This window comes from Apteryx rowi, unplaced genomic scaffold (genome assembly GCF_003343035.1).
Source record: "Apteryx rowi isolate R43461 unplaced genomic scaffold, aptRow1 scaffold_666, whole genome shotgun sequence".
NCBI lineage: Eukaryota > Metazoa > Chordata > Aves > Apterygiformes > Apterygidae > Apteryx > Apteryx rowi.
The window spans coordinates 35,868-107,956 of NW_020450945.1; the positions used below are offsets into that span (position 1 = coordinate 35,868).

The following is a 72,089-nucleotide window of genomic DNA, read 5'->3' on the forward strand; positions in this document are numbered from 1 at the left end:
TCTCCGGTTTGAAGTCACATATATTTTACAGTTCATTTGGGGGAAGTTTTCTTGTATTTTTATCTCCCAGTTGCTCATAAAATAAAATAAAACTTATATTAAAATCTAAAGAAGTATCTCTGAAAACAGAAAGGGTTTTTTTTAAGGCTATTCAAAACATTTTAGCAATGTGTTGGACTGGTATAGAATATGACAATTTATGGATTGCTATCCTGCTTGGACTAGGATGTCTGTGTGCTGTAAATATATACTAAATTAGGAGTATATGGATTTTTGGCTGGAGAGAGTGCCCAGTTTCATTTATCATTTAGATATAGATTTTTTCAGCTGTACATGATTTAACTGATAAACCATAATAACTTATTGAATCTTTGTTACTGAACCAACAGACACTAAATTAACTAATTTGGTGCCTCTATTTGATTTTGAGGTATGAGCTGCTGCAGGCAAGTTAGAAGCTATCAGGGCTGCAAAAATTGTCTTTTAAGTGGATGTTATCACATATAACTTTTTTTTTCTTCACAACAGTTGTTGATAATGTTTATAGGGGCTCATAGAAATGTTTCTAAGTTTAAAAGCTAAATGTATAAAAGGGCATGCCATGCGCTGTCACTTTGTGGTTACCATTTACTTCCATGCTTCTTATGTCTATTGTTTAAACATTTCTTTTTAGACAGAATCTCATGAAATTCAGTAAGATTTTGGTCTGGGTCCACATGTGTAGCATTAAGATGTTATATGTTCCAAATCTCACAAGTCAAATTTCGTGTTCATCCACATTTCACTACATACATATAGATGAGCTATTATTCTGGAAGGTAGAGATCCCTTTCCAAATAAATAATTTTCTTATGTTGTTTATAGTCAAAGCTTTTTAGAAACCAAAGTTAAAATGTTTATCAGTAACATAAATGGCTCAAGACTTCAATTTTACCTCACAAATGAAAAATTTTAATCAATTTCTCAGGTTCATCAGGTAAAAATGATATTTTGTCTATCTTCATCTGCTCGGTGTGTTTAGATAAACTGAGACTATTGTAGGAACATGTAATTAAAATAATTATAAAGTATTTGTTTAGTTTTGTCCTCTTTTCCAGAATCTAGCCCATATTATTTTAATCCACACATGCATATGTACACACATGCAAACAACTTTGTAAGTTCCTAATTATAATCAGATAGTCTACATTTAACGATTTATCTGTATGTTAATAGTAAGTATTTAGGTTGAAAGAGAAATGCATTTTTTGGTAATAAATCCTTAGTACAACAGATTGAAAAATCAATCTAATTTCTCCTCATGAGCTGAAGAGGCAAGGGAAAAATAACTAAAGGAGCAATTGCCTTAAATTTCATAGTTGCTATAGTATTAAGGCAATCAAATGTGAAATATCAATACATCTGCACAGCATGAGTGACTTTATCCTGTTATTCTGATGAATAGTAGAAGTAGAAACTTTATAAAATGAAATGAGCACAGAACACAGATTATTTATTGTGCTACAATGATATTAAATATCATCAGGCAAGATGATATTTTACTCTGTGTCCAATTTTAATGAAACAACTCAAAGATGGAACCAAATCAATTCAGTGTAATTAATTTTGAAGTATAGATGTCTCAATTTCTAGAAACTAGAAGTCATTCATTCTTTATCTGTTACACGGAGAAAAATGTGCCAAACTTATATACACAGCTTTTTTGTATGAATTTCACTCCTCTGTGTAGCCCTTCTCTGTCACTCTACAGACTCCTCCTATTAGGTCAGAGGATTAGGAGTCCATACTTTTTTTGCATTCAATTACATACAAAATAGCAGAAGTGAGGGAAATCTGAATAAACATTCAAATGAAATCATCTAAAAGTTCTCTTACAGTGCCTGTCAGGTTATCTTTCTGACTGTTTTTCTTTCAGAAATGATGAGATTTCAGGATATATGGCAGTTTAGTTACTACATGACAATATAGCATCAAGCACTCAACTTAATTCTTGAGTACTGTGGTATGGCTCTGTCTTCTTTTGGAACCTTACAAACTTGTTTAATCACAAAACCAACAAATACTTAAATATCTATTATTCATTGGACCCCAAACTATATTACAGTATTAATGTTTGTTTTGAGCAATAGAATTGAATGTTGAGTTTGACTGTAACTGTGAGAAGAATGGACCTTCTCCCTGTCTCCCTGCGTGCATGCATGTAGAATATAAAATATCCAGCAAACTTCAATGGAGCATAGTATTATGACTTTGTATAGGGGGATTTTATAAAAACATGAATCCCAAGTGTGCAGTAATAAAATCCAACAGAGAAATACATTTATTTTAATGTATATTCCATAAAGAGCAGTTGATTAAAAGCTTCTTCCCAACCCTAAAGAAATAATAAGCTTGTGTAACTTGCTTCTTTGTCTAAAAGTATGTGAGATATAAGGTTTCAAATGATAAAATGTGCAATACAAACATTAATCTTAGGTACCTTTATACCATCAGTAAACTTACTCATTGACTATTAATATGATTACAGTTATTTTTCTTAGATTGGTTTCCTTATATTTTCACTGTTCAATACACAATACATCAGGACATTGGAGAGAGAATGACCCAGTTTCACAACGGTATTTAAAACAATAGATCTATTCTATTAGGTGCACTGTATGAAATATGAGTTGATCTATTTTCCATAGCAATAGTGTACCAGTGCACACTGGAAATTATTGTTCATTATTAATAGCATGGTTATAAATCAAAAGTTGCRTGATGTGTCTACTTCTTGTTTAGATGTTCTCCAGAAGTTGTCATAGTGGTGATTAATGCTCTATTACTCTTTACGGATTTGATATAAGATTACTCATATTTGATAGATGGATGAGTGGTGAACTTTATCCTAAAATGGATTTGAATATGTCCGGGTTCATACATCTATTTCTGAAGAAGTGCACATGGTGGCAAAAGTCCAAGGTTTTCTAATTGCACTTCAGCTATAGATGAAGAGTGTTCAAAATAGAGTGCCTGAAAACAGGCTGTTAATTCCCTRTTCCTATGTGAGGAGGTTCAAAACCCCTAAATATGAATTTTCAGAGGAAAGAAACRTATCTGCCATAATTTAGAAATAAAATTTATTTTAAAATTGTGAGATCATATTGTTTAATRCATAAAGGTGAATTTGTATTTAGAGGATGTAACATTATATAAAAATTTTTTATATAAAAAATTAACAATTTCCTTCAAAAATCTTGCTATTTTCTTTTCTTCTTGTTTCACCTCCCTAACAAAGATATCAAAAGTGAAGCTGTAAGATTTTGGCTTTTATTTTGGTTGGTTTGTTGATTGCTTGTTTGGTTGACAGACTATTTCTCACTGGGGTTTAAAACTTTAAGAAAATGCCTAAATATGCTAATGGATGCAATTACAAACATGTTACATATGTTGAGAAAAAGACATGTCAAATTTTAAAACAATATAAATTATGCAGCATTCTTTTCTAAAATAATACTGTAAAATTGCAGTACTATTTTCAATGCAGTAGTACACTTTTTTAACTGAAGTATGTTATTACAGTAAACAACAAAATTAAATTCTGAACTTATCTGATCAGTAAGATGTATAAAATTGGYGTGCTCCAGCATTTTTGCTTTTTTATTGCAGTAAAATTCCATCTATCTGTGTATCTATCTATCTATATGTTTGCTTCCTATTTGAATATTTTTAACAGTGACTTGATTTTGTATTCCTGCATAGTGGTTCCTTACGCTTCACTTGCATTAAATTCCTCTGATGTGATTTGTCAACAATGTGTAGCATTACTTTAGAGAGCTTTTAATGGGATAATAGACCTTTAACGTCTGCTCAGTATGTGTTTTAGCTATTTTTGGTTTTTGTTAGTACAATAAATATTTGTTCTGATGTTTTCAGATTGTTATAACAGGCTTTCTTTATACAATTATGTGATTATAAGTGAACTGCCAATAAACCATATTTTGTCAGTGGTTCAAGGCTTGTAGCTATATAAGATTTGACAGACATCACCTTAGTTGCGTGAAATATTTGCAATAATTTGAAGAAAATATCTGAGAAATTTGTCAACACTATTGATTTTTCTGTCAGATAGTCTATATGGGCTGGACGGAAGAACGGGAACAAGACTCCCTTCAGGATCGAATGTACACACCAAAGTTTCTAGCACTGAGGGGATCTTCTCTTTATAAATTTATAGCACCTCCAGTAAGTATATTTCTCATATTTAGCAGGAATAAGTGTCATTAAATACAATTATTTCATGTAATATTTACAAGGCTTTCACGCTGAGATATTGCTCATTCAGCTGACAGGATTGCAGCTTACAGCACTGAAAAGTTCCAGGGAATATGGTATAGAAGTGACAGAAAATAACTGTTCATCAGATGATTCTGCAGCTAACAAGCACTTCTTTGCCCCCACTTACCGGAGCACTTAGGAAAAATATAAGAGAGCTCTACTCATGCTAAAAGGGGGCTTTTCATTTCCCTTTGGCAGGGAGAAAAAGCCTGAAGCAAGATGGCTAGATTTATACTGAACCATCATTTGAAAGGCAAACTGCTGAGATTTTGGGAAATATCAAAGCTTTTTGCATGCTGTGGAAATGACAAGGCTTGCGGAGCAATATCTCTATCTTTAGATTTCATCCTGAATGTAGCTTTTTTGCTGCTTGGGAGCACCAGAAGGAAGGTAGGGAAGCAAATGGAATTGTTTAGGTTAAAATATAATAATTGGAATTTGACTGGAAACACAGGGCAAAATTATGTCTATTGTCTCATAGTCAGCAATGTATTTTACATTTTTATGATACATCTATACTGCAGTAAGTGTAGATATACTCTGGCTAACTTTTAAGACACTAGCTAAGGAGCCAGTAGCAGTCCAGTATTGGCAATAGGGAGACTAGTGTGGCTTCATTTACTCTGTTTATTGGGTGACTTTTCTGAACTGCTGTTAAACCCTATCTTGCCAGGTCCARACTGCAGCTGCTTACAGAGCTACCTTAAAAATACATGTCATGTAATATTTGCATATTTATATGCCCCCCAAAATTATCCTTTTTCAAAGACTGCAGTAGGGCTTTTAAAAGAACTTCTAAAATCATGCTTTCTGTATGGAAATTTTGCACATATAGTTATGTTTGCCATTCTGCAGGTATGCAGGTTCAGCTTTTCCAGGGATTATGAAAGATTAAGAACAAACTGTTTCAAGGCTGCAGTTTCAGAGCTTCTAGTTACGGCATATGTAAACTAATTTCATAAGAATAAAAATTCTCTTAATTATATTTGTGGTATAAGCTCCTTGGATTAAGTTGTTTTCTGAACAGAGATGTGCTGCCAACTTTTTCACCAGAAAATCGAATAAAAGTATTCCCCTGGTCTCGGGCAAATTATAGCACATTAGAGAGGCATGTGTTTAAACAGTGCATATTAGCTGCCTTCCCCCCCCCCTTTTTTTTTTCCTATTTGATTAATAATACTTCTTTGCATGCTCAGATACATAAGCAATTGCTTTGGAGCTAGGCCGGTGTTCAATACTTTTTACCATTACGATTTTTTCTTCATTTATAGTCTCAGCTTTCAATCCATTTTGCTTGTTCTTGTATCTTCTGAGACTGTGAATAATTCTCCTCTTTCCTTCTCACAGTTTCCTTAGAGTTATTTATAGATTGCTGTGATATCTCCTTGACTCTTCTGTGACTGAATAAATTCATTTATCCCTTTCTTTCCTGTTCAAGTCTTAACCTTTACCCTTTACCTTTACTTTTCCCCTGGACTGCAAGCCCAGTAGACACTAGTAAGTGTCCTACATATGAAACAGTATCTAGGACAGGACAGAGTTGGAGACTTTGGTTTTATATTTTCGTACCTTTGCAAGTAATGTAGTTAACTGGGCAGAGTGTGACACACAGCTGCAAGGAATAAAGAAGGAAAAGCTTGCCCTTTTGCAGTCTGGGCTCTGTCAGAGGAGTCCAAGGACCGCTTCCTCTGGGGATCTGAATCCCAGTCCCCACCAGAGTGGCTGGAGGCTCCCAGGAGAAGCCTAGAGCAGCCTGCATGCAAAGCCACTGAAGGATGCACAAGGGGACAGGCAGGACATCTCAGCACTGCCTGCATGCAGCAGTCTGGTCCCTGGTAGTTATTTCTCTAAAGCAGTGTTTGCTCTTTCTGTACACATTAAACAGGTCATAAAGGGTAGAAAGTTTTATGGATAGATTTTTTTAAATAACCTTCATTCTAAATAAAGAAAAATTACTTACTTTTCTTTTCTTTCTTTTTTTTTTTTTTTCCAAGGTCACAACCTGGGATTGGACACGAGCAGAGAAAACATTTTCAGTTTATGAGATAATGTGCAAAATTCTCAAGGTATGATGAGAAAATGTAAAATAATTTACCATGTTGTCAGGCTAGTAGAGAAGCCAGAGCATAACACTGCAACTAGAAACTTTATGTAGTATACRACCACCTTGCAGAAAGAGATCAGATTTGTTCCCTTTGAAGACAATGTCAGAAGTCCTGGTATCAGTAGATATAGGATCAAATTCTGTAAGGAATGTTTTCAAAAGGCATGGCAAAATTTGTAATAAACCAATTTTAACTGGGTTACCATTCTTGGACATGGGAAACTATTTTATTTCTCCAGAATGCATTATGTGTTTTATACTGAAAAAGAATTTTTAACTTTACTGCATTGGTGCGTTCAACTCGTGTAATATTTCTTTTTTTTCTAATTGAGCAGCTAAGAAAATAGGGATTGATTCCACTTACAAATACACAAGTGCAACTCAAACTGGCTGCAATGTAAGACTGCACTTAGAGCAGAGTCCTGAAAATATGTAATACCATTCTGAAAACTTTTGTCTTATTTCTCCAATTTCTTCAGTTTGCTTGAACCTTAATACATTGGAAGAAGTAATGAAATATGGTTACAGGTAAATCTGTGAGTAGCAAATTGAATAGAGCCATTATTACACATTATATTTCATTTTTCATTCAAATTTAATTCAGAATTAATATATATTGTCTTCTCTCTGTTTAAAAATAGTGAAAAACAGTTTTCCAGATGTGCAGTGTTTCTCAATCTAAAACTTGAGGGAAAGAAGAGAAAAAAAGAGGTGAAAAACTGTTTCTTTCCATTTATCTGAATAGCTTTCCTATGATTGGAAACGATTGGAAACGATGATTACTTTTTTAGGGCAAAATTATTTTAAAATAATTTGGCCTTTTCTGAAACTTCATCCAGGCAGAGATAAATTATTATCAAGAAGAAGGATGAAAAAATCATATTTTTAAAAAGTGGTTCCCTTAGGGAATACCTTACATATGGTACATTTCCTCATTTTTGTAGGTCAGGCAGGTACACTCTCCTTTCCTTTAGGAGGCAAAATACAGATGGACAGCTCAATAAAATTCGAAGCTTTTTACCTCAGAGACTTCAAATTTAGAATCTCTCTCCCCTTCTCCCCCAACCCCCCCCCCCCACACACACACACACTACTCTGCAAGCAATATGAGACAGAAGAGGAGCTCTTATACTGCTTTCTTTGACTGTGGGGTCTGGAGTCTTCGTTAAAGAGGAGCACATCCCAAATGCAACATGTCCCATCGCTGTAGTATGTCCATTAGCTACCAAGTGTGTGCAAACACTGACTCTTTCAGAGTGTAATGTAAGGAGAGTATTARCAGAGAAAGTTCTTTAGCCTATGAAGACATTACACTGGGGATGAAGTATGAAGACTTCTCTTAGAACGCAGTCTTAGAGAAATACGAAATATCTGACTTGCAATGGGCACTAGGAAATTAATACTAGGAAATTAAGCTTCTGGAGAGACTCAGCTTTTTGTTTAGGCTTTCTGACAGCATCATAAATCTCTCTGTTCATTTTAGCAGTGTGTGTTTCTAGACACATTTGTACATGCCCCATGGATATTATTGAAGMGGGTACAACTAAAAAGAAGTTACACTGTTACTTTGTGATCACCTTCAGACGGCGATGTGGTACCTCACATTCTGCTTTCATTATAAATTTGTTTCCCTAAAAGAATGAGTTGRAAGGCAAAAGGGTAGGCTAACAGAAAGGGTTTTAAAGAGATTATATCCTCAAAGATTGATCGACAGCATGATAGTTCAGGAAACCTAATGAAAAAATAGAGAAAAGAAACCTGGGCTTTTCTGCCAGAGACAGTTACCTCTCTTACACTGCCTGTTCCTCCACAGGAACAACTGAGTTCATGCCATTCTTTTCAGGAAAATTATGCTTTCAAATCAGATTATTCCATGTTTCTGCTTCAGAAGACACAATCATATGTCGTTGGGCAGAGAGAAATACAGGAAGACCATAAGGCCCATTTGCAGGAGAATATCATCAATCAGTGTCTCTTAAGTGGTTTCAGTTCCATATTCTGGCCTAAATTCAGATCATTCTGGCTACACATTTACTAGAAGCAAACATCACAGACCATTCCCGGACAGGGAACACAGTCATCTATGCTGTTACAAATTTTAGAGTGATTGCTGCCATGGTTACGGGGCTAAGTAGACCCCYTAGTGCTTTCCCAAACAATTCCTGGTGTAGCTTGAGCATTAGCATGGGTGTGGGAGTGTTCCTAATCAGCAGCTTGCATGTAAGCACCCTGTTTTGGAAGGAAGAAGAGTTTCATAGGGTGGTTTTGGCCTGTTTCTTGCCAGCTGGCTATAGAGCCAGCAAACTGTCCCATACATGCTTAATTTATTAGTACAAGTGCAGCTCCTGTGGCTAATACTCCCTTTAAGCAGATGAACTTGTAAGCAGCCTGTGCTAACCTTCATATGAACTTGCCCAGGAGTGAGAAGTTGTGTTTTAGAATTAATAAATCCATAGCATATTTCCTTTGTTATTGAACAGGCTGTTGAGCATTCTAAGAAGGAGAAAAGATATATTGTCTGCATGGAGTGCTGAGTCTTTTGGTCAGGACTGCTACAACRTTTCACAGTTCTTTAGAGCCAGGAGGGATGTGAGTCCAGTTAATTAGTCTTGGGTCATGTCTAATTGTGAAAATGAGTTAGCAAATATTATCAGGCCAGTTGCAGATTAGACTGTATCTGCATTACCTGGCTTGTTTAGACTGGAATAACATCTTTTTTTTTCTTTTTTCTTTTTTTTCCCCCCCATTTTTATACTGCTAAGCATCAGAAACCAGCATGCAACTTTCCCCAGAGCATGCTGACTTTTTTCCCTTGCTGTATGCTCGCAACTTCCAATAAATGTCCCTCATGCCACAAGGACAGGACTTACTACTAAGTCTGTCCCAAAGCATTTTTTGTCCTTGTTCCACTCCCTAAACCTGAGTTAAATTCTGATGAACTTCACCAGAGCAGTTTTGATTAGAGACACTTACTACCTCAAGGTTGTCTTTTTAAAAGGTGGCATGATTTTCTTCAGTTAGAGAGGTTTGAAGATTCTTCTCCATGACAGAAGTGCTACAGTGGAGAATATGAACTGCCAGATCCTACTGTTTACATATTAATATTTCAGTGCTTTAATATGAGAGAATACTTCCACTTCAGGTGACAGTAAAAATATTAAAGCACTAAATAAATATTAACATCTAGAGCCAGCAGAGAACTTCACTGATTTAATTGTCAGAAAGGGAATGTAGTCTGAACACGTTAAATAAAACTCAGAAATCATCTGCCGTATGGTGAATGTTTTCTTCATAATTCCCTATGTGTGCGGAGTGTGCTTTCTCCTTCAGCAGCCGTTTTAAAGCTTCTGACTCTTCTCATGAACCACAGGAAACTGAGATGCCATTTGCAATTGTTAAGGTTCTCCCCAGATTTAAGGCACCAAAAGCCAGGCTGTYCTGCACCTTAATCAGAACTGTCAGAGACTATTATGTGATTTACAACTAATTAAGTAGTACTTATAATAGTCCTAATAGTAAATTGCTATTTTGTTATTACTGTATTTTTATCTTCCTTTGTTTCATCAGAATATGAGGAAAAGATAAGGGGACTTGCCCTAAGTGCAAGACAAAAAGTCACTATTCTTAATTTGATTAGAACCGTCTAAATAATCACAAAGACTAGGAAAAATTGAAGCATAAAAGTAGATTTAAAGAGCTCTATTGTGACTTTGACATAAATTAGCTAATGAGTACTGATCCCCTAATTAATAAATTAAAAAAATTAAATATTTACAATTTTAGATAGTAAACAAAGTAAAAAACCTGACAATCACATTCATACACTACCAAAGCAACAGAGCATTATGACTTGCAACCTGATATGATTCCACTAAAGCACTTCACACACACTCGAAAATGCTTAGGAGGCATAAGTGGTTAATCCCTTTATGAACACGTTAATCCTGCAATTAGATTTTCAGCCAAAGTTTAGCCAGGTACAGTTCCTGGAAAAAGTCATAAACTTTTGAGTGTTTCAGTTCTAAACAGCTGAAGTAATTTTCAGTCCTTGGTTTGCCTTCTCTGCTAAACTTAAATGTATTTTATGTTTCTAGAGGAAAGAGGAGCAGTTTGGACCCTAACTAGAATTACGGTTGTCTTATAAGATAAAARTAACAGTAAAAGTCATAAATATTCTCCATGTCCACTGGCATTAAGACCATCGTTAAGTAGGTTTACGTTAGACAATGAAGGAAAATTTCTTAGGTAGCTGCTCCTACCTTGGATAGAGGTGTGGACTAGGTGACCACACCTCTGATYGGATTTTCCATATTATCTGTGATTCTGTATGTGGTGTCAGTTCATTCCTCTTCAACATGTGCCTAGTGATACAATTCTTAATTACATGGTGTGTTAGTTTGGATAAATTTAATGGGCTCAGAGTGTTAAAGGTGTTCATGTTCCTATTACTGTACAGCACTGAGTCTCTTTTGAAAGCAAAGAGACAGCATGATTAGTTACATGACAACTGCCACCATTTAAAGACTTGTAAACTTTTTATTTAAGATTCAGAAAAACAAGGAGAAGCACTATCTGAAACGTAAAGTACTAAGTAAGACTTTCACCTTAACTTCACTTTTTCTGTTTCCTTTAAACTGCAGAGAGGTTTTTATTAAAAAAAAAAAAAAGACACTCCCCCCTTTTTTTTGACAATTTTTACACAATATTAAGATGGTACAAACTGTCTCCTCTGGAGAAAAAAGAAAGTCAGCTGAGTTGGGCTGGGGCTGCCACTATTTGAGTTTGATCCTGCTTCCTGGAAGAAATAACAAGGTAAACACACAGAGGAAAAGAAAGCGAACAACAGATGCAGAAAATACTTTTAAATGACTCTTGTAACCTCTCTGCTAGTTAAAGGCAATACATCAGCCCCTTCCTTCTCCTTGTGGCAAAGTTGTACCGTCCTCCATCTAAGAAATTGCTTTTTGCTGCTTCTCTGGTTATGAGACCACAGTGGTGTTGCCACAACTTGAAAGGCAACACCAACTTTAACTTTATTTTTTAACATAAGACTAAAGGAATGATGAAAAAGAACAGGAATAAGGTGTGAAATGTGAATAATGAATGAGGATAGGCTGAAAAGAGAAGGGTAKGTCTTATGTCCCAGATGTTGTTCAAGATTTATCCAAAGCTTGAGAAGGATTAGACTTAGTCTAATCAGGGCATTTTCAGGATCAGGGTGATAAAAGTCAGGTGAAGTCCTAGTAGGTCTTGGGAGACAGAAGCCGTGGCAGACATGATGGTAAAACTATTTCTTTCAGTTCATGCAGCAGCAGCATCCATGCCGATTCCTGTCCTTCCCCCCTCTCCTCACCCCTCACTAATTCCAACCTGTTTCAGTTTCGAGCACCTTCCTCTTTTGCTTCTGCTCGCATTTAACCTGTTCCTACCCATGTACCTGCGCTTTTCCTGTCTTCCTCTCTCTCTCTCTCTCTCTACTTCTGGCCAAATATAAAGACCACCAACAAAGCAGATATGTGGAGTAAACTATTATTTCAGTATTTATCCACTAATATATTCAGATATATCAATTTTGGTAGATTTTATGTAACATATTTATCGATTTTTCTCTTTTGGTCACAATCTTTAATTATTTGAGTTGTTTCAGAAAACATTTTCTATTGAGATTAATACAATCTTTCATTAAAGTTTTCTGGCTTTTCAAACAATTAAATTTAGCATAAGATGTTGGACTCCTATTGCCTAAAGAATTTTGGAATATAGTCTTTCATACAACAAGGATAATACTGTATTTTTTCACAGGATCCTTGTCCCATTCATCATGTGAAATAAATTGTTTCTGTCTCAGGAACAGCTATTCAACATTTTCTTTGGTGTATTCAGTTCAGGGTGTAACTCTGCTGATTACTTTTACACAACAGCCAGAGTCAACTTTGAAAACAAAATTATTAATTTCCTAATGAATTCTTGTTTTSTATTTTTATCACAGGATCTTCTTTTCCCTAGGCATTTTTGAATTTTCTTCAGAGCCCTATTAGCAAGTAAATATAAAATACCCTCTTTTACACATTTGCTGAGACATACAGATATCCAACAGAAATGTGTCCTCTGCACTACCCTCATTTATTCTCTGCCTACCATAATGTATTCATAAGGTATCTGAATAAGGCAGGAATTCTGCTGGAAAAATAATATGTAGTCATGTAAGCAGTGATTTTATTATAATGAATAACCAGTTTGGTTGGTAATTTTACAGCCTTGTATTTCATCAGATTTAATGCTTATCCTTCCAACATTTGAGTCCCTTACAAGGAAGGCATGGTGGGTGCAGGTTTCTTACCTTTAAAATAAGTGCATCTAAAATTGAAGAAACCCCCAAAAGATTTTCATCATCTGAGAATTTTAACAGCTTAATATTATCACAAATTATTTTGCATTTAAGCAAAGCATTTAAGTTGGAAGCCCTGTTCTCTGCTCTTTGTGCTCCTGATAGTAATTTCTTTTGTTACAGTCTTGGAAGCAAAGGAGTACTGAACCATGGCCATAGGTATTAGAATCGATGTCAGTGGTGAACTTGGTAACTACGGAGCAAAATCTGCCCATCTTTTTCCAATGCTCCCACTACTCTCCCTCTACTCCCCATTCCTGGCCTGCCTCTTCCTTTGTTACTGTGCCTATTTTGCTGATTGCCATTTACCCCTGCCTTCTTGCATATCTTTAATCTGTTTCTGCCTGTGTTTCCCTTCTTCACACTTCTCACCCTGCTTGGTTCTGCCTTTACACCTGCCTGTATTTTGCCCTAATACATCATGCTGTATTCTGGCTTTCTCTGGTCCCGTCTGTTTCTGTAAGAGATGTTTCCTCCTACCTTGCTGCTTTTCTCTTTTTCCACATAATTTCTCTATCCAGTTCTGTCCTTGAGTCACGTGCTTCTTCTCTCCTCTTCAAGAGGTACAGAGATACAGAAGGTACAAGTTTTCCTGTACTCATTTCCCATGGCTAGTAACATAGCACCCCTAGCAGCTGGGAAAAGTAGGCAAGTTCTTCTCTTCCCTTACACCACGGGGATGGAAAAATCCTCCGTCACTTCATAAGCTGGAACATGTTCAGAATGAAATCTTCAAAAAGGTAACAGCCAGATTTTACCAAGGGTGTTTGAACTTTTCAATAGATCCTAACTTGGATTTTTAAGAGGGCAGCAAAAGGTTTGTCCCATCCCTAAAGTAGTCGCTGTCAAATGTCAGGCCTGATCACCAAGGAATGGAGGCTCTGGAGTGTCCAAGAAAAGCAGTTTCTGGGGGTGGCTTTCTTTTTGTGCATATTTAACATGGACAAACCCATTTCATTCCTTTTCCTAATTTCTTTCACAGAACTGTTTGAGCTGTTTTAACTGTAAATATTAAATAAGATATCCTCAGGCAGACAATTAACATGGAAATAAAGTTGTAAACAAGGGCTCAAAATGAAAAGATAAGAACACTTTTTAGCATTGCTATCTGAGCTATATATTATAGTAATATTTACTCTGCTGGGATCTGTTCTTGAACTTCATTTCCAGTCAGCGATGACTCAGAGTTTAAAGAGGTACAAAACCTTAATACCTCTCCAAAGAGGTGGTCAGCACTTTTTTAAATCTCTGTCTGTAATTATATTATTCTCTTATTTTTCTTTAGCAGAAAATAACCACTAATGCTTCTTTAGAAAGTATTAAAATATTTTTTTCCCAAAAGATAATGATTCTGCTTTATGACAACTTTGCAAAATTGTTCTCATATGACATAAAAGTAAAAACATTTCTAGGTGGAGAACATTAAGAAATACACAGGTACAATTATGGCTTAGAAGAAACCTGTGTTCAGATTCCTGGTCTGATTCAAATGCAAGTCTTTTAGTCTATCATCTTTTAATCTGGCAGAATAGGAAATTAATTTTATGTTCTAGCTCACTGCTGTAACTAACAGGTTATAGGGAATGAACATCTCTGTTTCTATCAAGCAATAGGACAGATCTTTCTAATGGAATTTAATTGAAATGAAAGTCTATCCTCTGTTCATTTAATTTTCCTATGAGAAAACTTACTTTGATAAAAGTTGACCATTAAAAAATATGCTGTTCAGTTTTAGTTTAGGTGACATTCTGTGCATATTTAAATACACATATATGCAACTTCAAAATTTTTCTTATATTTTAACTTTAAAATACAGGACTGCCTAGAATGATAACATGAGGTATGTTTGTATATGCTTGCACAGAAATGATATAAGGTATTTTTGTCTTTGTTATTTGATTAATGAGTTTTGTTTTTGTTTTTGTTTTTGTTTTGCTCTGGAGTGAATCTGTTCCTTGCTGCCTATAAATGCTATTAGAACCATCTTCATAGCAACTAATTGGGATGCCAGAAAGGTGTTCCTGAAGTACCAGATAAAGAAATAGATCATTAGAATCCCTTAGAAAGAAGGATTTTCTGTTTATGTAGATACACCTAGTAAGTGAAAGAGAACAGGCACAAATGATAAAATAATCAGGACACTGATGCCTGTAAGTGTAAAAGCATCATCTGATTAGCTTTTATAGTCACTATACCTTGGAATTATTGCACTCTTGAATTGATGGGAGGGTGCTTTTTATCTTCAGAGAATATAGGTACTAGGTCTGAATCTTGGTTACAGTAGGGCACTTTTAGGTTTCWTTTTTTCAGAACTGTCTAAGCTAGTCAACAAAGGAAACAGGTTTTGTTTAGTCCTTCTGTCTATATATTATTAACAATTATTATAATTAATTTAACAGACATGAATGTTTACTTCCTTTTAAAAGCTGAAATAAAATCATCTTAACTGTCAAGGTCTATTTAGTCTGTGCATGTATATAACTCCTGACTGGGGTGATTTTGAACCTCTGATGTGGATCATTGCTCATGTCAAAACCTGCTCACCAGTGTCATTAATATTTACAGTTCCATCCTCAAATTGCTCTTTATATTTCATATAACATTGCAGGTAAAACAGTCTTTGAGACAGTTCTTGAGCACCTCCTCCTGGATAAAAGTCATGCTATGAGCATGGAAGCAGTTAGACCTAGTTTTGTTTTCTTGTGCACAGATCATAATACAAAGAACTCAGCTGTCATTGCCTGTAGTAAAAATTGAGAGCTTCTTGCATCTTATAGGATTTCACTGACTAATAGCCTAAATATGAGTATTTATTGGACTCATTACACATGAAATGAAAAGGCATAACTAATCAAAAAGGAGCAGCGTAGCTTTTGGAGAGGACAGCTTTTCAAAAGAGAAAAGATTCCTTCTGCAGAAGAGAAGATGATGTCACTGCTCAACGATAAAGAAGCCTTCTGCCTTAATTTGAACGGACCTGGCTAATGAGCCATGCTTGGTTCCCTTAGACAAATTTATTACTCTCACTTAACATGGACATCATTATTAATTAGGCAAGCAGGAGTCATACCATTCTGTCAGCAGAGATGCTGGATTACCCTGAAGCTGGGCATAAGCCAAAGACCTTCCTCACAGTCAATCCTTCTGCAAGATGACTTCCTTTCCAGTAGGCAATTAGGATACTGCTGCAACTTTTGTGACTATTCCTACTTCAGAGAATCTGTAGTAATTCACATTAGGAACATCAAGGACAATGGTGCAGCTGATCATTAGCACTATGAAAGAGTTCTTAAAAAATCAACATGAAATCAGCTAATGTCCATCATTGACTAGTGAGTGATTATAAAAGTACAGCATCATAGCAGATTCTTAAATGGGTGGAATAACATTTTATATTTTAGCTGAAAAGAACAATCTTAGAAAGTTAATTAATGAGGATTCCTGCTTAATCCAGACCTGGTTTTGGGACTCCTGACAAGTTTATCTTAAATTTGCAGAGACTTTTGAACAATTCTCAGAACAATTCTGTTTTCATCCTCTAGGAATAATGAAATACTTAGTAAAATCTAGTACAATTATTGCTTGCAATGCCAGTAATAAAATACACGTTTTATTTAATCAATTCAAAAGACTATTCTGAGATTTTTGCACTTTTCAAAGACATTTTAATAAAGATCAATACCAGTATACCTTTTAACACTTTCATTTTTCACAGTCTACTCAAAAARTCATCCCTTTGCTGTATCCACCATATGCTTCACGATAGGCAAAAAGCCTGAAAGAACAGGAGAAGCTAACTGCATGATTTAAAAGCTGTCAAAGCTTAACTGTGCCCAAYCAAGTAAAGAGATGTATTCTGGAACCAAGCATTGCAGTAAACTGCCTCCTATTTAAAAACAGGGGCCGTGAGTTCAATTGCTTTTAGTGACAGCTGTTCCTGTGATCCCACATAGTGCCATAGTGATTTTTTCAAATAAGGTTTAACAGAGGTTCATGCATGATTGCATTAGTAATAATAAATTGTTCTGTTGACTCTTGTCAAGAACAGGTGAAGATGAGTTCAAAATATTTTTAGTTTCATCTTACATTATAGCTATGAAAAACTAAATCCTTCTCTGGGAAGGATATTCACCTTATACATTAGTTTTGTCAAACTCTTAGCTGAATAGGTCCATGCAATTATCCAGATATAGCCCTGGGAGCATAATGAACTTAAGACCACACTTAAGACCTGTTAGACAAGTGTGGTTATACTACACAAAGTAGCTGTTCTACCTCAAAGAAGTGAGGGGTGGCCAGTGTCTCTTTGCAGCCAGTTCCTACCAGTAGGGAACTATTGTCAGGTGCTAGATGATATGTTTTATGTTGTTACACATATTCACAAGATTAAACATTTGTCACAGTGCTGCTGCTCTGTGCACTTTGAGGCTGAATGTGCTGTAGAGCATAGCTGTCATTAACAACAACCTAGACATTATGACCTCTTTTTTGAGCACTGCATAGAGCTGGTCAAAACATGATGTGAGCAGAATGACATTTTAGTKTTAGCAGAGGCCTGAGTGAGAAAAAAAGGACAAAAGTATTCGTCATAGGAGTTATGCTGTTATTTGGCTTCATTCAATTAATTCACCTACATAGCCCTCCGAACACTTGKAAAAACATATATTTGGGGAAAATATTTATTTTTGAAATGTTATYTTTAACGTCTAAAAGCCTGTGTTCATTTTAATTTTTCCATTCATGAATTACTGCTATTGAGGTGCTAAGCTTAGGACTTGATGAAACATAGGTTAGGGCCAAGACAGGTGATTTTTACATCTGAGCAACTCAGTTTTGTCGTGGTGATTGCACAGAGAAGGTGTGTTGCCTCCATAGCTGATTTTTCTAGAAGCTGTAGAGCAAATTTGAACCAGGACCATTCATGCATTTGTGCTGTCCTGGCTTTCTTGAGCAGGTCTGTCGTATGTCTACTGAATGAAAAGGAAGGAGGAATATAGTGCACATTCTACCATTGCCTACTTACTTGGACAAGAACAATAGTTTCATGGAGAACAGTGTAGATTTATTGGCTCTTTGTGTTCATAGTCTCCTTTCAGGGCAAAGTCTCCTGGACAGGGCAAGAAAGAAAAACTCTCAGCCAGCTATAGGTTCCTGGTTCTCTGCCCCAGAGCTGGCTAGAACAGTGTAAGGTGCTTCTCCAGCTTGCATCAGCTAGTTATGGTCCACCGGGTGCCCATACAGTTTGCCTATAACCAGAAGGCAATCTTGTCCAGCAAGTCTCCTGCACTGATCTCAGCTGTGCCCTCTGCAACAGGGTAGCATTGTAAAAGTTGCACCCGAGCTACATATACCCAAATTTCCAGATGTATTTGCAAGGACAGCTGGTGAGTCTGTGGTTTGTGACAGCTGCTTTGCTATAATAGGGACAAAATTAATTAAAATTGTTCCTGCAAGTATATTTTCACAAGGATGAATTATATGCCAGAATTTTTGCATAAAGTGTCCTCTATTTTTCAGAAAAAATCATTGAAAAACATTTTAGTGATGGATTTCCTGGTTAGCTAGGTTATTCTTTGATTTACTGTCAATAAAATGCTAGCAATCATTAAATGTTATTTATTTCTGCAATCTGATATCCATTGTATATTGTTATGTTGAAAGTAAAACCAAAAGTAACATTTTTTTTCCCGGTTTCAAAGCCAGCAACGTGACCACTGGCAACCACCATAGTCTCCACTGGCAGTATGCAACAATGGACTAATTTTGCATTGGATTTTGTAAGACATCACAAACATGGCCTTGTTTTGCCTGGCCTCTATAGGGAAAATAAGAGAGATGGACTTTTTATACTGCTTAAATAAATCTCTTGCTTCCTTTGGAGGCCTTCCACATGAGTAGGCGGGTACAATAGGTTAGAGAAGTTGATCTTTTTTCATGTCCTTCTCAGGTGAACAGAAAGATGACACCCTTTATAAAATTTATCTAATTTAAAAGTTTATAATAATGTGTTGAGAATTGATTTATTAAAATATTTAAAATTATGCCAGTGTTCTGTAAATCAAGATACACTGTGTTGTTCTGTACTGTTCTGAACAAAAATGTCTTAAGATTCCTTGAGATGTCAATGTTTAGGCCGAAACTATAATTTTCAGTTCCTGAGCTCTCAGTAGCTACTACAGCATTATAATATTTAAAATACCATTTAAAAATGCTATGTTTGAGGCATAGACATTTGCAATGAGAAATATTAATTGATGTATGCCAGATTATATAACTTCAGGTTTTCATCAGGACAGTGATCTACTGGACCGACGGAAACATTGCTTTGGTGTCCAGTCTGAAACTGGAGAAGATCTCTACTTTTCTGTGGAACTAGAGTCTGACCTAACACTATGGGAAAAAGCCTTCCAAACAGCAACTTTTTTAGAAGTTGAAAGGATACAGGTGAGAACACTGCCTTAATGATTATCTGTTAGTTCATTAACAAATTATAGTTATCCAAGATAATGAGGCAACTTAAGAAATTCTCTGACCTACTGGAGTTCTCAAATTACTATTATCGTAGGTATGTAATAATGTTAAAAAAAAAAAAAAAAACTTTTTACTTTTCCCAAGGAGCTTGCAATCTAAGGTTTGGAAGGCATGACTCAGTTGTTATGAGTAGGTGATGCTTAATTGTTAACTAAAGTTCATGGACAGAAGATGAAAAACAATCTTCATAGATCAGGGACAAAACAGTTCTTTAAGTATCATTCTTACGTACTGTCATACACACTATTTATATGTTACTGAGTGACATAAAAGAACCTTTCAGGAATTAAATTGTCCTTGCAATAARCAGGCCTGAGAGTACATTGAGTGAGAGTACTCACTGATGCAAGTGACAACAAAACTAAACCTCAGATATGTTATTCTTTTCACAAATTTCTTGTTCCTTGTATATCTCCCCAATTGTCAGATGACCCAGCAGAGATGGATGACATTCAGGTACAGTTTACTATTGGAATTTTATAGCAAAATTTCATATCAGAGTGGTTTTATTTAAAGATAACTCTGTTTTTTTCATGTGACCCAAAATTATGTTTTTTGACTTAAAATAGAGGAAAAACATTATAATTCACCTAATCCTTGTTGTTATTTTGATGTTCTGATCATGAAAATACATGTGGTTGGAAGAGGCTTCATTGGTATTGCCATGAGTTATCCTGTATACTGACCTAAAAAAGTCATATTAGCATATTACCCTGTGCAAATATTGGTTAGTGCTCACTTTCTATGCACTCATTTTCTGYATCCTCCTGTGAACACAGGCTCTGACAGTTAGTTATTTAGACAAACTGTTAGYTATACATTAGCCCTCTCCTGACCTATAAAGCAGCACTGCAGATGGAATTAGTATATACAGCTGATACAGCTGATAGTCTATTTTGGAAAAAGCTGCACTGCCGACAATTTTAATATGTATTAGCATTATTGGAGGAGGAGCCTAAGAAAGTACATTTTTTATCTTTAACTTGATGTGCTCTGCTACCTTTTTAGGAGCTTTTCTTACCTTTTGAACTTTTATTGTCCTGCTGAAAAATGCAAGTGTAGTTTTTCTGTATAAAAATTGCAACAAGATATATTCTTGCTACTAAGTATTTGAGATGCTTTGTCTTTCTTAGGTAACTGACAGTAGCATTGTTTATRAAGTACTACTGTGCCATCAGTAAAAGAATATGTTGCATTTTTCTCAAATAACTTTTAGTCCAGAAGCCACTTCATATTTGTTCTTCTCTCATGCAGATTCCTGCTGTAGCATTCCTAGTTTAACTTCTCTTGGGTTTTAGAATGGTAGCTATTCAACATTTTTCCCTTGGCTCCCAAAAAGACTTTTTCTAATAATCTTAACCTCAGATTTTTCCTTTTGCACCTTTCTTTTCAGTCTGTTGACTTTTAGATGAGCAATTATGAGCTCAGCATATTCATTTTCTGAGTGAGTTTGATTACAGCAAATTTGAGAAAGTGGATGAATAGCCATCTCTTGATGGCTTATTACTGTGAAACACACAACTATAATTTCATCTTTGTTTTTTAGGTTTTGCCTCTATTCTTGCCTCTTGTTCTATGTCCCAGTTTGGAAAAACAACAGAATATTAATTTTTAAAATAACTGAGCTTGGCTTCCCATGTTTTTCTTTCAACAATCTGATATTGTGCTTTCATCCACCAGTTTCTTGCAGATTCATATAAAATCTGGAATAGGTATTAGGTTTGAATAGTGGTATAATTTGTCTCCCAAAAGTTCTTTTAAGAACATGATCTCATTGTTCTGTGAGAAAAAAAGACCGCAGGTTCAGGTCAAGGTATCACTGTAAATTTTTAATAAAATTTTGTTTTATGCAATCATGTTCATAGAAAATGTGCAGTAATTACATACACTTTTAACTCTGAATGAAAATCCAGGTGTATGCAGGTTTGTCTTACTATGAAATCAGATAATTTTGAAAATAACTGTAATTTAAAACTACAATTAAAATTATTCAAATGTAGTGTGTACTATGCCATAATCATACAAATAGTAACAGTGTTTCTCAACCTGTATAAATTGGCATAGCTAAGCAGAGGTTAACTGGGGCCCTATTCTGATGTATTTCTAAATAATATATTACAAATCCAAATATTGAAAAAGATGTCTCACTATAAACACATAAGAAATTCTATTTAAGCCTAAATTCATAGCTTCTTTCAGAGGCATATCTACAACAAAAATTAATGGCATAGTTTTATTTAGGAAAGAAATATATTAGAGGGGGAGAAAGACAGTAAAGGTCTTAATAGTTTGACAATAGCATATGAAACAATTTGTGATATTGTAGGGGTGCCATTATAGTATGTTATGGTTACTCTTTAATTAATTTTCTTTAGAGTAGTAAGACACTCTAATCCATTATTATAATTAGATACTGAAAGAAAAACAAAAATAAAATCTCACCTCAAATGGAGGTCCTTTTTCCTTACTATCTCACAGCATCTTTCTGTGATGTTCTCTTGATGCTCCTACTACTTTATCCTAAAATTTTCACCCCTTTCATCATAGATTTTTTTTCTCTATCCTTGTTTGTATAGTAGTTGCTTGATCCCTAATATRAGAAATACCATGTAAGCTGCTTTGTGGTACAGTTTAAAGCTTGTTTCCACTGAATTTGAATCTGAGTTTGAAAGTCTGAATTCAATCTTGGACCTAGCTTACAGTAGGCTTACAATGTATCATTCTTTCCATAATTTAAACTATGTGTATTGAGGGAGTAGAGTCTAAGGAACATAATACTTAGGGTTGTCTTCTTCAGCACCTGACCTGCTGAATTATTCATAAACCCAATTTAATATTCTATATGGTGTGAGAAAACAAGAATTAAGAGCTGAAAACTCTTCTACCTTCTTTTTTTTTGGGGGGGGGAATGCTTCAGTTTTGATGAGCTGTTTTTGATAAGGTGTTTATGAACTCTATCTGAGAAATCAGTAGTCAAAGCCAATCATATTTTTTTAACAGTCACTTTTAAGGCTTAAAATGTGTACTAAATGTACAGGAACTTTTAAACTGTCAAGTCTCCCAGGAAGGATTTCTTCATTTTTGTTTCCTCCAAATGTCTGACAAAAGACAGAGAAAGTAAAGATGAGAAAATTTTGAACAGCATTAACAAGTGTCTTAAAGCTCACATTCCAACTCTGACCTGTGACCTGAATCATATGCTACAACATGCAAATAAAAAGGACATTCTTCCTGAAAGACACTAAAATCTCACTGTCCAGAGATCCTTTTGTTGCTCTTAGGTTTTTGCTTATATAAATTGTTTTGCATATCTTTGAAATACATATCCTGAAGTCAGAGACTGATCTTACATGTAAGTAAAAAACCAGCTATTCAGTTGATGATCTGCACGTTGCAATGCAGTTTTTGCTACCGATACCCACATTGTGCACTGCCTCGCAGAAAGACTACCTTCAGTCTGAGAGGCAGGTAACTTTTTCAGTGCAGCATTGAACCCAGGCTGATATGTCCTGCTTCTCATAAATCTCAATTTCTCAGTGAGGCTAATTAGCCCAGGCATGGTGCTGTGCTTAAGCAATGCCATCCTAGAGCTAGGTCTGCCAGCTCGGTGTGGTGCTGCAGTGTGCACTGTAGATCAGACCTCGGGTGTTGAGGTGGAAGGTCAGCTGAGTTAGACAGCAGTACATATTTTACATCCGAGTGAGATATTGTCTCCTCGCCAAATTTCAGTTCTCGATAAAGACTGCATGTCTGTTCTATATATATTGGAGGAATGGAAATAACTGTACCATACCATAAATAAAAAGTTGTTTTATGCACCTTTATTCCAAGTTAACAAGATAATTGTACAAAACTGTACATTTTTGTTTCGCATGCAGAACTTCAGCATTTCAGTATATGAGAATTCATTAAGTGGGAAATATATTACTTTCTATTGATGAAACCTCTTTTCTTTTACTAATGAGATGTTGCCAAAGGCAAAATCATCTCTCTTTCTAACAACACTCATTCAGGATCAAAGTTTACATTTTCATTGCAGTTTTGTGGTGTAACTGCTCCAAAAAGAGCCACTCTTATTTGCTGATATAAACACGAATAAAGTATCACTCTGACACCACAGAATTTCATGGATTTTGTAACTAAAGTTACACTTTTTCATGCATTAATAATTATAATGACTGAGTGCAGGTCTGTGCTGTATGAATTCACATTTTAGACATGTAGTGAAGTACATTAAGTTCTTTCAGTGTTGGAAGTTACCAGAATAGACCCRTCATTGCTTTTCACCTCAACAGCAGCAGCAAGAAACCTTTTCTTTAGGGAAGGACAGTTACAGCTTGTAAACACCTTTGGTGGATCACACAATAACATATGATTTACTGTTACTCAACAACAGTGCAAAAATCATCTTGTAAGTCATAGGTAGGCCATGGATTGCTTCTACTTCTGAATCATAGATTGTCATACCTTGTCTATATACTGGTTTAAACGTTGCCCCTGTGCCTCACTGACAGCTAATATTGAGTCTTCTTCAGAAAGATAGACATCACTATATTTGAAACCTGTATTATAGAGCTCCAGGGTGTGCATACCAAATTTATCCAACACCTGTTTGGATGCAGTTGAGACCTGATTTGATCTATGAAAGCAATTCACACAAATATTTCAGTTCCGGGAAAGAAATCTATATTCAAAGATGAGAAAGTCAATTTAAAACAACAAAAGAATCCATATAGCCATGAACTTTTCTTTCTCCTTCAGTGTGAGCATCGGTATGTCTAGTTCCTCTTGGAGGAGCTGTAAATGAGCCTTTCAGCTTCTTATGTTCTGGGGAGGACCATTTAGGTGCACATCCAAAGAATATATAAAGGCATCTGATTTACCATTAATATTTTCCTTGATAGTCAAAATGGCATAAATAATGACACGTGTCTTTGTAACACTGATAATTTAGTAACTTCTATTGTGTCCATATTAATAATTTATGTTTCAGTTCTTTGACACATTATAGATCTCACAAGTCTTTTTTTTCTCATTTGGTACCTTTAGTGGCTACAGAGAAATTTGAAGAATATAATTATATCTCATTTAGTGTGAAGGGCAAAATTTCTATAAAATAAGAATGGCCTTTTTAAGGCACTTACTACATCAGATTTGAAAATAATTTAACACTTTGACAGGTTTTGTGGTGAAAAATTCAAGTTTATTGCTTTGAACCTGAAGTCAGCCCTCAGGCACAGCAATAATTTTGATCCTGAAAATGTCACTAATAGATGTCCCATGCCATGTATCAAAGCCTGATATTATGGAAATAAATAGACACATATTAAAAAATCCATAGAATGAGAAAGTCTTAAGGATTTCAAGGTTTTCTCATAGAAACTTTTGAGATGTAGTAGCTGAAGCAAAAAGCTATTTCATATGATTACATCAATTGCTACATGATATTGAAATGCTGTCTTTTTCACTGAGATTTAGGAGGACGCCAAAAATAAACAGCATAACAAAGAGATATTTTACAAATGCTTTTATTTTTTTTTTCTGAAAAGCTGGATATATTACTGTTTAGAGGAAGATACTGGGTTTCATCTTCCAGAATGAATATGAGAGTTCAAAAATAATGAAACTTCCCTTTTAGCAGTTGTCATTGGTAAGCCACTGAGGCTGTTCAATTCGGATTTATTTTTTCCTTAATGGAAGTAAAACCTCCTTTTACAATACTTAGAAAACTTCATCACTGTTATAAATCCTTTGATTTGAGATACACTTGCAATGAATTGTCCTGTTTACACAGAAATGTCTTCTTTTTGATAATAAATTTGAGATACGTACATTAGAATAAAGACACAGAAGGACTGGTCCTAGAAGGAAGTTGAAGAATTGTGTACTGTAATAACTATCTTTTCTGATTTTTCTTTTACAGTGCAAGACATACGCCTGTGTTTTGGAGAGTCATCTTATGGGACTTACCATTGACTTTAGCATGGGCTTTGTATGCTTTGATGCTGCCACAAAGGTAAAAGTCTAAGACTTGTTTCCATCTTGGTATTATTATTCCTCTTTATTTCTTATACTTTAGGATAAATGGCTAAGCCATCCGTAAAAAGCGCTTTTTTTGGTATTGCAACAGATGATCTTATGTCAAATCTCTCATGTTTTATTTTAAACTTGGGGGTGATTTCTAAACGATAATGAGAAGTTGCATTCTGTTATGTGCTTGTTATTGAAAAGTCAATACCAGTATCAATCTGAAACAAGCATCAAGTCTTCATTCTAGAATTTCACATGAAAGCCCAGACTGATTCAGTTTGATGTTTCTTTCTATGGTGCATCCTAGTTTTTGAAAGGAAATAAGCTTCTTGGATCCAAGCTGACATACGCTTTAAAAAGAAGCTATCTTTCTGTTCTCCTGTCGCATGAGTGGGTCTCTCTCTTATTATAGCAATTCCCTGGTTATTTTTAGATGGGTTTTTTTTAGGCATCAGTAAAAAGAGAAATGCCATCATATATGTATTTTTTTCTAGTGTGTACTTCTGCTGCCTAACCCCTGCGTCAGCATTACACAATATCAAGGAGGGGCAGACATTCAGTTCAGCCACCAGCTGTATGCCTCATGCTATTTGCATCAGCCTCAGAAAAAACTCAGTGCATTTGAGGAAATAGTTTGCTTTGTCAACCGAATAATATGCCATCAGTTTCTATGTTATATTAATGCAGGTCCAAAACTCGGTGAAATCACTCTAGAGCCTAGGTATGTTCACATTTGCATTAATTGCTAACAAGTACTAAAAATGTAAGCGGGCTTTACTGCTGCTACRTGACTATATCACTATGCCATTTGTGTTGCACAAAATTTCTGGAGACATCATCTTGATGAACAACATTACTTACAAAACATTTTTGTCCTCACAAATAGATATTTTTGTTCTTTCATTGCAAAGAGCAAAAAGATATTTCAAATATTAAAATTGATAGCAGAAACACTAAGGCAATTTTTAACTTTTGGAACAGCTTTGCACTTGCCCCTTTTCCTCTACTCTTCCTCCTGCCTCATGCTCCTCAATCGGTCATGTAAGTATTATTAAACATACATCATGCCAAACTCCAACATTAAAACCTGTGCAGCAAAAAATTAGCATCTAATTTCCAGTGAGAGACCTGACTAGGTAGGCTGGAAACCCTGCCTGATGGCAACACCTCTTTCTTCTCTACTCCAATTAAAAATGCACAACCAAGTTGCAGAAGATCCACAGTGCAAAACCACTGGAATAAAGCTTTGATGACTTGATGACAACCAGAGGAAAACAAAGAAGGAATTTTCCATCTTCCAGATCTCCCAAGCTTTTGAAGCATCATAAAGCTATAAGGCAATTTTATTAATTTCCCTCTCCCTTTCATCTCTAAAGCCACAGAATGAAGCTGTTCCCTCTGGGGTACATGCATGCTAAGCACCCACAAAGTTCTGAAATTTTAAGCCAAGCATTAACTGTAGCCAAGTGTCTGGAGATCTTGAGAGTCTAAATATTGATGAAAGAGAACATGTCTACAGAGTCTGAAAGAGATTTCATCAAAGTGAGAAACTGTAGCAGATGTATGAAGGAATTGCCTTCAGAAAGGGAAAAGCTTCATAGGCATTGCGTTGACAAAAGAGACAAGGATAAAACACCTCATGAACTGGAGAAAAGACATTTTAATTGTAGTGCAAAGGCCTTAGTTGTAAGACAAAGAATAGTGTATGTAATGCATCTTCTGCCGCTGACAGGCTGTCCTCCTCCTCCTCCTCCTTCTCTCCTGGCGTCCTTGCATTGCAAAAAACATGTCTGCCACAGTCCAGCCTGAACAATCCCTCAGTTGGCGCCACTCATTCACCACACTTCCATACCTGTATTCTCTGCATTTCTTGCACTTTCCATGTTTGCATTTTAGACTAATAAAATCAATTTTGCCTTAAAGCTTGCTAATTTTTCTTTTAAAAGTAAGGTTTATTTTCCTTCATGGAGAAAGGAACCAGTGTTTGCGAAGCTCAGAAGTCCTGAGAATCCTGAAGGTTTGGGGTTTTGTTTTGTTTTTATTTGAAGCAGACAGCCTGACAAGCAAACACACTTTAAGATAAAGGCRCAATGTGTTAAAAATGCCTTATCTATTAGACAACGTGCATACCAGAGGTATGCCACATACTGATCCATCCATTAGGTATGGAAACCTGAGATCCTGTACACTAGTAATGCAGGGAAAAAGATGGATAGCAGTAGCTTAGATTATTAAAGTCCTTATAGACTTAAAATATTAAGGTTGAGGAACTTCTTTTATTATTTTTTTTTTTCACTTAGAAACCAAGACCTCCCAGAATGGAGTCTTTTAGGTATAAAATCCACAAGAATCATAAAAAAAAATTTAGTTCTATTAAGCAATACATAAAAACTTCTTGGAGAATATATTTCTGGAAATTGCCATTAAAAGTTTGTGTCACATAAGCTATTCATACTGTCTTGCAGGTCCTTCTGTCACTGTTCACCAGTCTTTGGGAAGACTCCTTCATTCATCTCACAAATGTTTCATGGAACGTACAGTACAATTGTTTTGGTGTCCAAAAACTCATTATATTCTTCTTCTGTTACCAGCTAAAAGGCACAACATCTAGAGTCATAAAAGCCTAAAAAAAATCCCAAAAGAGTATGCAACTCCCTTTGAAGTTAGAACTGTGTACATACAAATACAGATAAATGTTTTTGTGACTTGAATGAAAGTTGTACATAAGCAAAGCTAATGCTTTTTAAGTTTTCTGATCAGATAGAACATTATTTATTTTTGTCCACAGAGTCCTTAAAAGTTTTTCAAGCTTCTGATATGTAGTTACTTAAAGAAGCTATATAAATAAACTGCATATCATTCACAGAAAGGGTTTTACATATACAGAAAATGTTTATATTTGGAAGTGATAAAATATTATATGTACCCTCTGTACACATTATTTTGAAAGTAGATTATGTTGTATATCTTAAAGCTTTCAGTTTTGTAAGCAGAAAGTGATTAGTATCCTCAGAAGCCTACCTGAACTCTAAGAATGTAATTAGTTTGTATGTTAGAATAAAGTGCAACACCATGGATAAAAAGGAGGACATACTGTTTTCTTAATGGTAATAAGGCATTAGACAGTGTAAGATGATAAGGATAGCTCTAAAGCAGTTGTTAATGCTGAAGCAGGTGTAAGGCTGGGCCAATAGGATAATATACATAGGCTATGCATAGCTCACTAATGAATATATAAATTTTATGGCTTAAATATTAAAACTAAATGTCTTTTTTGAGTCTGTATTGTCAGTTTTGTTTTGAGAATTGTTTTCCCAAGGTGTGGCCTGTAATTTCTGTCAGAATGGTTCTTGCCTTGGGAACCCTGGGGTCCATCACCATCAGAACTTTGCAAATTTTTCCTGAATTTTATTTTCCTCTTGTGTTATGTGTGGACAGTACACACGCAGCACCAAATGCAGCAGCACAATACACAAGAACAGGAAGTATTCACCAGAGCAGGAACTATGCCGTACTTACCTATTGGAATCCCCTCCCAATAGGCATAAAAATAGTTGAACAAAGACAAAAAGTGTTAGAGCTATCACTGAGGCCTATTGTTTTCTTTATTACAGCCAACTTAGGTTATTACTGATTGTTTTAAGAGCATTAATCTTATATCTTGTTTCCTCTAGCAAGTTTTCTTCACAATATTTGATGCAACAATTTTCATAGTAATGGGAGGAAAAAAAAGGCATTGTCCAATACCTATTAATTCTAAAAGGCTTTATCAATGGGGCCTGATTAGTTGAGGGAGTGAAATTTCTGAAATTCCATAATTCAGCTCTTTCTTCCTAAAGTGCTGACAGACTTAAAACATTCAAAGCCGGCAAAAAGAGAAGAGAAACAAAACCATATAATTCGTCATAATTCGTTGCCAAGTGACTGCTACAGTTGAAATATTCAACCAAGCCACAGGATGAAAAGTTGCCTTAAATCTGTTTGAAATGTGTCAACTAAGTTTTAATGAGTACCTAAGTAGGAAAATCATTGCCTAATCTCCACCATTGTATCAAAAGATAAAGGGCATAATTATCTGAGACAAATATTTGTTTAGATCTGTTTATTATAATGATGGCAGGTTGACTTTCTGTCTAGGCTGGTAATGTTCTTCAACAGTATTGCTATAGTTACATAAACTGAAACAAACTAAAAGTATTTAATCACATAAACTAAAAGTATGGGGCAGGAGCTCAAAATCTCTTTGACAAGAAATATTTGTGAAAACAATAAAAAGTGAAAATCCATTTGTAGGACAGGGAAAACATGAATAAAATTTAAATTGAACTGTGAATGTCTTATGAATATTTAAATATACATTTGTAAATTAAGACTGTGCAAAAGTCCTAGCAACTGTTGCATGAATTAACAAACTCAGAACTAAAGACAAAAACGCTACTTAAAATGTTGTACTGCTCATGAAAAGAATACTTACATCTAGTTACATCTAATTTTTTATAAATTATACAAAAWTCTACAATTGAAAACCCACTACAAACTAATATCTTTCACAAGGCAGCGTAGTACAGAAACTTCTGTTCACTCATGGATTTCATCATTCCCAGTGTGCACCCCAAATGGAACATAGGAGTAAATTGGCTGACAGTAATAATGTTACACCGCTTGCAGTATGTGCTCACTTTTATTATTTTCCACTATCCATAGCAAATCCAAGCTCTCTTTTTTGGGTTAGAACTGAACTTCAGGCAGTTTTCCATAGACTCCAGAGTTTAAAGTCAGATCAATCATTGAGTCTAAATTTTAGTCCTTCTGAAATAAAACTGCAAATGCAAAATTTTTACATGAGTTCGAAGGGGATCCTTGGCAAGTACCTTAAGGACAGATCTAATTAATATCATTAAATGGATAAACAGTGTCAGCTTTTTGAAATCTTCTGAGCTGAAAATGTATTAGAGGTAAGTATTATATAGGCTTTTTTATTCTTCCCCAGATTAATGGTTTATGATCATTCTTGAGAGCAGGATACCAGGATAGGTGGTCCTTTGGTGTAAAACACAATGAAAGTTCTTACATTCTCAAGAAATGTTCTGGCAAGAAATATTGCCCAGTTACCTCTAAAATGAGACTTCCACTCTGAAATGGCAGCTAAGATAACTATTCTTGAAGAAATTAGTTAGATAAAATTAATTTTTATGTGGTAACAATTCATAATCTACCATAATCTCTGCAAAAATAATCAGAATAATTGGGAAAAATATCTGGCTAATATGAAGAGAAAGCCTCCTGAGCAAACTTGCCAACTGCATACATGAAGCAAAATAATTGTTGATTGATGACAGTTTGTAAGTTCAGCGTGTGCTTATAAAAATAATTAATTTTCTTGGAATCTTGAGTGAAGTATGTTAGAAGAGAGTTTTGTGAAATTAAACCTAACTGTACAGAAAAGCCAAATGCAGTCTTCCCTTGCTCATTGCATAATGAGCCTAGTCAATAAATGGATCTTGTGCAGAATTCAGGTGGGTTTCCCACACCAGTCATGAGCCATAGAAAACTTCCGATTTTCCTAAACTATTGCTGTGATAAAGGTACTAAATCTACAGATACAGTTACCAATGAATTGTATCCTTTCTATAATTCCTTAGGGGAATAGCTTCACAGCCTTGAATTTACATATTACGTGAAAATTCTTTTGCTGGTTTACTGTCTATCTTCTATTATCCTTTTTTTACGATAATTACACAAAAATTTTAAAAGCACAAACTCAGTATATATACAGTCTTGTGAGCAGATTAATCAAGAAAGATGAGGCATGTTAAATAAGACAAGTTATCTGCCTTATATGGGTTTTAGATTAGTGTTTCTTAGGCAAATTTATAGTTTCTTAAACATTTCATTTTTAATTATCCCCTTGCATCAATAACAAATTCCTGTCTTTCACATTCAACTTTTAATTTTAATTTTTGATTTTTTAAAATCTGTGACATTTTGATGTTTCTCAGAACACAGTAATCCTTTTTTTTTTCCACAAAGCTCAAGTACCAGTTTCTAAGGACACCAAAGAATTCCTCTCCTGTATTTTGATGCAGTGAGGTCTTCAGTAAGTCTTCAGCCAGTTTGTATTTTATACTTAACAATGTGTTCGTGGTATTGTAGCCTTTCTTAACTGCTACTGATCTGACAATGAACTCTGTATTATTTATAGTGAATAATCACTTGTAAACTGAAGTAAATTAAACAATATTTAAGTTTTTCCCTTCTTACATTTGAAGTTAATAGAAAGCTTTTCCAGCATGCCAGAAAAACTTTCACAAATGTTTTAAAAACCAAATTCACTAGGAGCGCTCATGAATGTCTTTATAGAGGGGAATGTCTCTCTCATCATGCTTGCACTTTCTAGACAAAAGCCACACACCACACGACCCCGTGTGGCTTGTTGCCTTGTTTACTGTCATTTAATCTTTATATATGTATCTTTATATACATACTTTGCTATGGAAACCTAAATTAGTGGTACAAGCTATCATCTGTGCTAAAAGAATTTCAACTCAAACACATCACAGTTCAATAAAAACATGTTAAAATTGTTTTCCTAGCTGCACAAACCTGCAATAAATATGAGTACACAAACTGTTAGAGTGAGTTCTTTAGGACAAATCTGTACTGTGATGTGACTATAACAGGACTGGAATAAATCACAGCTGTTTCAGCTGTATAAAACCTGCTTTCTCTCATTTATTTGCTGACTGGCAGCTCACAGAGCCAACTGTAGTTTATCATTTAGAGCATTTGTTATGCTGCTTTATAAACAAGCCATTGTGATTGCTTGAAAGGAGAAACAACAGTTGTTAAGGTGCCTAGTTAAATCAGGTTCTTCCAAGGTTGCAGAAAACAATCACTTAGCTCAGCTAAACTGTTTTGTAAACTACCAAATGCAAATACGGGCACAAAAGAATTTCACTCCCTCCTCTTTAAAAAATTATAACATGTTTACTTATGGTCTTCCTCTAAGAAAAGTCCAGTGCAAGATGTGATCTTTTCTTCGTTTCATTGAAGTTTGATGGACAACTACAGCATGTAGCCCAAGCAGATGTTAGCAAGTGTTTGACTAAGATTAAATTCTATCATATAGTCATTCATTTGCAGTAGTGATTTAGCTGGAGTGAAAAGGCCTATGAAATGCCAACTGGAAGTGTTGGCATGTGTTTTATGTAAAAAATGTTTATGGTGCCAAAAGTATACGTGGAAGTTTAAATCTGATTTAGTAAGTGTCCTCGCAGTATCTCGGCTGCCAGAAGATTTCAAAAAATGTCCACCAGCTTTAAAGCAGTGTTATTAGCATTAGCATTAGCATCTCACAAAAAAAGTTGTCTACTCTCCAAGTGTAGATGCATGCAGGTGTGTATACATAATATATATGTTTCTGTTCATACTGACATATTCATTAAAATTATTCTATATAATGTAAATACATACATTTGCATCATAGCTTGTATGAATAATATATGTACATGTTTGAGTGTATGCTGCAATGTACTTACCTGCAAAATGCTATATCTGCACTCCATCACATTTACTGCTCATTAAAGTGGCAAAAATGTACAGTTTTCAGAAGAAAAAAAAAATCCTTTAGAAGACTTATAATAAATTTTATTGATGCTGAATCATATGGTGATGCTAGAACAAAGTAACAAAAGGCTCTAAAATTGCCCACGAGGTGCATATCAACAAAGCCCGATGCACCAGTCATCTGTTTTCCCACAGACACATTGCACACTTCTTCAAAAAAGAGAATAAATTGTAAAGAGTAAATCACACTGCAAATATTTTTAAATTTTTTCATACCAAAAGGCTACTAAGTAACATAGAACAGAATTTCCCTGAATTTCTTTAGGAACAAACTCTACCTTTTCTAAGGATACGTACCTGAATGTCTCTCTCTTCATTCAGCCAATATATGTATTGCATATGGAAATATACAGCATGTAAAAAAATTATTGATATCCTAAGTTCAGTAATAGAGAAGGCAGAAAGAAATAAGGCTCCCTTCATGGTGGTGATTTCATAATGTAATTCTTCTGAACAAATATTTATTCCCTCCCTAGAAATTTAAATGCTGAACAAGTGGCTATTATAACTTTAATATAAGCAGCCAAGCACTGTTTGTGCAAGCTTGTGTTCTGTGGCTAGAAACAAGCAAATTTTCGTGGCTCATCCATCAGTACTAAGCAAGTAAACTGTAGTCTTTTAACATTCAATGTAACTTCAGTAATTGACAGTATCGGTTATTTTATTGGGACTGACCTTTCTTGATTTTTGCGTTTGTCTCATTTTTGTTCTTTATAGTCTGTGTCCTCCCCTGTCTTCTTTTTACAGTTATAAAGCCACAGCAGTTGACAAAGAAAATTGCCTTGGACCATAATTCTTCTGTAGTAAGACCCTCTCCAGAGATTGGTAACACAGTAGAACTGGGCATGAAGAAGACTTTTATCCTACTTAGTTCCATACTGCTGCTATCAGTATGGACAAAGTGTCACTTTACAAGAATGCAATCTTTCTCAATTAGATATGAGACAAACAGCCAAATGAAGGTGTGTCCCAGGTGCCCAAAGACCCAATTACTTTCATTCTTGAAAATAAGGACCCGCAGGGCATATAGATCTGCACTTGATTTAGTTTGACTTTTGTGCAGTATCACTTATTTTAGTCAGACAACAAACATTAGCTTCAGAGTTGTCTGCTGAAGTTTAGAATAATTCTGTACTACTTATAAAATTTGCCTTCAAAAGCTGAACAGAAGCATGATTTAATCAGTTAGAGTATGCAGAAAACAAGGCAGTGGTGAAAAAGGACAGCTACAGCTTTTTGAGGCTGTGAAAGAAAAGGCAAGGAAGTGTTTTGTTGAAGCTACTATTTGAAAAGCAACCTCTGACATTCTTCCTTTAATAAAGCTTGTTACTTTATTTACTCTACCATTTACAGCCAATCTGAGATGTAGCTGTCCAATCATAAAATGATGACAGACTCTTTCAGTTTTTTTCCAAGTGTCCTGCGGAAGGCCAAACTAATTTCTTTTGCATAATAAAAGCTGTATGATTCATGTCAATGCAAAGTGTACAGAAAATCTGTATTGCTTATGAGCACTGGTAGATGCAATGATGAAGTTGATATATATGGTGCAAGCACTATTTCACAAGTTCAGTAAGTGTACACAGTCATTTTCAAAGAACAAAATTGATCTGCAGTGCATAATCCAGTATGGAACTGGCAAGACTCTTTGGTAATAGATATGAAGATAGTTCCTTATTGAAGCCATGGGGCACAAATTCATTCTCTTCCAGTTGCAGGCACTTGTATAGGCAAAATATATTCCTAAGGTCAAAAGGCTTATATATCCTGCCTAAATTATACAGCTATCACGGAGCCACGCATAGGCAGACACTCATATTCTATGTATATTTCTTGGAGGACGGTAAGTAAAAACACAAAGAGACCTAATTATTCTGTTTTTGTTTAGTAATTCAGTTTCTGTTCCAAGTAAGTCAGCCTCCTTGACCCAAAACCATAACCAGCCCTCCTAACTTATACCCTGAACTGAGATAATTATGATACATTCCTTATTTCTCTCTACCATTATCTAGATGGGAAATAACTTTCTTTTCATTGTACTATCAGAAAAATCAATACCTCATCAAAATTATACATAGTTTAGTGGAGGAATATGAAATGACAGCAGTGAGTAGCAAATTGTCATATACTTTGAGCATGAAAATATTTTCTAAGGTCTGTTGCAGAATATGTGTTCTAGATTTAGCACCAATGCTAAGAGAAGCAACAATGTAATTTTCCTCCATTTTTGTAAAGTGTTACAGGTGCTGAAGTCAATAGCTTTTCTTTCGTGTTCCATTTTTATATTGCATTGATGTAGTATTTATAAAATAACCATACACAGGCAGAGAACAACCTTGGGGTAATTATAACAAAATAACGCTAGCAGAATAATAGGTAAGGACTTGGTTATAAGGACTAGAATAAATAAGACCTAGATAATTACACATAAATAAAATATTTCTCCTTTAAAAGTTTTGGTGTAGAATCTTGGTCCCAGATATGTCAAAGGAAAAAAATCCTTGTTACAATAATACAACACCATTTCAGGCTAAGCCTTATATCTAATTCGTCAGCTGTCTGTATTGTTCCTCCCTTTACCTTGCGTTCTTGTGTTCTTTGAAGTTAGTTTCATCAAATGCTATAACATGTAAACTGTAACCTAAGTGATCTATGAATAATAACTGGAAAAGGATTTATCTTGTTTGTTTTCTGTCTTAGGCATGATATATACCTTGTTTGTTCAATGGTATTATCTTCTTGGTGTACATTTCTCAATACATAGATTAACTGTGTCAGGTTTTCTATAATGGATGTATGCATTATGTCAACACATACATGTGAACTGTGAAGCTGATGATATTTTAAGTATATTTAACAATCTCAGTCCCCAGTTTCTAAATCAGAGGACTTGCTGTTCTGTCTGTACTCATACATTGGGATTCCCCTTTCTAAAGGAGCCAAAGCACACAGATAAGTAGTGCACACTGAGTTCTCATCTTGATCTTCCATCAAGGAATGACAAGGTTGCGCACCTTGACTTGAGAAGTGTCTCAGGATCCTCACTAGTAGTTGTGCCAGTATTCGCCACAGAATATTTCTGAATTTGGTTGAAATTTGTACTTAAAAAAAAAAAAATGCCACCTGGTCCACCTGTCAAATCTATTCTGGGGCCAAAACATGTTGCTTCCTACAAATTGCATACACTGTCCTGTAAATTATTCTCATTTACATAAGTTAAGCACAATTATTGAAGATTATAAAAAGAAAGTACTTGAAGGGAATGGAATGTTATTATGGGATTATTAACTAAAAGAAGCCCTACCAGAACATATTAGAGTGTTCAGCTTGGTAACACTGCATCTGCAGACCAATAAGTACTTCTACCACAAATAATTCATTAAAGCTGATTTAGGAATAATTTATATAATACATTCAATTTTTTGTCAATTTTTGCACAAGCTAGCATGTTTTGCAAATGTACTTACTGCTCAGAAGTCAAACTGTATATTTTTGTACAAAATCGTATCAACCTATTTTAACTCTTGCTCTGAGGCAAGCATTCAACAAATGGGCTGAGGAATTATGATGCTCAAAAGCATGGAAAAAACGTGGCTTTGGCAATGGCATTCATAATGGTGACCAAAATCCCCAAGGATTATTCATTAAATGCAGGAGAATTAGCATTTAACATCAGAATTTAAAAAAGTGAGCAGACTGAGCACTGTAACACCAAAATCAGGAACCATGAAAGGTAGCAGCAGGTGAAACACTGCCTCTTATGTGATTATGTCACTGCTGTAACTACACATCTCTGAATGATGAAATGAAACCAGAAGATGAAGTAACACAGGGAATCCCCAAAAGCTATATTTTCAAAGAGTAATCTGACTGCTAGGTCACAGCATTCTGCATCATTGTGTGTATCTGCTACGTAAGGGAATTGTGTGATTCTGGCTAGACACAGCACTTTAGCTTCTTAGGTAGTAGACACGGAATTAAATGGTTGTTACTGGGCATATGTTTAAGTAACTCAGCTAACTTTAGCTATCCAGAATTTGGACATTTGGTTTAAGTTAGTTGTTAGACTTCCTTTGTAGGTAATGGTGAGACAGAGTTCCTCACAAATAGTTGTTGCCAGTATTCACCACAGAATATTTCTGAATCCAGAGTATATCAGAGTGAATCAGTATTCAATCCAGTTCAAATCATGTGGGAGGAATTGTCCTTCAGAAATTCTCTCCTTACAACAAAAGAAGTAGCCAGGGTGATGAGTCTGGGTGTTCACGATACTTTGTATTCCTGATTTAATAACTTACAACTCACAACATTTTCCCCTCACTTACTTTTGCAAATAGAGCTCTTCTTCATGTGGACATTTATGAGAAAAATGYGTGCAATTTGTTGAAGACCACTCAAAGGAAACAGATAGTACTTACATTTGGAAATCATTTCTTAAAATATCAATGGCATTTTTATTCCTTACACTTTAGATAAAAAGGGTATAATAGTCTCTGCTAAATATTCTGTTGAACTCTCAGTTCTAGGAACTCATTTTGATGGAAGAAGTGCTGTCTTGTTGGGTATAGTCTCAGAAAGGATTTTTCCCCTCCATGCTGTAGAACTGATTTTGCAATGTATTTAAGTAAGTGCCATTGCTGGGTAGGCCTCTCCAATCCTGATGTTATGCATAAACTGAAGTGTGTTCCTGAATCATTTCTGTGATTTTCTGTGAGTATCATTCGCTATTCACTGAGTGAGAATGAAACAAGTGGCAAAGCTGTGTGGGCCATGCAAAAATACTGCAGTTCTGTGCATCCCTCGTCTACACTCAGACTTAATCTAATTGGGAATAGAGCCAGGTACCCTGGAACTTTGCCTGCCCATCTAAGGTCCTTATTACAAGTGCATCTCTTTCCTGACCTCCCCCTACATTGTCCCTTTTTAGCATGCACAATAGTTCAAACATCAAGAAGGGAAAGGTGATAGCATATTTCTGTGATTGTTGTTCTGAGGTAAAGAGACCATCATTGCCCTTTACGTTTCTCAACTGGTAAATGGTACACTTAAATAGATTTGCTGTTCCTGCAGAAAGGCAATGGTCATGATTTTCTGATGAGCTTTGTTAAGTTATGTGGACCTGTAAAAAGGGTGATTACAAAGTAGGTAAGAAGTACAGTCACCTGAATGGTATGCTGGTTTGTTTTGCTTTGTTTTTTTAACTCATTATCTACAGGACATAAGTAAATGTCACTGATCAAAAAAGGCGAAAGGAATTGCACAGACTTAGAGATGAGGGAAGCTATTCTGTTTTCTGTAGCACAGATTGGTGTGCTCAGGAGGGCAGCATTTCCAAGAAATATGATAAAGTTTCACATAAATTGCCAAACTTCTCTAAATATCTAAAACAATGTCCTTAATTCTGTTTATGGTAGATGGGAGCTCATCTGTTACTTAAACACAAAAAATAAAAGTGGTGATGAGCTTAGATTTTTTTTTTTCATTTTAATCAGGATATAGATAGTTTTTGTTATATACAGTTACAAACTTTGATGACAGTAATGCCAAGGCAAAGGGCTACATTTATCATATTCACTTCTTTCATTTGTATTAATGCACAGTTAAGATACTGTCTTTTTTTTTCCTCTTTAAGTTACTAAGACGGTTACAAACATAGCTAACTTTATTTAGCTTGGTGCAAGTAAAAGATTTTGCCAACTCATTAATAAAAGAAATCAAGACATCTTGAAGCAAAGGGACCTGCACAGATTTATGAAAGTTGAGAATTTGACCTCTTTCTAATTCTGTTTAATTTCAGCTAGATACTAAATTGTTAACCATATAGTCAAAGGGCACAGATAAGCCACTGAGAGGAATTCATTTACAGACCATTAGACAAAAAAAATGGAACAGCAATTCTTGCCTTAAGTTCTTATGTTGTCTGACACCCGTGAAATTAATGTCTCCTCAAAGTAGCAGCATAGTATGAATGAGGATGACCTTATAATTATGTGAAATACCACCGAAACCACAATGAAAAATGTTATTGCTTCAAATATACCTGTGGGGGAAAAGATATCTTTCAGTGATGCTGAAACTACTTACAAGAAAAAAATAGCTCTTTTCTGCTCTAGTCAGAATGGAATTTAAAATGTAGTTTGTCTATATCCATCCACATTAGATATAACAAACACAGAAAGTGTTTTTCTAGCCAGTTGTATATTTTATTCATTGTATATTTATTCTGTAGAGCCATCAGTCTTTTCTTCAGAGACACAATGTGATTCATAATATAATGACTTGAATGGCCACTAATATATTTAGAATTAGTGATCTTCTCAAATTCCTGATTAGATCTTTCATAAGTAAACTCAAAATGAGTTCTTATTACAGGKTTTTTTTTTGTGTTATTTTATCATTTTAAAATACATATTTGTTTTAAATTTTATATGCCCTTTATGCAAATACAACTAAATTTTTTTATTCCTGTGGAATAAAAAGAGAGGAATTCTGTGACAGATTATCACTTCAGATGGAGTAGGGAATCAACAGATCTGCAGTGAAAAATTCATTATTTTTTGGCATGACGAATTTACTGACCCTTTTTTTGTTTGTTTAATCAGGATTAAATAGAGTTAAAGGTATTTCAGAGTACATTTCACAAATGTATTCTGACTGATCTGAATCAGACACTATCAAAGTATAATACATCCATGTGATGAAGGGGACAAGATAGCACTAAACTGGTTTAATTATGTACCATACGGAATTTAAAAAGTCCTGTGGAAGGAGATCCACTTTTTCCGATATAGTTTTCCATAATAACTACACTGACTCAATTGTGTATGTTTTGTTTCCTCTAGGCTGTACTTTGGAGGTACAAGTTTTCCCAGCTCAAAGGTTCTTCAGATGATGGGAAGAGCAAAATCAAATTTTTGTTCCAAAACCTAGATACTAAACAAATTGAAGCAAAGGTAAAAACAATACATTCTTTTTATTCTTTAGTCAATATACATTAAAAGCAGTTATCCAAGCTGGTAGGAAAAGGAGAAGTAAATCAAATTAAATTGCTGAAAACTTTTAGATTAATGTGTGGAGTCAAAGAATTAATTATCAAAGAAAACTGACTGAATTGTTGCACAATGGAATTGAATTGTTTAGATTTTTGATAGGTTAAAGTGTTTTTAGAAGGTGTAATTGCACCCAAAATAAACAAGCAAACAAAAGACTCACTATATATGGTTTTAAGCATGTTTGCCAACTCAATTCTTTCTCCTTTAATAAAAATGGCTGAGAGTTTGCATGCCCTGTCTTTCACCATGTACTCATACCATGGTCTTGCTAGATGCAAAGGACACAGTGCAAAATATATCCTTAAGTCTACATGTGGACAAAAAGCAGTGAGAGTCTAAAATCTATTTTTATTTCTTAGAGTAAAAAGGTGTGGAATAAACACTTATCCCCTTACTTGTCATTGAAGCTTTGTGTCTGTGTCAAATTCAAAATTAGAAAAGGACTATTTTCAGTTGTGCTTTTGATTCAATAGTTAATTTATGAAAAAAGTCACCCTGAGAGATTTATGACTAGTTTGATTGATGTCTCTTGAGAACAGGGCATTTACTATCCCAGCGTTTGTGAGGAAAAGCCATCTCCCCAGAACATTGATAACTGCAACTGCCTTAGAGTCTGAATCTAAGGTCTTTTTGACTAGAATCCCAAAGTTTGTGTAAAATGAAATGCTGTTTTCTTGACCATCTTTCAGCCTCACTCTTTATGAAGCATTTGCTATTTTAGCTTTCTTGTCTGTGTCAAAGACAAAATTGCTGGATGAATGTTATAACAGTAAGGTTCTGAAAGCAAACAAAAAGAAATGATTAATTGAACATTAATCAGCAATTTTTCCTTTCTACGTATTGCTTTATGTTTGGTAATAATTTTTTTCCTACCTAACAGCTATTTATTCGATTTTTAATTTTATACTCAGTACTTTGAAAGTATGTAAAAGCTCCCATTAAATCAACAGCAATGAAGAGTGGTGGAAAGTGGTTTTCAATACCCTCATGTTTTACTGCCTCTCAAAGATAAATAATTTCTTATTTTTTCCTTTAAGAATTGTTGTAATAGTACACAATTTTTTTTTCTTTCCTAATAAGACACCATAGCTTGACAACCTAATGTCATGAGGATGACTTTCTTTTAAGCAATAATTGGAAACTTTTATCATGCTCCTAAGTACAGCTGCAAGATGCAAATCATCATGACTTTCGTGTTATCTGTCTCCTATTGCAATTATGTTAACACAAGATTTTACAACTAGTTAATGATGCAATATTTTTTTCAGAATATTCTTAACACTCCAAGAATGAGACAATGCTTCTATTTTCAGTAAAATTAAAATATATTTTAATATATTAGACACAATGCATAGTACAAAATCTATATTTTGAAGAAATACCATAGTTTTCATCAACATTCTTTTTTAAATTAAATCTGCAATGCCTTTTGAGATATCCTTGTAACTTTATGGTACCTATTGTTCTCACTCACACTGAATAGCACTTTATTTCTGAGATTTCTTTCAGCTTTTGATGAAGGTAGAAATTTTGCCTTCTACCTTATGCAGGCAGAATATTATACAAACTTATTAGCATCCATATTAATGTGCTGTCGCATTCTCCAATTGCTTCTGTTATTATTATGAGTTCAGACTTTCTTATTGATCAAGTTTGAAATAAACATTTGTTACTTTTATTTCATTTTCTTCATGATCAAAGCATGCCAATTACAAAATGATCAAAGAATGCCATATTACGTTGTCTTTGGAAGGTGCCGGGGCACCCGTAGTGAGCAATTCTATCTATTCCAAATTGTTTATATATGACGTATGTTGCTTAATCTAAGAAATATTGATAAGCTTGGCTATAAAATGAATGTAAAGATTTTGCGGTCATATTTTTTCACCTTTGGTCAATTTAAAATTCTTTGGGTAAGCCCCATCAGTATCCATTGAGCCTTTCATGTATTTAAAGTACTGTTCAGTGTGAGAGAAGGTGGTACAATCTAGCCTTTATATTTTTGGACCTTACTAGCATCAGATACCTAGAGTTATCACTATTTTTGGAACTCTCTAGTCATTAAGAATTGTTAATCAGATTTTCAGAAATGCTTGTAAAGGCAGATTTCATGCATACTGTATGCAGACTTCATTTGGGGACTTTCTAAAACATCTGCTAAAGGCTGTGATGAATATTCAGAGCCATAGCTCTCATCACCTGTTAAATGCCACTCTGCACCCTGGACAGCTTGGTGCCCCACTGTCTTAAGAGGTCGTACAGGGTARCACTTTTTAGGTAAAGATAATTTTCCTGGCTCTCCCAGCTATGTTATATGGAGAGTAAGCAGAATATAGTGAAATGAGAGCTCACAGCCTGAGAACAACCCCAAAATCTGAGGAGTCATTGCCCAACATATTAGGGCTCTTCACTGTTGCATTCCCCAGCAGTAATGAGCAAGCAGGGCATGACAGATAACTATGATACAGCTTAATATAATCAGTAGAACTGAGATTACTTTTTCCCCCTTCATCATTAACAGTAACATGCTTTATGCGTAACCTGCTATGGTGTATGCATGCGTGATTTAAGACTCGTGTTCTTCTTGTCTCCCAGGCCTGTTTTCCTCTCTCTCTGAGTTTCAGCTATAACACTGACAGGATGTGTTAATGTATTTGATGCACCATAATTCAGTTACACTCTGCAAATATGAGATGGCCCAGCCACAGATTTTAATAAATAATAATAAAAAAAAGATGTTGGTTTCATCATGTGGTTCCTTCCTGTAAAAAAAAAAAAGAGTTATCTCATCAAAATCCAAATGCTTTCCTTCTTCCTTTGTGTACAGTACTGCTTATCTTGTGTATCTCATGATGCTATCCCTGAGGTGTGGGATGTGGTATGCTGCGTTTGTGCAAGAATATCCTTTAGACTTAGAACATTTTTTTTGTCATCTAGAGAATGAAGAATGTCAGTGTGCCTAGCTTTTGCATTTTGATCCAAAATCTGGGTAAAGATGTTAATATTCTATAAATACATTCAGAGTTGTAGGTGGGTATTACCTAGGAAAAATTAAATAACTCTGCAGTGGCATTTTAAATGTTAGCCATACCATTGTCATGCTTGTCCAACATCTCCCCTGTATTCTGGTGGAATATACAGAGCTACCACTATTAATGTTAGACGAATCAAAGAAAAATACTTTCTGACAGAAGATGTAGAGCCACATCCATTCATCAAAGTCAGCCTTGTTTTTTGTGTATTTTTGGAAAAGCAGACTTGCCACCAGAGTTTATATTCCTAAGTAATGATAGAAATTCCTTCACTGACACCTAATATTTTTATGATGCTGCCAAAGATTTTAACAGTGCACTTCATGCCTGACTTAGAAAAATTCAAAATGGCATGCTTTGAGATACACAGTGTGCTATAGATTTACTTACAGCTTTACCAGATATACTACTTTTCAGTTTGAAAGTCACTTAACATATTTAAACATTTGCCTTATTCTCTCAGATATTCTGAAAACACTGCTTATTTTTCTACATAGATTTTGTATTGATGCTTTTGTTTGGCCTCTCTGTAAGTAATTATATGTTTCTTTATAGACTTCAGCAATTCTACTCTTAAAAATCTGAACATTAATTACCATAGGTCACACTAGTGGGTCTTTGGCAGGGTGCCTGGATGCAATCACCTGACTTTGAAAGACTCTTAAGGCAAGGCCTAAGTGATTTCGGAGGAGAAAACCACTTAGGGGCAAAATTAATCACTGATACCCCTTAGAGGTTCCAATCTGTAGGTTATTTCCCAGCTGTCACTCAGCAGGAGATATTGCACAAGTTTGCCCAGTCAGACAGAATTTTTCTGACTGAGAGCTACAAAATAGAGCTGTCAGCTTGGAAGAACATGGAGTCTATGTGACCCTCTGCTTCATCCTTACTGTACTATTGGTTGTGGGTGGAAAAAAAGAAAGACAGAAGGGCAGAGCTTATTCCTCTTCTATAAGACAGAAAGGGATTAATTTATGGACCTTGCTGTCTATTTATCTATATATTTAACTAAAGTTTAATGACGCACTAGTGTCTCTCCAGTATCACAGCAGCTTCCAGAAGGTAATGCAATCTCAGGGTTGTATTAAACTCAGAGGGCCAGTTATAGCTGGTTAAATGTTGGACCACTGCAATGGAAACTGCTTTGATTCTTTTCTGACAAAAATGAAGAGTATCTTCAATCTACARGAGACACTGTTTCAATGCATATAGGTCCCTAAACCTCACAGTATACATATAAAAGCACAGCAGGTTTTCTTCCTGCATGCAATTTCCTTTTGAATTTTGTAAGAAAATGCGCAAATAAATAATTTCTGTGAACTAAAAGTTTCAGTGTCTCATTAGAATGAAGAGAATTTGATACCTAGTCAATTAGAATAGCAGTGAACCTACATAATTGAACTGAGCAAAAGAATGTGCTTGTATTTGTGCACTGCAAAACAAAGAATGTTTATTTTTACACAGCCAAAAGATAGTCAAAAATAGACTTCTGTCTATGTTTTTGCTTTTCTGAACTTTCAGGGCTTTTTCACAGCTTAACAATTTTCCTAGCAAAACTCAGCCAAGGTCACACAGCTGTGCTACATCAGACTAGCTTTTGTTCACAGACTAGCTGAACCCCTAGGCTGAGGGTTACAAAACGGAGATAAATACATAAATCAGTATATCAGGGTGAAGATCTAGTCATACCTTTGGCCGTTTGAACATAGAGAACCAAATAGAGCTATCAGCAAAGGAAGAGGTGTAATTTTAAGGATTTAGTATTAATACAAATGCAGTGGCACTTACTTTGTACTTGAAATTATCTTGTCCCAAAATCTAGTCTAAAATAAGACAAATAGCCTGAGTTACTGCTGTTGTAATGTGAACAAAATGTCCACTTTCTAGTGTGTTGCAGGGTATCTTGATGTATATTTGCACCATTTTCCAGACTGATATTTCTTCTTATCTCAAGTATCTTCTCTGAAATATAATTTTAATTTAATCCTTTTTTTTAGCCTTGAGGATATTTTCTGTGAACTTCACAGTACTCTTTGAATTTAGAATATCAGCTTTAAATGGGTTTTCGGTATATATCCTTAGGTTTCGTAAAGATTGATTGCTCAATTGCAGTGACAGCATTCTTAGTTCAGATTTCTGAACTGCATAAGTTTGTGATTCAAATTTTATTTTCCCCACATCTTGCACGTGGATTATCTGTTTTCATATCTAGTCCATATCAGATTCCTGATACAATGCTAATATCTAGAGACTGCCTAGTGCCAACTCTGATGAAACAACAGATGTCTTTGCATATCAGCAGTTTATATGTGGATGAAAGAAAAGATTTTTCTGACAATATCACGAATACTTATAAATTAGCAATTGCTTAAAATTATAGATGTACAATTTACATAGTTATATCATTAATATCATGCAACAATAACTGATTTTTTTGATCTGGATCACTCTCTTCCTTTTTTCTTTTTCTGACTTTGTCCTGTCAGTCCAGATTTTCTTTGTGGAAGATTACTGTAAATCCCATACACTTCAGACTATGTGCAATGACTTCTCTCTTCTGTRTACTCTTTCTCTCACAACTTTTTGCTGACTTATGTTTTCCTTAGCATGAACTGTGAATGTTCAGATTATTAGTGTTGAAACATCTAGTATAGTGACAGCAATGTTGGGTGAGGGTAGTTTGGTCAAGAGATAGGTTGGAAAGACAATTTGAAAACTGAAGGGGACACCAATAACCTTAGAAGAGTAGAGTCTTAGATCGTGTGCACAGATAACAGTCTGGAAATTGGAATAATAGTAAATTTTGTACTTATGCATGGATAAGTAGATGTGGTTTAAGTTTGCATTTCTTATCTTTTTTTGCATTCACATTGGCTTTTCCCCTACAGGTAGCAACCTTAATGTCTTGACAATGTAATTTCTTCAGGTTTCTCAGAGTTTGTCCATTTGTTTTAAACTTAATTTGAAGAGGGGGTTGCAATATGCAATACCCTGGTGGAGGGAAGCATATTCAGACAAGTGGCTGATTAATGACATACCAAAGCAATCAGGGTTGGGTAGGCATACACAAAAGCTTGTGGTTCTCTTCCGTCTGCTGGTGGTAGTGCAGACCTGTGGGGAGTTAAACGTGCACGTTCTGCACAGAAGCGCAGAGAACATTGTCTCTCAGCAGCTATGAACATGAACCCTTATCTGTTCATTAAGCTCCGCCAGGAAAGTGTTGTTCCTGATGGGTTGCATTCCCATCAATCAGGCTCGTGTGAGGTCGGCTGCAGTCATTAATCAGGCCTGTATGCGCTCAGCCCATACTGATCAGTCTGCTTGTGTTTCATATTGCTTTCATTTCCAGTTACAACATGAAGGGTGCTTGTAGCAGAGCCGTGTGTGGCCATATGTTGTATGCCACTTTTCTCTCTTTTGATGCACCTCCACTTCTGGTGAAAGTGATATGATTTACAAGGGCATGAAAACTTCTGCCTTGCGCAGTCAGGATACAAATCATCAACTTTTTTAACCTGCTTCACAGAATTTGGTTATTTTGATTAGCTGGTGAGTGGAGTGAAAAAGGGAAGAAAAAAAGGCTGTTCTTAAACAGGCTAACGTTACTTGGAGCCTCTATTTAAATCTCTTTGAATGTGTATATTGAGTTAAATTCAGTTTCTAATTACAGAGTCCCCTGTTTCCTTCAGCACACATAGTATATACATGTCTATACTGAAATAGGAATACAGTTTCAGGGCAAACAGAAATCCAGCATTTGCTGATTTCTCAGTGTTCCTCCTCACATCATTACTATTAATAATAGTAAACCTTTAGGGTCTTTAGATGATATTACACATTTTCATTGAAGGTCTATTAAGCAATGGATCTTCCCAGTGTGTTACTGTTGCAGAAACACCTGTGACAACTGGTAATAATAATAATTGTACTAATGCACTGTGAAAATTCAGTGTCCACTAACCATAATTAGGATGTACATAAGAACTTTCAGCTAGTAAGATTACTTAATTGACTTGAACAATTCTCAAGCCACAATGTTCGTTTTAATAGGCTTGTTCTGCTGAGACAAAGGGGGAAAATACAATCTTTCTGCATGCAACACATGAAATGGATATCACTAATATTTCAATGTTCCACTGAATATTTATTTTCTCATCTGAAGCTTCAGTTTTATTTTTTATATTCCCAAAATGATAAGTAATATTAATAAAAAGGGTTAGCTGAAAAATACATTAATTTCAATGATTAATAGTTCTTGTTATGAAATAGCTTCCATAATTTCTTGTTTCCTCATCTGTGAATTTCCATTAGTTTCCTATCAGTGATACATTTTCTTATTTTGAAATTTGAGGAGGAAAAAAAAAMCCCTCTGGCATAGTTATAAAAATACACTTCTCCCAATGTTTAAAAAAAAAATGTCTCTAAACAGATTTTTTTAAATGGACACAGATGGCAGATGTGTGGAACTTGGCATAAACCTTATCTTCTTTCTTGAGAATTGGTAGTTAGGAGAGTTTAAGAAGCTCTTGGAAATTAAAAATTAATTTCTGAGCATGTCCAAAGGACATCTGCTGAGACTGTAATAGAGTGGCAGAAAACTCCACCCATTTGCTACATCAAAGAATACCCTCCACATCTAACCTTCTGCTTTCAAGCACTTGTTTGTGCTCACACATAAAAGATTTGTAAATGTCTCCATGGGTTACTTGAAGTGATACCTTCCAGGAAACCTCAAGAGATAGACAATTGCAGGTTAAGATCATTTGGAGACTTTCAGCAATTTTTGTTGAATTTAGAAGGTTATGATTATTTTGAAAACAAACAAGCAAAACCCATGGCATTAGATAACCTGGAAATACCACCACTGGACAGAGAGACAAATAGAATATATTACCGATATGCTGTTACTGTCTTAATGTTACAGTACAAAAAAATTGTAGGCAATGAATAATTGCAGCAAAGACAGCAAGTCTGCACTGCCATCCCAACACATGATGTATTCACATACCTCAGCTTTCAAGTACATCAGGTGTTTATTAATTAAATGCCCAACATCAAAAAATCATACTTAACAAAACCTAAAAAAGACCACCGTCCTTGTAAGCTAATTGATCGGATAAATCAATTAGACAAAAAGGAGAAAATTTATATTTGTAAAAAACGTAGTTTTTTTTATTTATTTCCTCTGTGTTGGTGTCTAAGAGAGTCTCAGGAAGTCTAATCACATATTGAAGAGCTATAAAGAAACATAAATTAAAGGAAGACAAAAAGGACTTTGTTTAATATTGCTAATAGGTTTAAAACCCAAAGTCTGTTCCTACTTTTGGTCTGATAACAGTAAGTTTCTCAATGAAAACTGAGCTAGAATATCATTGTGTGATAGTAGCCCTTGTTGAAAAATATGTTTTTTTATTGTTTTAACTAAAGAGAATAGGTAAGTTAATAGCTATCAGTGTGGAATGACGTGACAGATAAATGTAACATGTGGAACTCAACATTGCTGATCTTTTCAGAGATGCTGGATAAACAGGAGTAGTCCAAAGATATGTAGATTAATATGGTGTAGTCATTCCCTTTCTGTATAAATCAACCTGCTAACAGTGCCAAATTTACATGACAACATGACAAGGAAAAAGCTATTATGGTATTCACTTTCCTGCCCCTTCATCAGATAATATTTCTGTGGAGGCATTTAACTCAGAACTTTGTTTATATTGGCCTCCATACAACTGTTTATTGAATGGGGATAGCTCAATGTCTAACTTCTATAATGGAGAATTATCAGGCAGATTAGCAGAAGTATATCAAACTATTAAAATTGCTTCTATTTGAATCACTGTTTATTTTATGGGATTACTTTAGTGATGTATTTTTTTTGTTTCATGTTTAACCTCTTTGCTTTCACTTCCAGGAGCTGGAGTTTTCCAACCTGTTTGCAGTCCTTCACTGTATCCACTCATTCTTTGCAGCCAAAGTGGCTTGCTTGGACCCTTTGTTCGTAGGCAGTCAAGCCACAACTTCTGCTGCTCCCACAACTTCTGGTACTGGCAAATTAAAGTATACTACTTGACATCTCACATTACAGCACTGCCACTTAACAACAAGACATAAAAATGTATATATTCATGAGATTTAGACCTTTGGTGAACCGTGCACATGGAAACCAATCTTTGGAGGCAAGACATATTGCAGTATCAGCAGATAAATGGTCACATGGGATCATAAATTCATCTCTGTTCTGCAAGACACCAGTAAATACTCCTAGCCAAAACCCCAGAATAGGATGGATATTCTTTTAGTATGACTTGTACTTACATAGTGCTTTAAGCAACACTGGAAGCAAAAGAGTAAATGACACAGTGAAGCACTTCGGTATTTAATAAAATTTTCAAATTGYTGTAATAATACACAAATAGAATTGTCTTTTTCCTGTTTTCAGATGTTTTTATATGACAATATACTAAACCCTGAGTATGAACTTAATACCCTACCACTATATTGTAAATGACATAAGAGCAAGCAACAAGCATATAGTACATGGTGACAAGGAGATGAACATGAAAAGGCATTTGTGTAAGTATCTCCTCAAATAGAAAGCACTTTAAGCACTGTTGTAAATCCATACTTGTGTCCATACATGGAGTCATGCTACTGTTTTTTTATTTTGTTCTTTTATTCCAACAGCAACAATGACAAAGATATAGCCATACTGGACTGACACTTTAAAAAAAAATCCATGAATAAGTCCCTCTTCTTCACGTAAAAACAGATGTGATATGAATTTAATTTTAAGTATAAAGGTGCAGGTGTGTAACATATCATGTTCGTTATTTCCTTCCTCCTTTTTTGTTTTGTAGAGAATTAAATTCTGTAAATCTAGTAGTCTTTGTTCACAAGTTTTAATTTTTGAATTTGTTGCAGACACAATCCACCTAACGCCTTGTTTCCATGTATAATCTTGATTTCACATCATAAATTGAACCTCTCTTCCACTCAGGCTCTCAGCAAAATAGATGTTCAACATTATGCTTGAAAAATGATTCAGCCCTTTGCATTCTTAATAATTTCCTTTTTTATATTGTTAGTAAAAGACAGGAACAAATTAAATAACTTGTAAAGATAGAATTGGTGACAGAATGCATAATGTCTTTGCATAGTTAAAATTTTACATCACTCTGGACCACATATTATCCATACTAGTTAGAGAGTCTCATTTAATAATGAAATCTGAGAGTGCTGTAAATTTTAAATTAATAACTTTATTTAAATATCATTTTGCAAAATAATTTAATTGTGTGCTAATACACACATTAGTGGAGAAGGCAAAACGTTGGGAACATACTTGAGATATAGCTGAAACAGTGCAAGAGGTGGGGTTTTTCTGAAGGCAGGGCAAGAGAAATTAAAAAATTGCAGGAAGAACAGTTGGTGCAGCTTTAGCATGTGCATAATATTTTAAATAGTACTTTGGGAGGGTTCTGTTTACTATATTCAAATCAAAAATTCCTTTATGTTTTTTGCTTTGACTTGTTATAAAAGCGCATAACAGGTTAGGGTTATGGATACAATCTGCCTTGTGCTGCAGAAAGACTAAATCTATCACATCCCCTTCTATGTATTAAAAGAATTATAACTGCATAGACGAATCTAGGGGAAAGCTTTTTCAGAATGGGTGGAATTCAGAAAGTATGGCAGGGACACAAGAGGAATGAACTGTAGGGACAAATCATGCCTCTGTCCTTTTTCTTTGCATTAGAAGTATTTGGATTGATGTATATGAGATACTGTCCTTGTAAAATGCGGCCTTGAAGTATAGCTGATTCTAGGTTCAAATAATCTGAAAATATATTTTCCAGGAACTCTGTCTTTTTCAAATGACCTTCAGCAGGTCCTTGCTTCTTGTGATGTCTGAGTACACTGCCAAGGGTTACACCATTAAAAATTAAATAATTGGGTTACACAGTTACCCGTCATTTCAATGCTAAATACAATGATGTCTTAATCCAGCTATTAAGTTCTATCAGTGTCATCAAAGTCCAGCATTTTCACAGTCGGTGTTACTGTTGTGTGTGTGTGTTTATATGAATCCTCCATAAATAAAGGGGTCAAATCCTGGTTTCTGAATTCCATGCAAAACTGTCATGGCTGTCAATGGGATCTAGGATTTGCTCCTGAGAGAATATAAACCCCAGATGTTTTGAATCTAAAATTACAAGGGTCTCAGGATGGTAGCTCAGACATTTTCCTTGTCAAGAAAGCATATACTGGAAACACAAATTGTGACACAGCCATGACAATGTTGAAGAGAGAAGCCCAGTATCTGTTAATAACAGTTCTCCTCCTCTGTGCTCCCAAATCAGCTCCTTCCTTTTAGTGTCTGGCATTCAGCTACCACTGTGTTGGCCTGTGTTAACACCTAAATAAATACACTCATGGTAATAACAGAATCTAAAACTAAACAGCTGCCAGTTGACTATTTTGGGCTTTGGTGACACCAGTTCATACCATGTGCACAATTGTACCACTGAAACTCAGAGTTGTCTTAAGGGGTGTTGTTTAATGTGCTTAAATGTGAACGTAACATATTCCTGACACAACAGAAATTATGCCATTGCAAAGTGCTGCAGATTGAGGGATTTCATGATATGAAAGTGAAACAATTAAATGAATTGCACTTTGCTCGGAACTGAACGAATCAAATGATTTTGGGGGGCCTGGACTCCACCAGGATATACTAGAGGTCTCTGTCACATACTCTGTCTGTAGAACTGCTGTATACATCAATGAGAATTTTTTTACTGGGTGTTAAGTGTGGAATATTTAAGAGACAGTAGCCTGTAAATTGGTGCTGTGATTTTTTTTTTTTAACCCACTGTATTTCCAAGAGGGGTTTAATCAATACTTTTAGTCTCAAGAAGATTAAAGTGACATTGTGAGAGTATATAATGTGATAGCCTTGGCTGCAGCTCTATGTTGGTTTATTAATACAGCAGGGTTTTGTGCACTGAATTCATAGGATATTCAGAGATGACTCCGCCATCCAAGCTTGCCGTCATAGAGGAGGTTCATAGGAAACTCAGTTGTGAGCCAAGGAGGGCAAATTATAAATTTTGTGTTATAAATAATCCTGAAATAGTGAACTATAATTTATTAAATGGCTATATTTTTCATTTGAATACATATAGGAGATTCCCATTTAAAGCATAGTGGACTTTGTATACATACGTCAAAAGGCAGGCTTTATGTTGCAGTCTTTCATTTCGTATATAACAAATAATGAATACATTTGTTTTGTAAGCTGACACAGCCCAGTGATTATGAAGATAAACGCAATTATAATGAACTATCATCTTCTGCTGAAAGTCTGTAAACAAATGAAATCAACTATTTTAACCAAAAAATGCAAACCAGCCAAAATAAAATAAACCCATAAATAAATCCATAAAATAAAATGTAATTTGTTTTCTTTATGCCATGATATCGATCCTTAAATAAGTTTATTTAAAAAAATTCTTTATACATATAGTACTGTGCCTATTGAAGTCATGTTAAATATTATACCAAAAATATGTACTCTTAAGTATAACTAAATATATTTGGTTTGACTTTGTTTTATGATGGAAATTTTAGATGATCTGACCTTCACAGAACTAACCATAAGCTAGGTTATCGTGGTAGCATAATTTTGTTATAAAAGTGTTACAAATTTGAAGACATGTTATTCTGGATTTCATCAGTGAATGAGTTATGTATCTCATTTCCTACGTCTGTTTAAAAATACAGTAACAAATTTTCAAAATAACTTTGTATTCCAGTAGCATGAAAGCACCTTTAAAATAAAAATAGGGATTTTTTAAATGTTGGTCATTTTATTTTGTTAATTAAGGGCAAAGTGAAGTTTGTGGAGACGAACCTGTTGTAAGTGGGTCATTTTTGAAAATCAAGTTCCTAATTTTAAGTTTTTGGCTACTCAAACCAGAATTCATAAGAATATAAAATAATAATATGCAGTACCAATATGCTTTGAGATTAGATTAATGAAAAATATTTCATTCAAAATTAGACCTTGATCCCACAAAATTTGTTTATTTACTTTGTATGCTTTGACATCTTGAAAGGCGTGGTTAAACAGATGGGGAGATAGTTGTAGCCACTGCAGCCTATTACTTTAAATATGATTTAGTTTATTCAATGCCTTAAGATGTATCTTACATCAAGCAAGGTATTAAAATGGCTGAAGATATTGTGAATGTACAGTTTTTGCCCTTTAAAATTCAGCAGTTGCCACACATCAGTATCCAGATACCCTGTAGTATTCCCTGTGCCAAAAAGAAAGATCAGTTTTTGTTCTGCTATGGTGATTCCAAGGAACCTTTTGGAAAATGTTTATTTATTAATATTAAACACTAATCATTGTATCACACTGTCCATTTCCTTACAAGGTCTGCAATCTGGAAAAGCATAGTGTCTGTAAAAAAGTTTAAGCTGATTTTAAAATGCTCAGCTTCAGGCAGTTATGAGCCTGTGCTTTGGAATTACACCTCTTGCCAGTACAGCATAAAGGGAGCCACGGGAGATGGTCGGGCTCCCTGAATTTAAGTACCTGTCTTAGATCACTAAGGTAGGGCTTGAAGTTCTCAGCAGGAACCTTCAAGGCAGGACCATAATTTAGATTGAACTGTGTTCTGAAGGTGTTTGTCTTCCTCTGCAATGACTGCAGAGGTGCTGCTACATTAGCGGCTTTGTTTGGATCAGGGACGTGCTTTCCAAGTAAAACCCCTGCCTGTTGCCATTCACTGCGCTATTGTTCATATCACAGAGCAGGCTTGGAGCATGCAAACCAGGATTTTTTAGGATGATAGGAAACCAAAATCACATCCAATGAGTCCCAACTCCTAATTCAGTCCATGCAGCCAGGCTAGTCGAAAGGAAAAACCCTCCAAAATGCTGGCGGTGAGGATGCTGGGTCCCGGGTACTGGCAGATTTTCTCTACATAGCTACTCCTGCTGATGCAGCCTACATGCCTGAAGGATCCCTAATAAGCTGAGCTTCCCGTTTGGGCCAGCCAGAGTTCAATGCCTGAAGTGGAACAGAGTAGCCCCTCACCTGTATGGCGGGAAGGGACAGAGTGACTCTTTCAGGCAGACAAGATGAAGGCTGACAGATTCCCAGGGAAGTTATTCTGCATAACCCTTTTCCTGCTCCACAACATGGAAGAGCTTGGCCACACACACGTTACCCTGTGCTCCTCACCTGCTACATCTTTTTCCCTAGCTATCGCAAATACATACCTGAATATTCTCTCTTATGTCCCCAAACATGCTTCCCCTGTGCCTGACCATCTTTGCTCTAGGCAAACAGCAAAACTGTACTCCTGCAGCTGTGTAAGGGAGCCTGCAAACCTCTATTGCTGTCAGGGGACAGGAAGCATTACAGCCAGGGCATCCCCATACCAGAAAAGTGCTCAAGTATGTGATTAACGTTAAGATTAAAGGGAATAAAGTTAAACCTAAGCTTTAATGCTTTCCTGTTTGGAAGGGTTCTTAAGTGCACTTTTAGTATTTTCCTGGAATAAGGTCTGTAAGGTCAACTAAGTTCTATGCCCTTGGCTTTTTATAAAATTTGTCCATTTTCAGGAAGATCATCTGAGACAGCACTTCACATTCTATTGGAATCATTCGGAAAAAGCATAGAGATACTGGAATAAAAAGAAATTTCTATTTGGATTCTGTATATTATTGCAGTACATTAGATAGTTTATTAAAACACACTGGACAAGGTAAAACTAACTGTCTCATTTAGATAACCTAATCAGCTTTCACTCCTATAATATACATACCTTCCACTTTCAACAACTTTCTTCACAAGAATCCCAACTTTATATCATAGAAAGTCTTGTATTATTCAGTATATACTAATATATAATACATAGTGTGTGTCTATGTGTGTGTGAGTATATATATATTAGTATATACTCATGGAAGATATTCAGTATATATTAGTAAAAGTTACATATTAGGCACAAAAATCCATGGAGCTTTACATTTAAAAAATTAATCTTATAATGCTATAAAGAAAAAGTATGTATATTAGTTAAAGAAATGGCTATTTTTGCAGCAGATACACAATCTGGATATACAATAATAAATTGATGAACATTACCTTATTTACTATTTCATATCTCTTTTGATTTTTCAGTTATCTTATCCCTTAGCATATTTTCAATATATGTCATAAGTTTTAATTTGTTATGGAGAAAAGAGACTGAACAAATGTAAAAGAAAGTGCTATATATTTTATAAATATTAAAAATTTAAGAAAAACTATTCAAATTATTTATTTCATTTTCAGTTATGGTTTTGTGGTAGTTTGTAATATGTATTTGTGACAAACATAAGTCACCTAGTTGTTTAAGCTCATTAATGTACCACTAATAAAATGCTATCTTCTGTTTTGTTTTTGTTATGTTTTGTTTTGTTTCTTTTTGTAATGGAACATAACAGAAATAATAGAAAATAAATACTTTTTTAACTAATCTTTTGTATTCAGTCATACAGTGTATGAGTTTTATATTGTTGAAAGTCAGTCTGAGCTATCAAAAGAAATATTTGAAGAAACTGGGGACGGTAAAGTTATTTCCCAGCACCAAGTTCATCTGATCATTTAATGGAAATCCTCACAACTCCTTACCATTATAATAATCTCCACAAAGCAAATCACCCACCAAAAGTCTGATTGGTATTTGGGAAATCTCTGTTTCTTTCCAATGGCTATGAAGCTCACCTACAGCAACCAGATTATTCTACCATTGACCTTTAATTGCTTAAAGATGGGGGGAATGAGCCTGGGCCTGACATTGCAGTGCTTGAAGGTATTTTTTGGTACATCATTGCAATGCAACAACTTTCAAATGGTGTTGGAATTGCTAGAGCAAAACCAGCTTTGGTCCCTTGCATGTAGAAGGACTAGCTTGTATTAACATCACAAAATAGTGATCAGAAGGATATTTGTATGCATGGAGACAGAAGTTTCAGTTCAAATTTGTTTGTCTTTTTCCCTGGCTGAGGGAAGAGATGCACAAGAATAGGAGGGGGGAGCCCCTGCTTTTATTTAAAGTATTACCATACAGCACTTTTGTACCTTTCCATCTCTTTAGGATGAGCAGCGCACTGTCTTCGGTGCCTCTGTCCCGCTCCCAGTGGGGAGACGCCAGGTGAGCTCCATTCTGACGTGCTGCTGCTGCCTCTGCCCAGCCCCTACTGGGACTGCCTTGGCTGACAGCCCACCGTTGCCTTCCTCTGTACTAAAGGAAGTCTCCGTTGCTGGTCAAACCTTTCAGCTGGTCGAACCTTTTCACCTCCTGAAGAGGAGGAAAAAATGCATTTCATGTAATTAAAAGTGTAATGAACACTTTGTATTGAGAAAATCTTCAATCTTCATTAACAGATGTCATACAGCTAATGTGGGTCAGCAGACATAACCTATCTGACTTCACTTCAGTTAGTTTCTTGTGTCTCAAGTTAGTTTTTTCTCCTACGGTAATTAAGTGAAAAAAAATTATAGGAGAGAGGATTTTAAAGAAAGAGGTCAAGAGAGCCTTAGAAAATTTCAAGGCTGGAAAAATCTTGGAAGTAAATATATTCCAAAGTACAGGTGTGCTATTACAGCTACCATTTCCACTTAATAGGAACTACATTTTCTCTTGGGAGCAAGAACTCACACAAAACTATAGGGCTTGTTTATTCTAAAAGCAGCCATTTTCTTCATTATTGTTATCATTCATGCTCTAACATCTTTTGTATCTTCCCCACAGTTTTTGACCTCAGATGGAAATTCATGTTATCAAAGTTTCTTAACATATAGTCCTGGAATACGTTCCATTAAATTCATGGTACTTATGTTCCACAACCACTTGCTCTCCGCGCCCTACAGTAATTTATTCTTCCATCATGTAAAATGAATTGCAATTCATTTCCCTGTGCATTTTATCAATAAAAGTTAGCATAGTGTAACAGTCACATCTCATCATTGATTTACTTGTAGAGTTCCCTAACATTTGTTTTTCAGTAATTTAGCACTACCATTCTTACATTTGCTTATGAAGTAGTAGCAGGTGGTTTTAATTTTAAAATATTTTGCAAATGCAATTCCCTTTGAAGGCCAACATATATAGTAAGTACAAATAGAGGACTAAATTCTTTCATTTCCTTATCACAAAAAAATATATATTTTGTTCTCTGTAGTGCTATGGTTAACATTTCTATGCAATTACTCCAGAAAAATGAAGAGCAGGGTTTACTGTACAATGAGTATTAGGGATTCCTGGCTATGTACTTTATACATAGGCTTTATGTGCCTTTATGCACCTCCTTCACCCAGCTCTGAGCAGAATTTCTGTCCAGCCCTTTCACTCTTTGCCAGGTATGGCTTAGGCCCTTGCTCAAGACTCCTTAGTATTGGGGACAAAATTTTGTTATTCCAAAAAGGTAAGGAGGTTTATTCCTGTCACAGAAAGAGGAAGGACTAGATTGGAAGGCAGATCCCAGCATCGAATATTCCATGGGTGGGAGAGCGAAGGGCAGCAGCTGCTCTTACTGCTGGGAGGAACAACCTCCTCCCAGTACCCCAGCAGCAACCGTTTGCTCTGTGCACCTTCCCTTGGCGGCAGTATCATCCTCCTCTGCTGGCCTGACTTTTCAGCAATCTAGCACAGGCACAGTACAGTGTTGTGCATGGCTGCTTTACTCCCCTCGGCAAAAACTATTACTTTAGATAGTTGCTTACTTTTTTATGTTATTAGTTGTAGTGGGTAAACAGCAGAAGATTGGCAAGGAGATAGGAGCATGTTGACTGATCAATTATTCCAGCTGTCAAAACACTTGGTGTGCAGAACACATAAGGAACAGCAGGGCGCCACCCTTAGACTTGTACCACATAGGCGTCAATCTGGACTTGTGTATACCTAAAGAGTTACTGCTTCCCTTGTTATCTGTATACCTAAAGAATTATTGCTTCCCTTGTTATCTGTAGCTCATGCACAGAACTCCATACTGTAACCTATTAATTCACCTTAAACCCATGCCCTTGCAAACCTTACCATGGCTCTGTGGAGACTGGGACAGCATGGTTGCTTCCCTGCAAGGTTTCCCTGGGGTTCCCCTTGCGGTTCGGGGATTTCAAGGTAATAAACATCTAATAACCTTACTCCAGGGTGGTGTCTTCTATCCTGCATTTTCCAAGTATCAGTTACTGCCGTTAACATTAGGTGTGATAAGGCACCAATGATCTGTGGAAAATCTTAAATGGTTGAGCACAGAAGAATCCAGTCCGTATTCTCCCTTCATGCAAGGCAGAATGTACATTTAATAAATGTTACCAGCATACTCACAAGAGTTGCTTTTCTTTTGCTTTTTTTGATCACTCAGTGCATTTAAGGAAATAGAATAACTGCAGTATTAAAAACTTTAGATACAGTTCTGCCAGGAGATGATCACTTCTTTACAGACTGAGCTATATGTTCTTTAGGGAAATGTCACTGCTTTCAGGGGAATACCTGAAGAGGGAGCACATACTGGGCACAGCCCCATGTGGATGTGCCCATCCTGCTTCTGTTCCCGGAGCAGAGGGTCTGCAGAGTGCTTATTGCAGCTGTGCCTTCATGCAGCCTTCCTGAGCATGGTCAGAGCTAGACCAAGGCAATTTGCACCATGATCCTTTGGGGTGTGTAGACACATCTTAGCAACTAACCAACATACAACTGCAAAATAGGTAAGGGTAGGTAAGGGTCAACTGCCCATGGAAAACAAGGAGGCTACACTGGAGTTAGGAGCCCAGTTCAGTAAAGCACTGAAAATACTCTGTATGGTAATAGTTGTAAATCACCAGTGTGGAGGTGATTTAAAGCTCAAAAGACCATAAAGGAGGATTTTTTCCCCCCCTAAACAACGCAGCATAGAAACAATTGCACCTGGCAGAAGGTGTGTGGCAGTGGCACTCCATATAGTCTGTATTCCTTGATTTGGCCCTGCAGGGACAACTGAAGATAATAGTATTTTAATTGCTTTCTATTTTTCTGGACTCTCTAAATTGCAACCTGCACCTATTACAAACTCTGCTGCTGCAGGGTTGAGGGATAGAAAGATTTTTACTAAATACTGAGGCTGTCATGTAAAGCTATCTCCAGAAACTGGGATTTTAAAAAAGCCCCCCAAAAGCTCCATCAAATACCATGAACCTCAGTGAAAAGACAAAAGATAAACTTCTTATGCAGCCAGATCCAAACTGTCACCTTTCACAGAGACAAAATCCTTTTAGCAAAATGTCATTTTTTCCCCACTTTGCTTCAAGATGTTAGTGAGGGAAGAGGAATGGTCTCAGAAAGGTCAAACCCCTTCACTAAAGCAAGGAAAAAGTGTGGTGGCTGGCTGTGCTCTTTGTTACTGCAATCCCACCAAGTGCCTTTCTGGGGGGAAGCAAAGGCTCGGATCAGAGCAACATCATAGACAATTTACATTCTGTTGAATGTAAATTCACAGACAGATGAATGTTTGCAAGAAGCATGAAGTTAAGTGCTTCATCATTTCACAAGTAGGAGCTCACAATGTTGTAAAAATGGAAACTCAGAGGCAAAGGGGTCTAAATCTGTGCCATCCATGTGGTTGGAATACTTCAATTGCACAGAAATATGCAAAGAGCTGCTCCTGGTAAGGAAGTCGAGGGGTCTTACTACTGATGTAGTGTAAGAGAGGTCTGAGCTGTCCTGGTGGATTACAGAATCATAATGACCTACTGTGAAGGACCAAGGGGCTTGTGAGATGGTGGGAAAATGTGCAAAGGAATGTAAATTTGGAAGGAATATCCTGAGTCACTGAATATTATCCTGCTTCCTCAGAAAATCATGTCATTTAACCCCTCTCACAAATTTTTAAACCTCCTCTTAAATGTAATAAGTGGGTTTTTTTGGCTCTGCTACTTTTGTTGGAAGGCCCTCCAGAATCTCAGTGCTCTGATGGCTTGAAACCATCTTCTAATTTCCAACCTAAACCTATTTGTAACTGGTTTATCTRCTTGATTTTGTGCCAGTATTATCCCCTAATTAAAATAGATCTTTTCCAGCCCTGGTGTCAGTCCCCCTCTTTTCCCTCCTCTACCAGATATATTTATAACAAGCAATCATATGCCCTGACAGCTTTCATTTGTCTGAATACACAAGCCAAGCTCATGCAGAACATGTCTATGCAGTGCAGTGAAATTTGGTGCAGAGATTCCTGAGCTATTGCTGACTCCAACTGATACATCTACCTGTTGTGATGCAGCAATACAAGCTCAGGGCCAGAAGCAGTTCATCCACTTTAATGCAGTTTAAGGTAATAAATAGTGCCCATCAGCACCATACCATGATGTACTGCATCCAGAGCAGATGAAGTCCATGGCATCTCAGGGCTCTCTGCACTGCTCTTCACTGCTCAGTGCAGACATTCGCTAATTGGGTTCCCTGGCTTGTTTCCACATCATCCTAAAGGGATGTAGTCTTACTTTAAATCCATCCCAGTTTGACTTTTTTTTTCTTTTCCCCCTGGCTATGACTGCTTCTGCACTGTACACCATGCTCCAGATATGATCTCCCTTATGTCCTGCACTATGGCCTTAATATTTGTCTATCATCTGCAAAGACTGTGACTGGTTGCATGAGTTATTTCCATGGCTGCACCACGTTGGTGACTCACAGGCATCCTGTGAAAAACTGGTATATCAAGGACCTACTTGTTCTTCTAGTCACGTGATCAGCTCTCTGCTCATCAGTAATGAGGATGGGCTATACGAACAGGTCAGTTTATCACTCAGAAGATAAACTAGCAGTCTTTTCTTTTTTTTCCTCATGTTACTGGGGGTCAGTGAGAAATGAGTCATCACTGTAAGAGTTTGCTTTCAGAGAGACAACRCTGATGGGTGTCAGGGTAAAGATGCAGATCTGCATGCAAATTTTTTTTCTGGGAGGCAGGCCAGAGGATTTATATTCTAGCACACACCCCCTTCCACATCTTTTGGCTTCCAGCCCTGACTGAATGGAAGAAAATAAAAAGCCGTGTAAAGGGCAAAGGAGAACGAATGAAAGGCTCATAGAAAACCTTTTCTTTATGGTCTTCCAGAGGTAAAATATCTCCAGCATTTATCGAGTCTTGTTCCATCTTTGCAATCAGACAGTTTAATTCTGAGTGATTAATCTTTCCCTTTTTTGTCCCCCTGCAGTTGGGTTATATTCAAGCAGCCTTGGTTGGGACAGACCTCCAATGACAAAATCATCACTATGTTCTATATACTTCTTTTTATTTAAGCCAGAGGAATCACATTTTTCAAAGCCCATTCAAACTTTATGTGGACAGTTTTGGGAATGCAAAAAACACAGGAAGCACAGTAAAGAAGAGAAAATTTAGAAGAGTGGGGTTTTCCTTTTTTTTTCTTTTTCTTTTTCATTTTAAATATGAGCARGTGAAGCAAATGATCAATAGTATACCTTTCTTTTCCTGTGCAGAAATGAACTACTGCAATCCCATTTATTTGATGGCCCTGTGATCAGTCTCAAGGACATTTACTAAAAAAAAAAGAGCAAATTAATACAAAAACGACAAAACCTGCAAGTCTGCAAGGATTAACCCCAACTAGGAGTTCAGGAATTATCTGACATTATTAATAACTTGTGCAAAAAAGCTTTTTTTTTAATGAACAAGAAAGTTAAATTCCAAAATATATACGTCATTAGCTTTAAAGTATGGGTCCTGATATGTTTCTGTAGAAGGAAGTAACTTCTGATTCATAATACAAAGGACTGTCTCATAGTAAATACATAAATTTGACTAAACTTAAACTTAAATCCAATATAGTGTGGTGGGTATTAGAGAATGATATATGGTGGTTTGGGCCCTGAGAGGTATCGCAGCTGAGCTCATGAGAAGTCTATAGAGTCTATTCGTACAAGCTGGTATTATCAGCTGTTTCAGAAAGGACACTTTTTCAGCACCTCTCTGTGTGCAAGTGTAATATCAAATTTGGTGTCCTTTCACTGACTGAATTTCACTTTGCACTAGATTTACTGTGATAACCTCCTAGGTCCAGAATGTAATTCAGAGTATTGAGTAACCAGATTTATGGCAGAAAGAAAGAAAGAAAGAAAGAAAGAAAGAAGGAAAGAAAGAAAAGGAAAGAAAGAAAGAAAGAGAAAGAAAGAAAGAGAAAGAAAGAAAGAAAAAGAAAGGAAGAGAGAGAGAGAAAAAGAGATAGAGAGAGAGAAAGAAAGAAAGAAAAAGAAAGAAAGGAAGAGAAAGAAAGAAAGAGAAAGAAAGAAAAAGCAATAGAGAAACCAAGAAATAACATAAAACAAATTTTCAGTTATGGTTTTGGAACACCAAACACTTTTCCTCAGTGAGGCAGACTTCTGTTCTTGCCTTCCATTATTTTACAGGAAACTGCATTGAAATCACACAGTTGAACAGAAGACAACAGAGAAAATTGTAGAAGCACAGAATAATTCAGGCTGGAGGGGACTTCAGCAGGTCATCTAGTCCAGCCTCCTGTGTCCTCCCAGGCAAAAGTATGGCAGAGCCCTGTATCCAAATTTTGTTCTAACCCTAAATTTCTTTTATGGAAGTTCCCCACTTTTATGTTGGATAATAACCTGGGTCTTAAGAATGTTAGCAGCCTTCAGTCCATTTCAGCTAGAGAAGGGCAAAAAAGAAAGAATATCTTCATATAGACTCTTTGCTGTTCAATACTTGGACAATATGGTTCCTGTCTATAATGTGAATAAGATATGCTATGTTTTGTTATAATAGTGTTTTAATTATAATAATTTCATTTATTATATTGCTATTGTGATTCCTGTATTGTGATTCCTGTACATTTTTGTCCTCATATCTCTATCCATTCCCACTTCTAATACAATTATTTTTATGATGTTTCCTTACAGGAACTGCCTTCCCAACATTCAGGTGCTGCTTGGAAAATGGGGAGAGAAAGGGTGTTTTTTATTAAAGACAGCTAAATGATTCCTGTTACCTATAAATTATAAACCACATTTCTTTATGTTTGTACACTAGATAATAAGAAAAGATTGTCAAGGGGACTGTATTTTCTTTAATGAGCTCTGATCCTTTTTGTATGTGTTAAGATAATAAACGTATTTTTTTTTCCTCAAAGTAAATGTATTCTTTTATTATGAGTATTTAACTTTGTGTGTATTTTACTGAGGCTGAATCATGAAGTAATGTGTGACAGCATGGGAACATATGAAGCCACAAAATTATTGTTCATTTTATTTCTACTGTTCACTGTGTTCCCATTATTAGACTTTGTGTGAATGTGAGCAGAAAAATATATCTGGGATGTAAATTAAAATTTAAAGAGATCATCTATTCCAAAAGCTTTTACATGTTCTGTTGAATTCCACCACCACAACGGTCGGTTATAGCTCACAAATTTCTTAAGAAAAACAGATACAAAACTTTGGGGTTTTCAAATCTCTTCAGGAAATCTCTCTGGTTTGTATGTATTTGCAATGGTTTTAGTACCCATCACAGACCTGTTGTCCATGAAGTTACCTAATCCCTTTTAAACTTGTCAATATTATTTGTTCCCCTAACCTCTTGTAACAGTAAGTTCCAAAGTTCACTATATAAAGAAATACTTTCTTTTGTATGTTTTAAATCAACTCAATACTAGTTTGACCAAATGGCCACGTTCCAGACTGGCTGGATTAGGTGAATTAGTGCTGCAGTCACCTTATCCATCACTTCCATGATTTTATAAACCACTGTCACATTCCTCCTCTGGTCTCTTCCTCCCCAAATTGAAGAGTCACAGCCTTTTTAGTCTCTTCGCACATGGAAGCAGCTGCATTCCCTTGAACATTTTAACTGTCCTCCTTTCTATGTTATCTAACTTCATCATGTCATTCTTGAGCTGCAGAGACCAGAACTGCATAGAATACATGAGAATTTTATTTAGTAGGCAAATGATGCCATCTGTCTTACTCTCAGTGACTGTCCTGACAATACTTTATTCTGGTGACTTTTGTTTCTGCTGCTGCACATTGAGCCAATTATTTAGAAAACTTTCCACCTTTACTCTTTCTTAACTTCTAGTTCCAAATTCAGCCTCATAGAGCTACAATTTAGATTATTTTTCATAAATACGTTACCTTTTATTTATCTCCACTGAAGCTCAGTTACTACCTTTTAGCCCAATAATTTATTTGGTGAGTGCTTTTGGAGTACTTTGTCATTGGTATGGCTTTTGACTACTTGTGAGAGATTAAAATGATACACAAGCTCATAGATGTACTGCATAATCCCTTCTCCAAGTCATGAGATATTGAATAAGACTGGTCCCTGGAGGACCCCACTGCTGACTCTTCTCCATCCTGGAAAACAGTCATTAATTTCTAATCTTTGCTTCCAATCTTCTTTAAAACATCCTTTCCTCAAACCTGGTGACAGCTCAATTTCTTTAGTAGACCTGAGTGTGGGACACTACCAGAAGATTTTTGAAAATCCAGTTATATAATTTCCATTGTATTTCCTTGGTCTAGGTGCTAATTGAAACCCTCACAGAAGTCTAGCAAGTAAGTGAGGCAGCAATTTCCCTTCACAGAATGCATTTTGCCTCTTCCCAAAATACCGTTTTATGGATGTGCTCAGTATTCTCATTCTAATAGACTCATCTATCTAAGGAATGTGTCAGACTTGATGAACTGCAGTTCCTAGGATCCCCCCCAGAGCCCTTTTTTGTATATGGGAACATAAGCAACTAGAGATGCATATTGACCTGGTCTTTTGCCGCAGTGGCTGTTTGTAATGCTATCCACCTTAGTCCTTCAGTTTTACATCTGAGTTCCTTGTGTGAGTGCCATCTGATCCTGGTGTCTTCTTCTATTTGGTTTAACACCTGTGTATTTCTCTCACATTGATATTATTCCTGCAGCCTATCTGCTACCAAGACCATGTAAGGTGTGGGACTCTCCCCAAAATCCCCAGAGAGACTCAAAGAATAGATTGAGCTATTCTCCTACCCCAAAAGCAATTTTTACACCCTTTTCCCTAACTGTTTGATGACGATAATGTATTAAAATATTAAATCATGGACATATTTTTTATGTCTGTCCCTGCTTTACTTTCGACCACAGCCTAAAATATTTCCTGACATTGCAAATATATACATAAAGGTAGACTCTTATGATTTTTAGTTGTCAGATTTTAATCCTCTATGAGTTAAGGAGGGAAATAAAGTTCATCATAAATGGCTTCTATTTGTTTCAAGTCCTAAATGACAGAAATTCAAGGAAAAAAAGGTAGAAACATTTCTTTTCTATTTTCACTTGTCTTATTTGAATTCTCCCCTACAGGAGATCAAGGTCTCCTCAGGGTGCCAAGTTCACAGTTTGAGAACTGCTACTTTACGCTTAARGCAATGTAAGGTGTAAAGAAAGAACAGGAGACACTTCTTACAAGAGTATGAGAACTATCTCTTTGTGGTCAGTTTGCATTACACATTCTTTTGGTTTACCAATAAATCTCTTATGAGTTTTTCTTTATTTTTTTTTCCTCTGTAGGATGAAAATAAAGCAGACAAATATCAGAAATGCGGATAAGATGATTTTTAGTGTTTCCCTGATTTCTGAAAAGAACTTCTTCCATCTCTGAAAGATTAGCTATGTAGTCAGAATTGTAGCTGTGGGTTTAGGAGAATAGCAATGTATTCCCGAATCTTTTAGCTGGTTTGCTATTGACAAGTCATTTACCTTCCCCATGGCTTTATTTTCTCATCTGTAAAGCAAGCATACTGGCTTAAAATATTTTGAGATCTGCTGAAGAAGAGTTATCGTGTATACTTAAGAAAATGGACACATAATGCTGCAAGCAAGTCTTTAATATGAAAGTAACATGTCAGAATGATACAGTCAGAGAAAGAGAGATTTAAAAGGTATCCCTCTGTGCTTGAAAAGTGACAGGATTTTATATAAAAAATATAAAATGCTGATGATGTTTTCATCACAAATAAAAATTTTCCTGTGAATAAAATTCAACATTTTCTGCCCCATACAAACTAGTTTATGATTTTGCTTAAGGAGGATTATGAACATGCTCAGAGGTTTGACTCCTTAATGGTATTGAATAAGAGGAAAATAGATTTCCCATCAATCTCTTTCAATTTTAAAGAATAAGGTAAAAAAGGCATCTCTCAGTTTTAGCCTTTTAAAAACCTGTTCAGAATAATCAACTATCTTTAGGGGGGAAATATTAATGACTATTGATATGTATTACAAATATAGTCACTAGTATGGTCTCCTTATTAAGCATAGGGAGAAATATCTTTACTCAGGAGTGGAAAAATTTGAATTATTGCTGCTACATTACCATAAAATAAGCATCCACTTTTAAAAGAATATAATAAGCTAATTTGTGTTAAAAGTTTTTTATAAGAATGCAAAATGTGAATTTCAATCAAAAACACAATAATTTTTAACATCCCTCATCTTTTGCCAAGTTCTAGTCTCAGTTATACATTTAGAAATGTTATATAACTCCAAGGTAAATTGAATATTAATAATCATAAAAATGAAACATGCATTTTCACAATGCAATCAGAAAAATAAAGTGTAATGTTATCTCAGACAGCTTGGTGAAAATAACATATGTGAAAACTATGACCCTTAACAAGAACTCAATTTTTTTTACATCATTTTTTACTAATTAGTGTTTCTCAGCATGTCTCCACAGATTACCATATCATCAACCAAAACAGTTGCTTGCGGTTTGCCCATGAAGTATCATAGAAATTGTGTGGTTAAGGCAGTCAGTTAACCTAAACTGATAAATATTTATTAATCCTGAAATGAGTAAAATTTCAGAAGATTATTAGCATGAATGTCCGGAATATATTTAATCAAAGTCGTGCAGTAAAGAAGTTTCTAAATCCAGTTCTTCTGGACTTAGGTATGTTTTATTTGGAGTTTTGAGGACAGGAAAAAAGCTGAGGAAGTGCTTTCTAAAATTAGTTCCGTGGTTGACAGCAGGTTACAGCTATACCCTGTCCCTCCCTACAAGCTTCGGCCAGATACCTTCTGTCCAGGTTCTTTGATCTAATATGAATATATTTGTCATATACCAACACTATTTTATTTCTGTAAAGAAAAGGCTTTTGTATTTTTTACCTCTCAGATCATTCTTTTCATGCCCACATGCAAAGTAGCAAAAATATTGCTGTTCACAGTTTTACTGTAAATGCGATACTGGAGATAAGGCCAGATAATGACAAAAAAAAGGTCCAGTGCAAGTTATGCAATAAATATTCCCATGGCTTTGCCCTCATAATCCTGTAAAACTTCTCGGCATGCCTATTGGCCTTCTCAGATAGCTCAACTCTCTCCTTTCTATTGTAGCTTAAATAGGAGTAGAAGATAAATGAAGCAAGAAAATGCTTAGAAGGCACACAGGAAAAAAGAAACTAAAAGGGTTAGCAGTAGTCAGGGAACTGCTTAACATCTCTGTGGGAAGATGGCAGTTTCCCAGATATGAGCAAATCTAAGGGTAAATAAATTCCTCAGCAAGATCAGTGAGCAGGAAGGCTGAAACATTCTGTATATATTTAATGACTTGTGCAAAAGTTGGAGATGTCTGACAATTGTGTTCAAGAGGAATGTGAAAAAAGGGATTTGGGGACAATATCTTTTAATTTTATGGGAACCGTGAGTCTTTGAACTTGGCAGAGAAAACATAAAAGTATTTCAAAAAAATGAACCACAGTCCTACTATTCTCGCATGCTTCAAAGAGAATATTAGGGAGGGAAATACCATAGGTAGTACAAATACAAATCCTGTCGTTTCTGTGGGTAAACTAAAGCAAATGTCTCAATTATGTGGTTATTTGTGGCAATGTTTTTTTCCCTAGTATTGTACAATGTACTGATTTCAGAATTAGGGACATTTTCTTGGAATGGAAATCTGTTCTGATTTATTTTGTATAAAACCAGATTCAACTGCGCTTTTTAGCATTAGATTTCTTCCCTTATGATCCAGTGACTACCGAGATAAACCAACATCATTCTCAATCCAGAGATTAAGATCCACACTTTTATCCTGCTGCCACCAAAATGCTTTATAAAACATACGGATTGCAAAGTATCAAATAATTTATAGGCATGTTTTCTCATCTTATSCCTTACTAAATGAGAGTGGTGTTGTGGCTCATAGTAAGGCCCAACTAATCCATACACCCTCACATGTTTCTGCATTTGGGTGGATTTTTTTCTGGTCTGGATATCATGTCCTAGCCTCAAACAATGCCCATTTGAATAACATGAAGGTTTCTTCATTGTTTCGCTTGTGTTGGCAGGCTTTTATCCCCTCTCAGGCCAAACCAGTTCCATAAATCGACAGAGGCCAGAGACATCAAATCTAATAGCTCTGGCATTATCTATTAATGACCCTTTTGTGGGCTATGGTGAGTCATCTCCTATTTTCTGCTTGACTCATCTTAGACAATTCCAGGTAAGAGGCACTTAAGTCAAAATATTTGTACAGAAACCACTAGGTCAGCCTACAGCATTATCAAATGATTTAAGAGCACTCCAGATGAGTCACAGCAGCACCACTGCATTGATGAATCCTGCAGAAATCAATAGCTCTCTGCATATGCTCAGCAATTTATATAAATGCTGTCCTTGTAGAATCTACAACTGGGGCCAAAAATCAGCATGCTGATAAAATTACATGCCAATAATTGCTTTAATTTTACATTTGATCTTCAAAATGAAATAGTTCATCAATCTTATAGACATCAGTGAGAGTTAAATAAGGATAATAGCTTCAGGACAAGGCCCTAAATGTTTATTTAACATTTAGAAATGTTCTGTCTCCACAGCCAAGATGAGTTTCTAATTAAAGGGACCTTCTAAGGAGCGGTGGAGGGAAAGGTTTGAATCCCTTTTTTCTCCTCAGAAAGGTTGATTGTCAATTTAGAAACCAGCAAAGCATCAAAAACACGTTAAACTTGCTGCTTCTCAGCCAAAGAGAAAGAAAGATACCTTGAATTGTGGGGGAAAGGCTCCCATGAAATAAAGAGCAGTTATTTACTTCTGCCCAGGAGTTCTTTTCAGTATACATATTGCCAAGAAAATCTCTATGATGTAATTTTAGAGTGGTCACCAATTGCAAGCAAGTGTGTATTATGGTAATTACTATGGCCATAATAATAGATGGTACTGTACCGTAGCATCTGATCTTACCACAGTTTTTTGCACATATATAGCAGCATGTAATAACAATGTGGAATGTTAGAAAAAATTGAATTTTAATATTGGCTCCAAGTGCATACCAATGGTAAACAATGTAATTGAGCAACAAAATGTCTATAGTTTTCTTCACCAAGACTACAGAAGTTGACCCCAAAAGACACGTTCCCAAACTAAGGATCTCAACTTGCACTTGAGAAAAATGTGGGGGGGGGATTACAAGCCCCAAATCAGTTAGGCTTGATTTGGGGGGGAAAACCCCCCAACATTTTAATTAGCTAAGTATGTCATGAGATCATGTAGTGTTACTCTAGGAATAAAATTTAAGTATTCATTTGTAAGTCGATTCATAGCCAGAAAATGTTTGGGGACTACTTTTCTAGCTGTAAAAATGTCTTTGACAATTTGGAGAGTTAGTTTTGYAAAAGCATTTCTTTTTCTTTTCATTTTGTTTTGTTTCATTTTTTAATTAAATATCAGCAGATCTATATAACACAAGTTCATGGTAATACATTTGCCTCATTCATGTCATATCACAATGCTTGCAGGCAAACCAGGAGTTTGATGTGACTTCATATAATGTCATACTCACATTGTAAAGGCACCAAATAATATTAGTCACCCAATTTAGCTCATACTTCTAAGGAAAAAATATGTAAGCAGATCCAAATACAGGGCTGAATTTTCATGCAGTATTGCCACCGAAGCCAGCAGGAAATTCTGAAGGCTTCAAGAAAATAGAACTGTTCAAGATTTCAGTACTTTGAATAAATGCCTCTACTTTCTTGGACCTTTACTATGAAATGATATTGAAAACACATATCTAGTATAAATTTCAGGGTAGTCAGCCAACAAATAGAAATTATATGCTTGTTCTGAGAAACTGTTGCCACTGAAAGACAGTACCAGCTTTTCCTCCCCATGCGTATGAATTTTTGATTGTATTAAAGRGATTTGTTAACAAACATTTTAAGTATTGTTTTGTGGGACTGCCTACAGTGCTGTCTCCCARTAAATGGCCTGATTCAGTACCTAGTGATCACCAGCCTTTGGATTAAATTGAACAAGGAGAACGGCCATTGCACATATTCTGGTCAATTAGCTTCCTCTATATTCATAAGTAAAGCAATGCTAGGGACGGTTCCTGGGCACTGGAAGTGAACTGCTTTTACTGTTAATTTGTTTTGGTCTTATACTCCTACCTATGTTGCTAAATGATTGATTAAAATGGTCCCTGAAAAAATTTTGGCCCAGGCTGTCTCCAAAGCAATTCCAGGCAGGATGGAGTTTGCACTGACCAGGACCATTCTCAATGAGCAAACCAAATGCCATCATCCTGTTCTGGAGGGTAAGAGAGTTCAACAGTATGTCTGAAGGCTACTCCATGCCAGTTTATCTCAGTGCCAGAAAACAATATCAGGCAAGTTTAATTTAGTAGGGTGATGTAGCCTTAGAGGCCTTTTCCTGTGTATTAACAGAAAATCTTTCCCAGAAATCAAAGCCCTAATTAGAACCAAGACATTAGTTTAATTTATCCCTGTCTACAGATATTTCAATGTGTTTGCACAGTAAACCAGTGGATACAAATGACTGCAAGCTCATTGTTTCACATTTAAAATGTGACCTTTACTGTCAAGACTTACAGTGCCTTATCTATTATGAAAACACTGGATCAGATCTTTCTTATGGGAAATCATGTAAGTTTGGGGGTTTGTCTGTCCTCCTCAGAGGGGACGCAAACATTGGTCCACTTGGATATGCCAAGGGTGTGTGAAAACAAAAAGTAGGAGGAGAAGGAAGGGCTCCAGGACTTCACATGAGAATGGTCTGTTGCATAGAAAGACGGAGGAGCCTGCGTAGCCCGCTTGGAGAAATTCTGCTATCCCACAGGACCAGCAGACAAATAACACTGCAGATGGCTCTGATAACTTTGCTATCTTACCATAATTGTGATACAACATAGCAATAACACAATTACAGTAGTATTTAGATACAAAGTTGTTTTCTGGTCCTACTGGATTGTTATCAAAGTATTTTAATCACTCAGCTGGGGCGATAAGCACATATACYGGAAATATAAAACAAAACTTGATCATGATAGATTTCTTCAGAGTATAACATGACCTATCGCCCTTGCAATAGAATTAAAAGCTGTTATCATAAACTATGCTTTAATCCTTCATTCGTTAGAGTTGTTAAATAAATGCAATAATTTAACAGCTCTCCTTGAGACAACTAATGATTACAAGCAGTTCAAGACAAGCGAAAGGTGGGCAAATGCAGCAGCGTTTTTTCCAGCAAGTAAACCACCTTTGCCTAATGAGAAGGCTATTAACCTTTTTTAGGGAAGCTGTCACAACATAGTGTTGTGATCCATATCCTTGTTCATATATTTCAAATGTATTATCCTGAGATGAATGCTGGAGATATTATAGGCATAAACATGTCAGCTATTGTCATGGTCTTATAAGATGGGCAAATATCTTTTAGGAAAACTTGTACACAAGCTGTTTTGCAAATATGTAACAGAGATATCAAAAAAATTTGACAGTGGCTGGTAATTAAGGTTCTCTAGTCTGAAATAAACTTCAATGAATTAACATTTACAATCATCTTTTGTTTCCATTTAGAGAATATATTGCAGCATTCTGGAAGCTTAATGTAGGAGGAGGTCTGGTTCCTAGAACTCCTACCCATGCCTGCATCTTATGATGTGCTACAAAT

General features: G+C 35.7%; 1 protein-coding gene across 1 annotated transcript; it reads left to right on the forward strand.

The window, feature by feature from the left end:
• Positions 1 to 1,041: 1,041 nt before the first annotated feature.
• Positions 1,042 to 49,150, forward strand: LOC112975390 (gamma-1-syntrophin-like; the record flags this gene model as incomplete). Its single annotated transcript, XM_026085370.1, has 7 exons — positions 1,042 to 1,083; positions 4,108 to 4,224; positions 6,312 to 6,383; positions 19,101 to 19,253; positions 25,264 to 25,356; positions 39,839 to 39,949; positions 48,992 to 49,150. Coding segments are annotated over 7 exons (747 nt in total), but the record flags the coding sequence as incomplete, so codon positions are not given.
• Between the last annotated feature and the right edge of the window lie 22,939 nt (positions 49,151 to 72,089).